Consider the following 72089-nt stretch of genomic DNA (forward strand, 5'->3'; position numbering starts at 1 on the left):
ATGTTACTTTTTCTTTTTTTGTTTTCTTTAATGATAATAAGAATACAATGTTATGCAGAGGTGTACTTATAACAATTTTATAGACAAATGACACTATTTATAGTCATGGTGGAGAGTGTGTGTGGGGGGTGGGGCAAAATATTTTCTTCTTCCTGGTGGGGAGCGTAACAGAAAATTTTGAAGCACTGACCTAGAGAGACAGTTAAACTAAGATGCTCTAATTGGTGAGAAAGATGGTGTCATCTTTACACAGTGTGGATTTGGTGCCAATGAGGAGTGTGAGTGGTTGAGAGTCTTTGTCTGTCTCAGCATGTTGAGATGGAATCATCTCCAGCGGGGGAAGACAGTGATGTCTGGGTAGTGGTGCTGCATGGCCGGTGGAGGGTGAGGCAGGTGCCATAAAACCTTTCAGGTGAGCAGCAGCAGCAGCAGCAACTCTTGCCAATGTCCACTCAAGTCTAGACCTTACCCTGTGAGGTACTTTGAGATAATGCATTCTTTGATTCCAAGCTGTACAAGTAATTAAACTGAATGCAAATTCACTTCTCTGTAGGGATTTTTTTCCTGCACCATTGACAAAAACAACAACACAAAAGAAAAAACACCTGAGGTAAATACTACTAGCAATAATAATAATAATAATAATGGTAATAAATAAATAAATAAGTGGAATACTAGTATTGCACTGGGGATGTACTGGTAATTGCACTAATGATATTAGCCCACTGCCAGGTTTTTTTCTCTCCCGGTGCTAAGGGCGAGCTTGACGTGGCGGTGCTAAGAAAATAATATTTTCATGACTTGAATTACTTCATAAGAAGGCAGTGTTGGTCAAGTTACTCTGAAACAGTAACTACTTACTTTACTATAACTCGCCTCCCCCTCCTGAAGAAAGACAATATATATTTAATGTAAATTAGCATTTTATTAAAATATTTGGCCACGCAGAAGCCTAGGCTAAGCTATGTGTATGCAACAAAATAATGGTTTGTAGAAAAGTGGCCTAATGTTAAATAGACCACTGATTTAATCTTGACTTGCTATTTTTGCTAAAACATGAAGACTATAAGAACAAGTGACCGTACAGCAGGCTATACTATGCTTCAAATGTTTTTTCAACAAAGGGTCTAATGTCCAAATCAAATCAGATTTTTTTGTATAGCGCCAAATCATAACAAAGTTACATCAAGACACTTTACATATAGAGCAGGTCTAGACCAAACTCTTTATAAATTTATTTAAAGAGACCAACAGATCCCTCCATGAGCACTTGGTGACAGTGGCAAGGAAAAACTTCGTTTAAGAGGCAGAAACCTCAGGCAGAACCAGGCTCGGGGGGGGCGGCCATTTAACTGTTGACAGGCTACACCACATTTATGGTGAACCTGAGAAATAATAGCAACACTTTTTAAACAAATGAACAGTCTGATGTATGTGATAACTGTAAGGGGCACCAATTGCACCACATAACCACCAGAGGGCTTCAAAGCACTACAACCGTGGCAAAATTGACATTTTGCTTTTATAAAATAGGATAATAGGATATTTTGCTGTCAAAAGCATTTTGCTGTTCAGACACAGCTTGCAGTAGACGCTAATGCTTTTCTCATCTTTGATGGAGTCGAACAGAAAGTAGTGTTATTTCCATGAATCAAACGCTGTTTTTTCTCGCTCCTGCTCTGCCGTGGGGTTTAATTTTTTTGCCTCAGATGGCAGCCTGCCACAAAAGAAAGGCCCCACGCCTCTTTGCACTACGTAGTCTCACTGCTAGCGAGATGACGTCAAAGTCTCCAGACTTGATTTTGACCTGAAGCTAATGAAATCTCCGCAAAATATGTCATAGGTTTGTCACAAAAAGGACACACAAAACTAATTTATTTTTGAGAATGCAGTAACGCGCGCGTTATTTGCCATAGTAACTGCAATTTATATTCGTGTTGGCAACTGTAATACTTTACTCGTTACTGATCCAAGTAATATATACAGACCAACACTAAGAAGGTTCTTGTTTTTTCAATAAAAGCAGCTATGATACACAGCACAAGCATGTTCGATATAGAAGTAGTTTTAACTGAATTTTCCAAAGAATATTCAACAAAATAGCTTTGTAATCCTCATACCATCTACGGCTAAAGAATCGACCCTCCTGTCCAATTTCCATGGCTGGATAAAGCCGAAGAAGAGGTCCCCTTGGTTCATCAGGGTGCGGTGTCTTGTGTTAGCAGTGCAGCTATGGACGATGGACTGCTCTGGTGCTCCATCAGGTCGTGGCTCTCGAGTTCCCCTCGATTCGTCTTTATCCCTCTGCAAGACTCGGTCTTGGTCTTCTACCTGCATTCTTTTTCTTGATCACAAAACAATCCATTGCAATGGACTGCTGGCTAGCTGGCCTCAGTCTAATGCAGGAGTATAAACAAAAGTCCCCCTCACATGCACACACACTCAGGTTATGGGGTACAGGCGTAGCACAAACACGCAAGCAGGAATAGAATTGGAACAGAATGGCCGCTTGTGAACTTTTTAATGTTTTTAACTAAAAAAAAATAAAATAAAATAAAATAAATAAATTGCTTGAGGGGCTTTACTGGGGCTACACAGATTTTGCGATAGCACCCCCTCGCCCTGATGTAGCACTGTCCCTGGTCTAGGTGATGGCCTACTTCCCTGAGTTTTCTGCAGAATATTGTTGCTGCTTCAAAACTGGGAAGTTCTGTACTTAGAATAAATGAATTAACATACTTTATACCACCGCTAACACAGTTCAAACATCAGCATAGATGTGTGTTGGTGTTTTCATCAGTTTTCAGATAAATTAGTAAAAAAAGTGTCAAAGATCTGTCACATAAAAGATTATTTGAATTTTGTAATTGACTTCATGTTGATGCCAACAAAAACTAATCTTCTCGCAAAACTGCAAAACCATGCAAACGCAACATAAGTGTGTGACTGAATGAACCTGTTTGATATTCTGGACAACTGGGGTTGTAAATGAAATAATAAAATTATCAAATAAGTGATGAAAAAAAATCGGAAACATAATTTTATGGGACAGACACATACGGTAAATCTTGATGATTTGGTGAGGATTTAACATTGTAATCTTAGTTATTTGTCACAGTCTTCGATTTTTTCACAACATTCTTTGAAGTCAGATAATGAAAAGAGATGAGACATGTTAATCTAGCTTCATGCTACAGAATCCTGATGATTCAACAGAAGCCATGTTGAAGATAGACACGTTTCATGTGTAACTTTCAACCATTTCAGCAGCTCCACAGTAGAGATTCTTACCACCAAAGCAAATGTGAAACAAATTTAAGAAGTAATTTAATAATCCTTTGAGTGAATGTTGGTTTATCTACTTTTTTTCCAGTTTTATGTTTATTATTGGTTGCACATGGGATATTGACACAGGTCCTGTGACTAATCCTTTGTTTGGTTGGTCCATTCATGCATACAAACTCTACACATGATAAGACTTCTTTCTTCTGTCCATAATCTTACCTGACTTTCTTTTCTTTCCAAAAGAGACAAAGCTTAGTAAAGGAACCATATCAAATTGCAAGTGAAGATCTTGATGGTGGTGATGTTGAATTCAGATGAAGTTGGAGGTGTAGTTGGTTTATTGCTAAAAACTCACCTTTGGGGGCTTCAGAAATCCTAGAAGTGGAGTTCCTTTATACAGATAATCCTGTTGAGCAAAATTTGTGGTTAGCGCTGTTGCCTCACAACAAGAAGGTCACGGTTTCAGTTCCTGGGTGTGGGGCCTTACTGATTTCAAGTCATGAAATCAGCTCCTCTTACCAACTGCGAAATTACTGTAATGTGCCATGCGTACAAATGTATTACTGGATATACTTATATCATTGTCAATTTCACATTATTGTCAGAGCTGTGTCACAAATTAACACAACACACAATGAACTGGGTTATAAATTTTGTTCAATTTTTCAGTTATGCAGGAAATTATCCAGACCCTGTGATGGACTGGCGACCTACACCAGGGTGTACCCCGCCCCTTGCCCAATATGAGCTGGGATTGGCTCCAGCAGCCCCACGGCCCGGAAATGGAAAATGCGGTAGAAGATGGATGGATGGATGGAGAAAATTATCCAGGTCTCTTGCTTTACATTGACTGATTTTTTTTTTTTTTTCACTGCTGGGTTCAGTAGGACTAATGGGTTCTTTAAATTTTGTCACCAAGTTGTCACCATAAAATAAAACCTGCTAGCACTGGTTAAAAAGATAAATGAAGATGTACCATACAAACATGTTGTACTACATTGCATCTATATAATTAATTAGGAAGAAATAACAACCAGGACGTGTCCTGATTTCTTGCTCATCTTTTAATTTATTGTTATATTTATTATTATTCACATCACAGGTTAACAATTAATCACAATGAACATCTCTTTCATACCAAATATTCAGAATTGGGGAGATGAGCTCTATCTAAAAGGACAAATGCCTCAAATAACCAGCAGTCTGTTTTTTGTCATCTGCATGCTCTTGTTATGGTGTTGTGTCCTACAGTATAATAAAGCCCACTACAGCAGGTTCACTCCACAGCACTGGAAAGCAGATTATTTACTTGTTTCCTCTCAATTTGAAAGGACGGATTTGAATATCTTAGACCAAAGTGCAAAAAATGAGACAAAAATCAACAAATTGGAAAGTACGTTAGAGTTCAATACAAATTTTCCACTCTGAGAATTTCACAGCAATATATATATTTTTTTTTGTTGGTCTAATTCATAGCAGCAGATACAGAAGGCTACTTTTCAGTGCTGTGACACTGACAAACCACTGTAAGTGGGAGACACAGCTAGGGGCTCCATGTGGATATCTACCAACACTGTCTTGTTTCATTTCATATGTGTAGATGTTAAACTTCCTAACAATTTAAAGGCCCAATTTTATCCCTTGCTTTTGATGTTGATAAGATCATTTGACCAGATTTCCCTTAATTCAGTACTGTGTTGGTAGGTATGTCAAGGTGTTAAATAGGAGCTTGCTAATACATAATATTACTTTCTACCACATGTTGAAAGACTAAGTTTAATTACTGTTAGTCTAACTGGGGGTGGCGGTAGGTGGAAGAAAGGGCTGACCAGTGTGTGTCAGGTGCCATATGTAGTGCATTTCAAACTAAAGTGGAAGCCAACTTACTTTATTCTCTGTTTTAATGTGGTTTGCAAACCAACTCACCAAATATGACACACACTGCCCCTCCTTTCCTGCTCGTCAAATTGAATCTGGCAAATAACGTTTCCGTAAGGTTTTATGTGAACTATCTTTTAAAACAGAACAGAGACAAACCTCATACATGGTTTCGTAGTCTTGCATCTTTCATACAATTTGAAAACATTCTTGATACTTCAGCAGCCCTTTTCTTTGCGGAAAAAAGGCAGACTCTGAAAAAAGAAAAAGTACTCTTTTACTTTTGTTTGCTTTCAATCTTAAGTAATATGATTATTAACCTTAACAGTAGCAGGTTCATGAACATTAAAGCTCATCCGTCAACATGCACCCTGTTAATATGTCTTTTTTTTTTTTTGAGTTTCATTTATTTGAGTCACTCCTGAAATGATAAAAACAAGGTCGTGACGACAGTGCATTCAGAAAACATTCACCCCTTCGCTTTTTTCACATTTTGTTATATTGCAGCCTTGTTCTTTATTATTCTATTTAAAATAATTTTCCCTCATCAGTTTGTGCTCAATAACCCATAACAAAGTGACAATTTAATTTTGCAAGTTTCTGAATGCACTGCAAATACAAAGGACAGTGTGAGATACTAATGGATGGGTCATATTCTAGCATCACAACTGGGGAATCAAACAGTTAATGGAATATCAAAACGAACCTGGTTATGTAATTCCATCCAAGCTGCAAAGCTTCAACATTAACTTTATCTTTCACCAAACTATTGCAAACTGTTTACCACTGAAAGCCAAAACCCCAATCTAGTTGTAAGATTAATTATTTCCACGGCACTTTTATGAAAGAATAACTTAAAGTTATGAGATGGTTTTTCCAATAGAAGTACAGGAAATACTTCCCTTGGATATTTTCATTTGTTACTGCTCCATCACTAAGGAAATACAAATATTGATATTTAAAAAATTGATAAACACGCATGAGTTTATAAACATTTTTAGACATTAAAGCATCAACATTTTTTATACACAACTGTTAAATCTGGTTTTGACCAAGGTTAAGCGTGATAAATTATGTAATTTGTCTGTTTCTAAATTACTTGAGACATAGCTTTGGTGATTCAATACTACAATATCTCCCCACCTGTTGGCCAATAAAATACACTCTGCTAATTTTCTACAATGTTAGAACTTTACTGGGCTATAATGTAACATTAGAGTCAAATATTGTTGTATGACATTGCCTGCTTGTTATCCCTTGGTTGTTTGCTTAATCACAATCTTTGAGGCATTCTTGGACATATTTTTAAAACATCCCATAACAAAAACATTTTAAATTCCACTTAAACTGTAAATAATTAGCCTAGAGGAAAAATCCCGAAACAGGCATAGCATTAAATCCTTCAGAAAGTAAACCATTTCCATGACATCTTATATTTTATAGAATAAAATCCAAAATAAACTTCATAGGTTTAAATACATCCCACAAACTGCGACACTGTTTTATTCTCACTTCTCTGTTGAATTGTAATTAGATTTTTAGAATTTAATGTTGCACCAAAGGTAGGCTAAATGCCAGCTCTCCTATAGCCAAATTATTCAAACCTCACAGAAAATTGTATATAGAGTTAAAATGAAACTTTGAAGCTTGGAAGTAAGAACCAGTGAATGTTAACAGGAACAACATGAGGGCAGAGACTGATGGACATTTCAGTGTTAAACCATCATAGCTAATAGCACAACACAGATAACCAAAGTACCACTAAAATCCAATAAACTGACCAAGATAAATGGGTACCAATGTGTCCCTCAGGATATACTTCAACACATCCTGACACATGGCGGCATAATTTTTAACTGAGGTCTTCACACATGAGCTGCATACTGTATGTCATGTGACATGTTCTACTTTTAGGCAGCTCATGAGAATACTTTGGAGGAACAGTACAATATTAAATGTGATCAAGTTTTATATCACTTCAAGAAATGAACAAGACTATGTTCAAAGTGCACAAGACTTTTGAGCCTTAACGGTAATGTACATAGTTCATATGGTTTCAAAAGCATTTAGGGTTCCAGACACAGTAATATAGTGTTGCCATCAAAGCTAGTTTACATGAGAACAGCATGTAACTCTACAGCAGCTTCTCTAATGGTGATGTTTCTGAGTCAGTCTCAAAGCTGGACTATCTGTGTTCAAGAGGCTATGCAACACTCTCTACATGATGGAAGCAGTAGTAATAGTTCACACATCTCACGAGTACAGCAACACACCACAAACATGTCACGAATCCCTCATATTTTCAGCAGAGACCAGTCCAGCCTCTAATGCATAATGCAAAGAATTACAGTGTGCAGACAGTGTTGTCTCCTTTAACATGGCTGCCTTGACTCATTTTACTGGTGTATGTGACATATATCAATGTTTTCAGTTTGTGAATTGTTTTGTTTTTTATGATATAATTGAGCTAAAGAAGTGATGTTTCCATGGTAGAGGATTTAAGACATTTAACAACTGTGGAAACTGAGCAAAAGTAAAATTTCTATTATGTCTAATGTCTAATTCACCAATGCAAAAAAGAGAGTGGGGCAGCATGGCAGCATAGTGGTTTGTGCTGTTGCCCCATAATAAGAAGGTCATAGGTTCTCTTCCTGGGCCTGGGGCCTTTCTGTGTGGAGTTTGCATTTTATCCCAGTGCCTGCGTAGATTTCCTCCAGGTACTCTGGTTTCCTCCCACCGTCCAAAGACATGCATGTTTAGGTTAATTGGCGACTCTAAATTGCCCTTGCCCTTACGTGCATGTGAGTGGGTGTTCATCTTTGTCTGTCTCTGCGTGTTGGCCCTGTGATGGACTGGCAACCTGTCCAGGGTGTACCCTGCCCTCATCCAGTGTGAGCTGTTATTGGCGGCCCGGAAACGTGTTCGAAAGGGGAAAGTGGTAGAAGATGAATGAATGGAAAAATAAATTGAATTGTTCACTCAAAAGAGAACTGCGAAAACCTCAAGATGGTCCCAGCTTCAGTATTTACAGGCCTTTCTTGGTAATGCATTGCAGAAATACTGCTACATTCATGGCATTTCAGAGCAGCTTCCAATGTTGTAAAATCGTTCTTCATTCATTAATTTTACTATACCCAATAGAATCAAACAAACAAGAAAATACAACACTAAAAAGTCAAAAAAAGGAAGAGGAAAAAACTGTATTTAAAACCCTATATGTGTCAATCTATTTAGAAACTTCTGTAATTAGAGTGGCCCGGCAGTAACTCCGAGTACGTTCTACTAGACAGTCTCACAGTCAATCAGCAAAACAACAAAAAGTTGTAAAGAAAAATTTAACTCTGCCATGAATGTAACAACATTTTGCTCTTAAACCGAGTCAATTTCTTTGCCGGTCTGTCCATTGTGTGTATGCACAGATAACTAAGGTCGCTGTATTGCTGTCACAGAATACAAGTGAAACACCCGGAGAGGAAAGAGACACGAATGAGGCGACAATGATGAGGTGAGCCTATGATGCACAGGACAGGAACAACACAGCTCATCATTGTTTGAACAATATCAGCATAGACCACCAAAACACAATAAAGAGTTGGTTTCATTCCACAATGGAGAAATGCTTTATGAGAAGCATTTTTGGTGCAGATTTGTGTTTTTGTACCATATGTATGCCGATTTGATTTCTGTTTGTGTGTGTGTGCATGTGTGTGTGTCAATGTGTGCATGCACACCAACAAGCATGTGTGTGCTTTGCTGTATTTAGCTGTGCTTATTTGTATTTGCGGAAAGTTAGCAGTTTTTCAGGGAGATGGTTATACAACGCACCAGCTTATGCGATGACTTCAAAGTGGTTGGGGTCTGCAGCGTCACCCCTCTCCACCGGGAAGGAATAAAAGGACCAGGAATTGCGTCATGCGTAAGAGGAGAAATGTACTGTCTGTCTGTCTTTCTATCTATCTCTCTATCTCTAATAGCCACATATGGACTGTAAGTGGTAGGTCCTCACAGTTTGGGTATATGAATGGGACTGAAGGATACATGGGAAGTTATCACTATACTGCTGTCATAGACATTAGAATCAAAGTATTCTGGTGATGGAGAAGCATGGCAGAAGTAGACATACTGAAAAGACTAGTATGGCCAAGTTCATTGAATGAGTGTAAGGTGTTTGTTGCCATTGTTAAACAATATTTTTATCAACCCAAACTGAACGGGGCTACTGGACTAACAAATCCACATTAGTTTGTGGATCTGTGTTAAGACTGTGTGATTAGGAATGATCTAAATCAAAGTGTTACTCGTGTGTACCCTGATGTCTGAACAATTATTAAAGATATTGTGTAGTTGTCAATGAAAGCCCTGTCCCACCTGAAAATGGAACAACAAAAATTATACGCACATCTTCCGGAAATAAAACCTTTTATATGCTTGGAGATGTAGTTACTTTACTCACAATGTTAACTGACAATAAGCTGCTGTGCTACTGGCTGGTACCTGCTGAGACCAGAACTCATACAGCCTTCTCAGCTTTTCTCTGTTTGCCTGAACTGTGCTGTTTACACCTCCATGGCATTTTCTACTTAGACTGTGCATCATTCCATTCAGTAAAAAGCAACTGAAAATGGAAATAGCACATTTGCGAACAAGGATTATTAGTGCTTTTGACACCTTTGACAAAAAGTTTGCACACCTAACCTAACCTCTTTAGAAGAGAAGCTTAAACTCTGAACAAAAACAACTTTCTACTTTTTGGACTCTTAATCTGACCCCTCAAAAGTCAGCATGGTTTAGAAGCCTTGCTGCTGGCAAATGTCTGGGTCAAGTGTCAGTAGAGGTGACAATTTACAAAATCCTACTTTTCCCCTGTAGGAGAAACCACAAATTATAGTGATTTTAACATTGGCTTGTGATACAATTAACAATGTCTACAAGAAGAAAGGGCTACATATAATATTATGTATTGCATTAATGCTTTCACATTACTACGAAACGGTGCAGCAACTTACAGTTTAACTGCAAGACTTTAACACTTATCATACAGTGTTTAAGACTCCTGTTCAAAATCACAAATTTCTGTGTATCCATCTCTTCATGGTCAAGCATAGGCATGTTAACCTTCAAAATACTTTGGGTTCCATATCAAATAGCTACATCCATTCCTGAGGATTATCATCATCACATCTGCTCTATTGTTGCTTATCAAGTTGGTGTCAATGAATGCATTTTTTCTTGAAACATAACATGGAAATCATTTGACATCCCATTGATTTCTGCACTGAACTGTAATTCTATCAAAAGTAATTCGATTCTGTCTAATCTACTCTGCATAACAATTGTTTTAATAAACGTGGAATGGTGCAATGATATGGAGAGGTGGAATAGGTGATAATATTTGAATAATCTATGATGTCAAATTGTGCATTTACTGTAGATACTATAGATTTAAATATAACTGCTGGCTGGGAGACTGGAATGTGTTGACTGGACCGTCTATGCCCTGCTGCTGGCTGCGAAGCCTACAGTTGGTTAATGTGATCTAGGACATGGACATGGATTCGGAATGGAGGTAGGACCAAAAGTAGCATTAATGTGCTAATCACATGGAAAGTCTGAAGTGATTTTGAATTGTGAGCCATAGTAAAGTTGTGGGGGTGATCGGGGCTACAAGTGCAAGTGTTTCAAGAGTTAGATTCACAGTTGAGAATATTCTATGAAAAACCTGGCAATGCTCAATATAGTCAATATAGCAATGGCCATAAAATAGGTGTATTACATGCGGATTTTTAGATTTGGGGATGATATTGTTTAAATTGGTGCTTACAAGGGAATTTTTTTCAGCTGCAACGCTACTGGATCCCACACAGAGAAATACAGACAAACAGCAAGTGCTCTTATCTGTTATAGGCAAGGCCAAAGGTCAACCCAAGGATGTCAAGAGGTCAAAGGTCAGGTTCAATAGCAGGATGCTGGCAAGCAGACCCAAGAGAAACACTGAGAGGCGATCGTTCAGTTTGGTGCAGCAGTGGGCGAGATGAAGGGCCGGAAGGAAGTGACTTGCGCTGTGGTAGGTTGGTTGATCTGTTGATTGGCAGGTTGGCGAGCGCCATGCATGTCCCACCAAAATCTACAGGTCACTGGGACTCAATCTGAAAAAAAAAAAAAAAAGTGAGCAAAGTTGAGTGAGAAAGTCAAGAATGCAAATGTTACCAGCCTGGCAACCTCTAATAGTTATTATTACTCTCTACAAAGGGGTTCAGGTGAATGGAGCCAAATTAGAGGATTTCACTTCTTTTTTTTCCTTTTAATTGTATTAATACAAGGGTGTTGAGGCCAGCTGCAGAGACAGAGATTCATCTCATAAGACTGGCTCATCTTTACTCTGTAGGTCCCTTCATAATTTAATTTATTGGCAAAGAGTCCTCTATTTTTACCACCCGACTGCCTAAGACATGGAGCAAAATCAAAAATGTAAGCAGGCACAATATCTGCTTATTATTCATCAATTGTCTCTGACAGTGACTGTTTACTAAACCTGTGAACTCTCATTGTCTAGTTCCAGCTTAGCAACCATAACTAACAAATGGCATTACAGACATGTCCACAATTTAACAATTATTATGCTTTTTTTTGTATGACTTTAAAGACCCTTTTGAAAACAATGCCTTGCAATACATTAATTATTTTTTTAGGCAGACTCTAGCTCCTTTGTCTTGAGAGAATTATCTTCATATTATTTCTGGATGAATGAGCTTCACAGCCCTTAAACGATACACAAATTGAGTGGGTGCACCTCACAACAGGCTAATAATCTCTGCCTGTATATCATTAGAAGTAGAAATTGCAGGTCCAGTAAGATCTGTATTGGTGTGATTGTAGTTAACTAAAATACTCATATCTAATGATATATGGGACTCAGTTGAGTCTTAGATTTTACTTCTTTTTTTTTTTTGCCAGACCAGTATATAGGCACTAGTTAAGTCTAGTAAATTTAGTTGCTTTCCACAGTTGGCAGCCCTGGGCCTGTTAATTTGGATTTCCTAGCAAAGAAAGCACAGTAATCAGTTCAGACTTTGGAGTGTAGTGACTCTCTCTGTGATGCTAGGTACAGCAATCATAGTCACAGACAAACCCCTGAGTTTGTGCGTGTGTGTCTTTTGCACCTACTTGTCTCAGTGATGCGCTTGTCTATGCTAAGGGGCTCTCTCAGTCCATCCCCCCCAAATGGAGTAGGTGTGGGCTCCTTCACCCCATTCCCATTAGCAACATCTGCTGGTCCTGTTGGAGCACTGCTGGGAGGTGAAGCTGTCTTCTCCTCTGCCTTCTCCTCCTGTACCCAAATATTGACACACAAGGCAAAGACACACACACACACACACACAGGGAGCATTATAGTCTTTTTTTCCATGTGCTACTCACCACCACACAATCAAGTGGTGTTGGTGAGTCTGAGCAGTCAACTGACTGAGTTAATGTTATCAATGACATCTATCAATGTGTAGGTTTGACCTTGTGTCCATTGGTCTGTGCGTTGCCTGGACCAACGTTATCCAGGGATCCAATCTTGGACTTTGCCTTAATATTCAGCTTATGGGACTCAATCTTCACATCACCACCACCTGTTTAAAAAAAAAACAAAAAAAAGAAGAGTAGAATAGGGTTTCAGGGGATGTAACCGGAGAACAGAAGCTATTTTTAAGTCAAACCTGGCTTGTGTTTGATGTTGTCCTTCGACCCACATTTGGAGGTCACCTTGCTCACATCTACCTTCTTGCTGAGGATCTGGACCTGAGGAGATGGGGAGATAATAACTTGCAGAAAAACATGAAATGGTCCATTATGTACAACTACTTTATATTTCAGTGTCCAAGTGAATCACTTCGGAAAATCATTGCCATCCATTACCATGCACTTGGGGCATTAACAAAATGGATGACATTCTGCAGAATAAAATACAATGAGATTCAATAAACAAAAACCATTCCATAGCTACCATACTTGATTCACTAGTCTGACTTGTTCTATTCTCACTGAACGTGCTGTTTTGCTTTGTTGGGCCTATAAATAATGCAGCGTCTATGCAGATACAGGACAGGCTGGAAGTGGATGATGGGTGTGGGCAGAGTGTGTGTACAGGATCACAGGGAGTAATCCTGACTTTTATGACAGATGCTGGCAATAATGGCTTTTAAAACCTTCCTTCCTGAATGTCCCAACAGTTTGTTAAGGTCAGAAAGATGTTTGATAACAGGAGGAGCCTCAGTACTATCAAAATGTTATGAAACATTCTATAAACTATTAATAATGGATGTGTGATTAATATTAGAAACTACAGAAGGTGCCAGGTTAAAACATTAACTGATGTTTTAATATATTTTGAATTTATATTGCCACTTTGTAATGGAGGATTTATACACTGTCCTGTTACTGTTCTCTGCTCTCTCTATGGGAATTAAAATATGGAGTAAAGATATGGAATTATTTGTATACATGTTAGTTGAATTCCAATCCTTCCTGTTTGTTGGGACAGATAATTATGAAAGCGGCATGCGCATAGTCAAACTTTCATTTTTGCTGAATTACTCTGAAACAGCACAGCGGTGATTGCGAAAGCGGGCTAAAGATGGAGCATGATAGTGCAGCATGTGTTCAGAGCAGATGGGAACAACAGCTGGAAGAGCAGGCCTGTAATCAATTAAATCATTCAAATCAATGCTAAAAATATGTGCTAATTATATGTCATAAAAATACTCTAACTGGACCCAATTTGAATTAGCTATAACCATTTAAAGTGATCAATTGTGGTATTCAATATGGGGTTGTGTATGATAGTCATACATAATCCGTTAGCTGCAGGAGATTCAGTTCAGCCATTTTCAACACACCCACCAAAACTATCTAAAATCTTTTAAAATGTAGCTTCATTTTTGATATTTTCAGCTTTTTATCGTCCCTATATTTTGTTTGGAAGTTCAAGAGTGGGAATATTCTGCAAGCAGACACTGAATAGTTTGTTTCCTTGTGTTTGAAACGCTCTTCCACTGTGCCATTTTCCCCTCTGTCTATCCTAACTGGTAGCATGCTGATCTGAATCTATTTCAGATGACACACTGACTATCTCACACCTCACATGCCATGTTGGATGACCCACAAACGTCACTTTAAGTTTAGCACCAGATTTTTGGAAACAATTCATGCCTATCAGACAAAGTATCAGGTCTTTTTTAAAATTTTGTAGTTTTCTCTGTTTCTATGTAAGTCTACCCCAATCACGTATTGGTGATATAATCTGCACCCAGCCAGAGTGAACCAAATTTTCACAACAAGAAGGTTTTCTCCCTTTGTGACCAGTCAGGCCTTTTGTGGCTTCTAAGTGGGGCAAAAGGGAAAAAAAAGGCTCTAAATAAGGCTCCATTGCAGAAAAAGTGATAAGCATCCACCCTAACCGGAGTCTGCTTCCAGCTCCATCAGTACTTACATTGCCACCTCCAGGGACATGTTTGATATTGTCCTTGGAGCCACAGCGAGACGTGACATGGCTGAAGTCCAACTTTTTGTGCACTATCTGAACCTAAAGACAGGCAGGCAGACACACATATGAGCAAGAAAGAAAGAAAGAAAGAAAACAAAAGGAAGTAAGAAAGAAAGAAAAAGAAAGGAAATAAGAAAGAAAGGTGTTGCAGACACGAGCAGCAGAAAAGAGCAGATCAGCTGGCAGCTGGAGGTAACAGTTACACAGAGGAGCGTCGTGCTGTAAGTATGGGAGGAATCTTATCATTCAAATCAAATGACTCTCCCTACACAAGTTCAGTGATTGTATTACGTTAAATTTTAACCAGTGCATGAATAAAAACAAAATGAATATATAAAAGTGGTTCAAACTAAGGGTGCAACTTGTGGGGACATATCCTTAAAGGAAACCTTTGTAAAGAAATGAAAGTTAATAATAGGACACTGACTAAATAACAATGCCTCCAATAACAGGATTGACTGGAACTAAACAAGCAAAGGACAAACACTAGGAGATGAGACAGAGAGCATGCAACAGATTTTAACACCAGACAGTGATTTTTGTGTTAACACATGCTGCTGTAAGCACAGATGCTGCTGCAAGCGGCTCACTTTAACCACCCTGTTGCTCCGCACTACACATGATTAAGAACAAAATCTTAGTAGATGTTGCATGGTTGATTTGGCTGTGATTTTGGCATCTTGTTAAAGCAAAACCTCCTGCTTCAGTATTGGAGAGATGGTGTTCATAAAACAAAACCTGGATAATGAATATTGATATTTCAACAAGGTTGTAAGGATAGTTAACATTAGCTATACTCTTCCCAACTCCACCCAGCTCACCAATTCCATTGCCTCTGCTGTTGCCTGTCTTAAAACCTCTGCGGCAGATGACACCTTCCTGCATTATCTCTGTCTCTGTTTTAGGATGAAAATGGCCCGATGACGCAGGTAGCACCAGCAAAGGATGACTCACTTAACAGTTAGTGCTATTACACTTTATGTGTGAAAGCACACACACACACACACAGCAGCCTGAGCAGTTTTCCTCTCTCTGTTTTCTCTTTCTAATAGCATATCATAAACATCTTAATTCCAATACTGTTACAGTAGTTGCGAGACTGCACTCCATCAGGTGCCCTCTGTTTCCAAAAGGACTAGCTCAAATACTCAGGGACAGGGACACTTCTGGATGGTGAAAATTTTAAATTCACACCAAGTGAAACTAATGAATGGGGAGAGGTGACTACATTTCATATAGTTTGACTGTTTCCAACCGAAGTTCACACATTTTCACTGGTTAGTTTCTTCTCAGGATCCTGCATTGTTCATACACTTCTGCTTCCGCAGCTGTTCAGAGCTACTGATGTGAATATAGATATGTTATATATCTGGGCGCAGTGGACAAATCTAGAACTAGCACACAAGAAGTAAACAAAAGCAAGAAAAGGAGTTTGTCAACGCTTTCATCAATAGCATTCACAAATAGCACTCATCTCAAGTCTTAGACAGAATTGTTTTTGGATCAATTTCAAACTTTAATTTCAACGATTTTAGTATTTATGAGAAGTTTCAGGCCCTTAAAGGGTTAAAGTCTTATCGGCCAAAATGGAGTTTCTCTGTCCAACTTTTTGAATTTTCTTCTTCTGTGATCCCGCTTTCCTGTGGGGTACCCAAGGGGTCCATTTTAGGTCCCCCAAGTGTTTTCCCTATATATGCTACCCAAAAAATATGATACCTCCTTCCAGTGTTTTTCGGATGTGTGGAATCATTTGTCATTTAAAGCTAATACTACCGGCTTGGCAATCCCTCCTAAACTGTTTGAGAGGTCCAAAAATGTGGCTGGATTTGAACTTTCTGTGCATAAATGAAAATAAGACCGAAGTTATTGTGTTTGGTTGTTCTGGTCAGCTGGATGGAAGTACTGCCATGGTTGGCCCTTTCGGGATCACACGTTCAACCTTTTTTTTTTTTTTTTTAATTTGGCCATGGTTTTCAACAGTACAGTAAAGGCACGGCACCTCCTTATTTATGTGAGTCTTTGTGCACCCACACACCTGTCAGAGTTTTGACACCATCCTGTCAGATGTTGCTGGACCACCCTAGATCTAGACAAAAAAATAGAGGTGACTGAGCTTTTTCTGTGGCTGTTCCTAATGAACCCATGCAGGTAGGAACTGCTTGGACTGTTACTCTTTCAAGACTCTAATAAAGATGTACCTTTTTTCTTTGGCTTTTAATGTTAGCTGATTATTGATATCTAGACTTCACATATTGATTCTTTTGTATGCTTGCCCTATGTTTCTGTATTCTGTTCCTTTTATGCTTGTGAGGCACTTTGGTCAACTCTGGTTGTTTTTAAATGTGCTATATAAATACATTTGACCTCGGCCTTGTTTTTGTTGTAGTCATGAATAAGTAGAAAAGTTTGAAGTCTTGTATTCATGACCTCATGGACAAGTAGAAAGATATATATTGAATTGTCATCCTGTTTTCTTTAGGTGTACTAAAATCAATGTTCCTTTGCAGTCTAGTCCATGTAAAAAAAATGGCTACAAATTCATTTTGTGCAACAAATTAAATTCATTCCACCCTTCAGTGTCCTTCGAAACTAGGACTGCTATATCAACACATTTAATGGCAATGGTCAGATTTGTTTGAATGTGTTAAAAAGTATATGAAGCTCAGGATAAATGTCGAGGTGTTATGGAAATGAAGATGTACATGAAAGGAAATCCTGGAGTTAAGATAAACTATAATGATATGAGACCTACCTGCTACACAAAATACATGGCTTACGTACACAGCAGGGATTGAGCTAAACTGTAAAAACACATCAGCACTGAAGTTCTTATAATGAATATATATCTGTTTTTATCTGTCAGGTTGTTTTTACATCCATCATTGTAATAATTGATAGCTTTATTGTTTGGTGGCCAACTGATGATATTCTTAAATTTTTTCAAAACGTTATCAACACTTTTTATAGAATCTCTTGAGATATAACAAATGTTTAATGGTAACTACTTTTTGTTGATGCTGAAGTTTTAAGTATACTTTGGGTTCAAGAATATCTTTTATGAAGTGCGTCTATCTTGAAATAAGTTTTTCTGCAGAAGAAAAGTTGGCTCCCTTGATGTATCCATGACTGCAGTCCCTCTTAGTAACTCTCAATTAGCTCCCCTGATTAGAACAAATTAAAAAATGACTCAATAGTGCAATGAAAATACATTGGTAGATCCTAAGCCTAGTTGTGACCATTGTGTTCAGCAGTGTTTAGCTATCTACAAGAACTCTCTCCACATTTCTTCCAGGGACAAAGCACATTGAGCAACATCACTGTTGTTGGCCTGTTACTGCACCCTTCTTGCCTCTGTTTGAATAATTTGGCCATTTCAAAGCATCCCTTTCATAAAAACTGCTTTTGGTAGATATCAGTACATTCTTATGTTCTGGTAACTGGGAATAGCGATGGTGTGGTGTGTCCTGGGTGGATGTAGAATGGGCTGTGCAGGTGGTGACTTGAGAGGGAAGGTGGGAGTGTGTGAGGTGTGAAGGTGTAAATGGTTGGGGGACTCACTCTGGCCTTGGCGGTAGGGGCACAGGGGTCTGATGTCTTGTTCGGGGTGGAGGAGACCTGGGGAGACAATCACCCCGTGGTCAATAGAACCTCCAACAAACCACATGCCAGAATACAGTGGGGTAGAAGAGCAGGTGAAGAGGTGGGAATGTAGTGCATAAAAATGAAGGTGGGGATGGACAAGTGGGTTAGCAGCTGGGCCAATCAGATGACTGTATGACCTGGTAAAGCCAATCAAAAAGGAAGCTCACTGTATGACAGTCATGGAAAGAAACTTTGTATTGAAAAGATACAATCTGAACAAAATGTTATCATCAAGCCCATTAGGCAAAAATGTGTGGATATATTAATAATTTAGGACAGCACCAATTACATTTAATAATTAATAACAAGCTAATCAAATGAGGGTGGGGTGGTGGTGGGGGGTTAAGAGGCCATATGTGTACACATGTCAGATGCACTGAATGAGGTAGAGCAGATGCACACATGGTGAGCATAATCACACAACGAAAAACACATCAAAAGTCACATTATTAAAGTGTGTTCCACTGTTCTGACACACAGCACCACTCCTGAACACTAAGGATGGAAAAGTTGTTAGTTCATGATCCCTTCAGGATGGAAAATATTAAAATACATAATAGACAAGTCGATATCAGTACCACTTGGGTGTGAATGAGATGCTGCCAGTTACTGCAATGCACAGCAGTGGCCTGACTGAATGTGTTCAATGGCTTTAATCTAACAGACTGACAGAAATATCATCTCCCTGTTGTCTCGCCTCTCAGACTGGTTACAGATTCAATCCCTCATTGTCGGCAGTCACATTAAATAGGATTTTTTGTTGAAATTGTGTTATAACTGTTGTGTGAAGATGTATCAAAGTGGGCATTTGTGTCAGACTTGAATTTCCTTAACGTCATTGCTAAGGTATCCTGCTCAGAAGTTGTTTTGGAATGCTGCACCAAACAGCCCTAGAGCCTGTATCTTTTTCTTGTGGTTTTTTTTTTTTTTTTTGCTTCTTCCTTTTCTGCAATTCACATGTTGCCCCTCCCTCCTCCTGCATCAAGCAGATCACACCCGAGTTCAGCTGCTGAAGTTCCTGGCCAGGGGGTCTCCCGGTGTGTAATGTTTGTACCTAGGGAACCTGGTGTCGATGTTATTTGTTTGTTACTAGTTTATTCTTTTATTTTTTCACAACATCATTTTGTAATTGCAAACAACAGCTCCTGCCCCTTTCTTGTTGCCAGGGCCTTGCCTGGACTTTTACACCTTTCATCCTCTGGATGCCTGGGGTCCTAACAAACGCCATCACAACCTTGGCCTTTTAACTTTGACCACAAAAAAATCAAATCAGTTTGATCAGTTTATATGGAAATTTGTACCAAACGTCAAGTTGCTCAAGGCTTCACCGAGGTATCGCATTTACAACTTTTGTACAGGGCAGCACTAACCACAGCATTGTAATTAGTGCTGTTGCCTCATAGTACAAAGATTGTGGGTTCAATCCCCTGAGAAAGAGGAAAGGCCAGCAACACTCGTATCCTTCCGAACACAAAAGAGCTTTTTAATGCACAAGAAACTGAATCATAGACCGGTTTCGACAGCAGTCTTCGTCAGTGTGTAGTGAAAAAACAGGAAGTGATGCATTTAAATAGCCGGCATACACGCAGCAGTAGTCAATTAGTTAATCAATCGTACAACCAGATATTTCATAAATCAGACAAATTCTTCAAGTATTGAATGGTAACCCAGGATGACTAGCTAAAAAATACAACCTTCACTTTTGACCTTTCACCACCAAAATGGAAGAGGAGGAGATATGTCCAAGAAAATTTAACAGATGGACAATCAAACAACAATATGCCTCTTGTTTCGAAATACAAGCACATCTTTGACCTATAGTGCCTGTAAGTAAGAGAATGAACAGTGACCAAACACGAGTTTTCGTCGGTGACAGCCAGACACCCCTCCTGTCACTGGTGATTGTTCTTTGGTATGTCATTTTTTTAAACCGTTTGAAGAGAAGGCAGCAGGTCCCTCTTTAGAGTGATCAACCTTCAATGAGCCACGTAGTCATGTAGAAATGATACAGGCTGAGGAAGTGAGGACTGGCTGTAAATATGAAACAGAATTTCTAAAAGGAGCGTGCATGCTGTCTCATTAGACAAACAGGAGTAGATGATGTCTGTGATTTGCACACCTGCCATCCTACTCAGCCAGTCACTGCTCTGTTTGCCTGCTCTGCCAGTGTGAACAGGAGGAAAACATTTAGGGGAAGATGGAGAGATGGGATGACAATTAGTGTGGTGTGAGGGTTGTCAAGTGGTTAGAAAACATGCCACATTATAACAGCATTCCGGGTTCGACCTCGACACAGGGGCCTATCCTGCATCTGATTCCCCTCTCTCTCACTAGTTCCTGTCAGCCTCTCTGCCACTCACTGTTGTTGCAATCAAGGACCAAAAATTTACGACAAAAAAAAAAAGAAGATAAGCTTGTTTTTAATTTAGAGCTGAGTCATATTTTTCTGCTCTTTTGACAAACCTTTACATCAACACAGAGAGCTAAGATTAAAATTAACCACAAGCAGAGTTGACTACTGCAACGACACAAATTAAGGGTTTGGTTTGGTTATTCTAGAGGCAACAATGAAATAGGATATAAAAATACGACAACAAACAACAAACAAAGAGGAAATTATGAAAGTAGTATCTTAAATGAAACCTTGACATGTGCAGACATGTTCAGGTTAGTTTCATAAAAGTATTTAAAAACCTATAACCTATAACCTATAACATTCAAAATTTTGAAAAATATGTGATATATTTTCTTTTCCATATCACCTCCGCCGAAACCAAGTAGTCACTTAAACATTTATGTGTTGGGAACAATGACCCAGTTATTTGATGTTCAATTCCATAATACTCACAGACAACAGACAATGAAGCAGAGATGGAAAGACAAAGAAAGGGACTGACAAACTATATTACACAGGAAAGCAAAAGGACAAAAAGTGACATTCGTGATTTGAAGTGACAGCACACAACACTGAATGGACACAGACAACAAACAGTTGTCTAAATGGTGCCGTTCCATTAAATAATGTGCACAGGTATCACAATGGAAAGAGAAGCATTTTTCATTGTTCTATAACTGTCACTTTGTCTGCGTTGGAGCAAGTGCATTTTTTAGGAAGGTGGAGAGTGATAAATGTTAAATGAGGAAACATGAGACATTAATAGAGCCACAGATACCTTCTCTCCAGATAGGTGGAAATATACAAGAAATCAATGCAGCAATGAGCTGAGATTCCTGTCAGTCATATGTGGTTTGGCACTGTGTGGTGTGGCCATTACGTTTTTTGAAAACAAAGAGCAGAGGAAAAGCTGGTGTTGGATCCCTCTCCTACTCATTGCTCATCACAAATGCTAATTTGTGCAACATTGTTAACACAATAACAATCAATCAGTCAGACCTCATTTTAAAGCATTTTTCATATATGCGACCTAAAACAGTATTATTTAAGAATAAAAAATAAAAATAATATTCCTATCCCCATCCATGCACAGTGCAATAAAGGACTATGATATATATAAAAAGATGATAAATGTAAAAAATAATAACAAGAACTGGAGAAATGTTGTCATTGATATATTAAATCTATGACAGGAAAGTACCACAGACAGGAAAACTAAGATACAGATAGAATTATGAGGATAAAATCACAAAATATTGAGAGAGAGGAGCTGCAATGGAGGCAGTTAAGTGGAATCAAGTAAACAAGCCACAAATAAAAAATCAACTATAAGGGCATATCAGTGAAACAGCTTAAAATGTATAAATAAAATCAACCAAGATAAAGAGGAAAAAAGAAAAAATAGAATTAAGACCAGCACAGTACGTCTTCAGTTACATCACCACTTCATCAGCCTAACCCTTTAACTGTGCCATGAATTAGCCATGCGACAATAAAATCCAATCTAATCACAGAAAACCAAGTGAGAATGAGTTCTGCATTCATTGTTTTCCTGCAGAGGGCAGCATAGACATTCAGTCATTCATTCATCTTCTACCGCTTATTCGTTTCAGGGTCATGAGGTGTGCTGGAGCCAATCCCAGCTTACACTGGGTGAGGGCGGGGTCACCCTGGACAGGTCACCAGTCCATCACAGGGCCAACACACAGTGACAGACAGAGATCAACAACCACTCACACTCAGACCTTCAGGCAATTTCACCAGTTAACCCAAAGATGATGTCTTTGGACGGTGGGAGGAAACCGGAGTACCTGGAGGAAACCCACGCAGACACGAGGAAAACATATAAAGTCCACAAAGAAAGGCCTTAGGCTGGGAACCAAACCCGCAACCTTCTTATTGTGGGATACCAATGCTAACCACTATAATACTGTGCTACACTGCAGCATAGACACTTCTTGCCAAAATTCTGCCATCTAAAGTGCTGCCATTTAACTGAAATAGTGCTATCAAGCTATTGTCAGATTACAATGACAGAGATTATTGAAGGATATAGATTTAAGATGAAAATCTCTCCATCACGTTTTCTGCTGCTGAACTGAGGATCGTTGGATGAGGATGGGGATGCATAAGGCTAAATAAGCAGGTCCTAGCCACCTTACAAAGGCAACTAATTTCAGCGGCTGTCGTGCTTTTGATCACTAACTAACAGTCATATGTACTGGTGAGAGTCGGTGCATAGCTCAGTACTATGAGCATTCAAACTCATTAGCAACAGTCCAATGCAATGTCTGCATTAATACTGTGTCCGTATTCCAGCTGAGAGAGTGTGACGCAACTCTCAGTTATATAAAGGTCAAACGGCTCATAGCAACAGCCTGGGAAGGCTGGCTAAACTCCCATGACCGTTCCAGTGAAGAGGATGATGCACTGTTCTCACATCTCGTCCACAACTGTCTCTTTCTCATGGAGGAGCTTCTTCACTGCATTGTGGACATCTGCCATAGGTTCTTTATATCTTCCAAGAGTTCCCCCAAGTTTGAAACCGCCACCACTACAGTTTGTCTAGGCTGCCTTTTCCGGTTTGCTCCTCCAAGAGTCCTCTAACCAAGCCCCAAAGGCCTCCCTCTACTGTACATGGAATTTCTAGGGTCCACTTGCCTCTTTCTATGCTCTAAAATGCTCCATCTAGTGAGAAACACCTGGGAGACATTTTGAATAGAGGTGGTAAACAGTGTTTTCCACTACTGTCAAATTTCGAAACACTAAACGAGTGAATATCTTGAAAAATAGTCTTCACCCAACCAGTGAATTAACAAAGTATCAGAGACTTTTACCTTTTACTTTTACCAATGTCAAGGCACATTTGAGCTGTTTAGGAAGCTAGAGCAAAACCTTTCTAAGACATTTAATCCTTAATGAATATCATTTCTGCCTGTAGTTGGTGTGAGAAAAGAACAATTTCCAAGGTTGAGCAAAATCCTTTTCCATCATATTGAAACAGAAATTCCTGTATTACATCAGGACTAGACTACAGAAAAATGTAAGTCTTGTCCATTCTATAGATGATCCAAATTGCAGTTTCACAAATGAGAACCCTAACCCCATTTTACATCACATAGACATGAGATGTGCTCTCTCCACCTCTTTTTTTATCTGGGTTAAAGGGACGTTTTTATTCAGTAGCTTTTTGCCCTTCTAATCTTTTAATCTTTTGTCATGTCTATAATTAATTTCTATTTGTCCCTTGCTGCCATTGGTCTGTTCCCTTGTTTTCTATTTGTATCCTCTTGATCAGCCTAAGCTGTATTTAACCCTTGTGTGATGTTCATATTGTTGTTACTCAGCCAGTGTTTGTGGGTCTGATGGACCCGTTGCATTTTGTGGCTTTTAATACCTCACAATCAAACACTTTTATGTTAAAATATTGAACAGATGTTTACCTTATCCCAATTACAAGCAGTATAAACAATATATATGGTTAATATTTGCCCTTTACCTTTGTTAGGTCACATTTATAACTCATTATTTAAAACATAAGAAAGAAAATCAATTAAAATCAAGATGTGAGTGGAAACAAATTTACAAGTGAAGCAAGGTTTTTCAAAACTACTGACTTTTATTTCTTTGAACTTGAAATTTAACCCATTCAGGTGCACAACACAAGCTGAACACATGAACACAGAGTAAACATATCAGTCAAGACAACACATCAGCCCCATTGAACACATGGCCTTTAGCCACTAGCCTGTACAACGAATGAGGGGCAGAGCTTTACTGTGTGTGTGTTGCAGATATACTTTTTGCACTTGATGCATGTATATCGTGTTTTCCTGTCCATCTTGGGTCCGCACACTTCGCACCGCTTCTTCTTGTTGCTGGTGTTCACAACCTAGAATAATGAAAAGATCAGGAATTTTACACCTCTCTCTCTCTCGCTCTCTCTCTCTCTCTCTCACAAGACATGAGTGCCAGACATGTACTGCAACAGCATCACACACTGACTTCAGGCTCTGCAGATTGTGGTTCTGTCGGTTGGGTGGACAGGGCACCAGCATTCTCTTCCTGAATCCTCCTCACCATGGCTGCAGAGGCTGGGATTCTGGGGATATGTTTTCTTCTCTCAATTTGTGGTCTCACCAATGCCTTTCCCAGATCCTCAAGAAAGAGCCGTCTTTTCTGGAGCTTCACTCGTTTCCACTCTGGGTTCAGTGCCATCCAAATGACAAAGGCATTGTACGCTGAGATGTCCAACATGTCAAAGAATATCACCAGTGGCCAGCGTAGAGTCCTCCGTTTGCAGCTGTAGGCCGTCACCAGCTTGTCCATGTTGTCTACCCCTCCTTTTGTGGCATTATAATCCATGATGATCTCTGGTTTGTGATGTTCCTGGTCACAGATTCTTCCATCCCTGTGCAGTGTACTCATGAGTACCACATCCTTGCCTTTCTTTGGCACATAGGATACCAGGGATGTGTCAGCCGTGTATGCAAACTTGGAAGACTTGACAGGCCTGTTCTTTGAAGTCAGCAGTTAGGTGGGAGCTCTGACCTGTTTTTCCTTATTGTTCCCACCATGGTCAGCTTCCTCTTCAGGAGCTCCTGTCCCAGTTTGTGCGAGGTAAAAAAATTTTCGCATGTGATGTTGTGTCCACTGAGTCCCTGAGACATGTCGAGGACAACTCTCATTCCTTGGTTTTTCTCGGGGGCTCCTCCATCAGGTTTCCCTGCGTAGACTTGTAAGTTCCAAGCATATGAGGAAGTGGCATCACAGGCAGCCCAGATCTTTATACCAGGTTTAGATGGTATATACTGCCGAAAGGGGCAGCGGCCCCTAAATGGCATCAGCTGTTCATCAATGGTGACATTTGGCCCAGGGTTGTACAGCAGGGGGAGGCGGCGCACCCACTTGTCCCACACTGTCCTGATGGCAGCTAGTTTGTCTCTCTGCTGTCAAGCTGGTCTGTCATCTCGGTTGTCAAAGCGGATAATCCTGGAAATGATGTGAAAGTTTTCCAGAGACATTGTTGCACGGAAAATTTCTCTGCCAGTTTCTGCATCCCACAGGGATTCTGCGGATTCCCCTTTGGACCTGAAAACTCCAGCAAGGATGAGAACTCTGAAGTAAGCATGTAATTGGGTTTGGTCCATTTCCTTCCACCTCTCTCCAAAAACACGTCTTCCTTCTAAATTAGTGCAGTCAAGAATAATTTCCTGGATGGAATCTGGGATGAAAAGCTCAAAAGAAGACTTGATGTCCTGTGTGTGAGTAACTGCCATCCGTGTGGGCCCTGGTTGCATCCTTATCACATTGGCAGCCTTGTGGGGTGGCTCTTTTCTTGGGCGAGAAGACCATTCAATTTCAGAATTTTTTGACATCCATATTTCCTCACTTGCTCCATACTGACTGGCTTGTTCTGGGCCTGGGGCTGGCTGCTGACTGCTTGGTCCTGGGGCTGGCTGCTGACGGCCTGGTCCTGTGGCTCGTCTTTGTTTTGGAACTAGCTGATGCTCAATCTCATCATCTTCTTCAGAGTCACTGTCAGACTCTGAATTTTCAGAAATGTGATCCTCAAATTCTGAAACCTCTTCTTCTGAATCCTCTCCCTCTACATCACCATCAAAAACTTCTCTCTCTTCCAAAATCAATTCCAGGGCCCTCTGCGCAGAGTGTGTGTGTGTGCATGTGTGGGTGTGTGGTACACAAAACATCAATTTCCACACTTCTATTAGCCCCGGGTCCAGTGGACCCGGACATCTTATATGTAATAGAAATGTGTAGGGGGGGTGTATGGTGTGTGTTCATTAAATATGTATTCTGATATATGTTCTTCACAGAAAATGAGCAAAGCCAGTGAGTCTCAGTTTGAAAAATTAATTCATTGTATCATTTTTCTTTTAATAAAAAATGAAAACGGGTCCCACAGATCCGAACATCACACAAGGGTTAACTAACTGTGATCCACAAAGAAACCATTGATGCATAACAATTGGTTTATGTCTGTATGTAAAGTTTCCTGCAGCATAGTACATCCTTAAATTTATCCTTAATTTTATAAAGAGGTTGGTCTAGACCTGCTCTATATGTAAAGTGCCTTGATGTAACGTTGTTATGATTTGGCGCTAAGAGAGAGGAAAAAAAAAAAAGGCAGTAACTCGTGAGTTACGTGCAAATTGTACATTGAATTGTGGCATCCACATGGCTGGCTTTACAACAGGATCATCCATTTTTTTAAATGGATGATTCTCTTTCATGGGTAGGGGACCCTTGATTCTAAGGCTCTCCTGTAGTTCTATCCTCAAGCCTTGGTTACACAGTTGATTGTACAAAAAAAGAAAGACCACTGAAAAAATAAAATGTTTTGTCACACCTTGCCAAGAAAACTCACTGTCTTTGTGTTCCGACTTGGGATTTTGATGTGACCTAAAAAAACGCAATTGGAAATGCTTTCATAAAATCAAAATAGATAGACCGATGCATGCTGCACTCTCTGTAATCTCTCATTTATATCTTGCTATGTAGCAACTGTTTTTATCAACTTGTACATGATTATATAATAATTTTTTGTCACTATCATAAAGTAGTGATTGATGAAGTGCTCAGCACACAACAAAGACTGTTTATAATACTGTTTAGAAAACTGGTGAGAGCAGTTGTTAACCTGTTAACATTTTAACAGGTTGAAACCGGTCAACATTTTTTAAGGGCCGATTGAGTTTCCTTGACTCTCAGAGTCTGGATTTAGTGTTAACAAAGCATACTGAGTAAAATTCAACACAGCATCAATTATAACCAAATGGTGCTGAAATATTTGGTGATACAAAAACAAATTCTGTACCTTTTCAGGGATATTAGTACACACTGTACATCACTCTTTTGTCCTACCTTTCCTCCACCAGGCTGATACTTGATGTTGTCAATGGAGCCGATCTTGGAGCGAACGTTCTTCAAGTCTGGTGTTGGGGCATTGATGGGTCTGGGGGTTCGATGAGCACGGGGCACTGCTGGTTTCTTTTCCAGGGGTGTCTGCTTGGGCACAGGGGGTTTGGTGATGACACGACGGCGGTGGGTGGTGCTGGTATCACCGTTAGTGGAGGCAGCTGGAGTACCAGGAGTGGTGGTGAAAGCTGGGCGAGGGCGTACTATAGAGAAAGGAAGGTCGCATTTCTGAAATGTGAGCGCTCTTGTTCCCTATATTTGAACAATAAGCTATAGGCAAAGTTCTTCAAAGGGGTGAGAAGTATGACTACACAGTTTTATTATAAACACATTCTAGTATAAACAATACATTCTCTACCGTAAAAGGAAAGGAGTGTGTGGTCTTAGTAGTCTTTCCTTAGGGCCAGTTATTGCTCAGTGTATCATTTAAATGTAATATGGCTAGACAATGTAATGGGGCAGTAAAAAGTACCATGTATTTATTGTTCCCTTAGAGGTGCTTTTATAACCATTCCCATAATTTTTATTTAATTTTGGTGACATTTGTTGAGTCCTACGGCAACAGTGATAATAGTTTCTTTAAATGTCAGCACAATTGTTTTGTTTGTTACCTGCAGCCTTGGGTTTCTTGGCTTCCCCCGTCTTGCTTTCAGCCTTTTCAATCTTGTTAACTGTTTGGTAAAGACAGCACATGATCTTAAGAAGACTAGTTTAACTTTTAGTAGCCCTCACCAAGAGCTTCATCACTTCTGCCACACTGTTATTTGTTTAATACTGGTGTTGGCCCAAAGGCTGTGTTCAAGACTGAAAATCAAATCAAATCAAATCAGATTTATTTGTATAGCGCCAAATCATAACAAAGTTACATCAAGGCACTTTACATATAGAGCAGGTCTAGACCAAACTCTTTATAAATTTATTTAAAGAGACCCAACAGATCCTCCGATTAGCAAGCACTTGGTGACAGTGGCAAGGAAAAACTTCCTTTAAGAGGCAGAAACCTCAGGCAGATCCAGACTCAGGGGGGGCGGCCATCTGCCTCGACTGGTTGGGTTGAGAGTGGGAGAGAGAGAGAGAGAGAGAGAGAGACACAGGCATTGGGGTGTAGGCAGGAACATGTTGTTGCATGAAGTTCTTGGAGTTGAGCTGTAATACAGAATTTATGCTATATGGGACCAGCAGGTGTTGCAGGAACATGGGATGGAGATGAGTCACCACCTGCAGGATGAGGACAGGGAGAGAGAGGAGAGGAACTGGGAGAGACAGAGACTTTGGCAGAACATGGCTAGTAAATGCAGTATAAATGCTTAGAACTGGGTGAAACTGTTTTTTAAGAAGGATGGTTCTTATCAGCGCATGCAGGGGGGAAGGAGGGAGAGTGAGGGAAGGAGAGGGAGAGAGAAAGAGAGATGCTCAGTCCATCCCCCAGCAGCCTTGGCCTATAGCAGCATAGCTAAAGAGTAGAGGACTTTAATTTACTATTAAGCCTGGTCTTGAAAATTGCTAAAGAGTCCGATACTGGAAGTTGGTTCCATAGAAGAGGAGCCTGATAACTAAACGATCTGCCTCCAGATTTACTCTTGGAGACTCTAGGAACCACAAGTAAACCTCCATCTAGAGAGCAGAGTGGCCTGCTAGGACAGTAAGGAACTATGAGCTCTCTGAGATATGATGGAGCTTGGCCATTGAGAGCTTTATATGTTAAAAGAAGGATTTTGAATTCTACTCTGTATTTTACTGGCAGCCAATAAAGAGCAGCTAACACGGGAGAGATGTGATCTCTTTTCCTAGTTCCTGTTAATATTCGTGCAGCAGCATTCTGAATCAACTGAAGGCCTTTCAGAGATTTGTTTGGACTTCCAGATAGTAATGAGTTACAGTAGTCCAGCCTAGAAGTTACAAATGCATGGATTAGTTTTTCTGCATCATCCTGAGAGAGGATGTTTCTGATTTCCCTAATGTTTCTCAGGTGGAAGAAAGCTGCCCGACTAACTTGTTTTATATGAGGGACATGTAAAGGACATGTCCTGGTCAAAAATTACTCCAAGGTTTCTTACAGTGGAGCTGGAAGCCAAAGTGATGCCGTCGAGACTGATGAGATGATTAGATAGCGTTTTCTCTGAGTTGCTTAGGGCCGAGTACAATAACTTCAGTTTTGTCAGACTTGAGAAGTAAAACATTTTCAGTTATTTGTTCAAGACCTGCCTGCAGTCTGACTATCTCACTGACTTCATTTGGCTTCATTGATAAGTACAGCTGCGTGTCATCTGCGTAACAGTGGAAGTTGATGCTGTGTTTCCTGATAATGTTGCCTAGAGGAAGCAGATAAAGCGTAAAGAGGATTGGTCCAAGTACCGAACCCTGCGGGACTCCATGACTAACTACAGTACATGAGGAGGAGCTGTTGTTTACATGAACAAACTGATGTCTATCTGATAAGTAGGATTTGAACCACCTTAGTGCAGTTCCTTTAATTCCAATTTCATGTTCCAGTCTCTGTAGTAAAATATTATGATCTATGGTGTCAAATGCAGCACTAAGATCTAGAAGGAGAAGTATGGAGGCTGATCCATTGTCTGAGGCCATTAGAATGTCATTGGAGACTTTAACTAGCGCTGTTTCTGTGCTATGATGGGCTCTAAATCCTGACTGAAACTCTTCAAGCAAACCGTTCCCATCCAGGTGGTCCTGTAATTGGTTTGCTACAGCTTTCTCAATGATTTTAGAAATAAATGGAAGGTTCGATATGGGTCTATAGTTTGCCAAAACATCTGGATCAAGATTAGGCTTTTTAAGCTGGGGTTTGATGACCGCAGTCTTAAGTGCCTGAGGTACATAACCCAGAAATAAAGTCAGATTAATCAAATCTAGAATGAACGGCTCAATTAAATAAAAGATCTCTTTAAAGAGGCTAGTTGGTACTGGGTCAAAATCCAGCATTGGCATTTCCTCGATTCCTCCATTATACAGAGGATCGGAGAGCTTCTGTTGAATAGAAGAAAATGGTACAGGCTGTCTGAGCAAAAGTGAATATTTTCACTGTTTATAGAGGCGTGACAGCATGTCCATCATGTTGATGTGATGTGATGCTGTCATCATGTGGGGGGCACATTTTGAAATCTGACTCAGTGAAACAGTTACAAGAATGATGTAACTAACTTAAGCAGCAAAAGTGAATTATGCACCTTGCATTACATATAATGCACAGCTGTGAACTGGGTGAATGAATCATATCCTCTGAGGGTTAGGGTCAGGTTTTGCTGAGCTGAATTAAACAAAAAAGCTGAATCTCACTGTTTGAACACAACTGAGTCATACTGCTCTTTCACTTAGGAAGGTGAGGTAGTGTTGGTGATGTGATAAAAATAACAATCTTTTCTAAACTCAGCTCTCAAAACTGATAGTGTATTACATATGGTAGCAATTCAGTTAGCCTGCGGCCCGGAGTCTACACTCTGAGTCATTTCTGCAGCCACTGCACAGGGTTCAGGCTGTTGTAGATGTCATGGACTACTGGCAGCGCTATGATCCAGCCAATGCAGAGTGGAGATACCCTTCTGTGTCAGTGTGTGTGAGCAAGTACCAGGGGTTTTGCTTGCAGCAGGTGCAGAGGAGCCATTCTTGCTGGTGGCTGCCCTTGGTGTGGTTGTAGCCTTTGGAACAGGTGGGCGTTTCTCAGCTGAACCACTTTCTGGAGTCTGGAAGTCAGATCAGTCGAGAAATAAGGTGTGTGTGCTGGTTTATGAACACAACTATTCATTTGTATGTCTGTAAGTGCAGCAACTTTGTGTGTACTGCTGTCCAAAAACTGTTGTGAGAGGCCAACACCAAAATCAGAGAAGTTAAGAATAAAAAGGAACCAGCATCACAAGCGAGGACAGCAGAATGAGGTTGTGGATATATGGTCAAAATCGTCCTGTTTTCATGCCTGTATATAAATCCTCTCATCATTTTATCCATCAGATATTAGTGTTAAGTTGTGTTAAACAAACACAAAGGATGATACAAAGCATTCACAAACATGCTATCGTCATGAAGTCACAGTGACCTTGACAATTGACCTTTGGTCACCAAAATCTCATCAGCTCCTTCTTCACTCCAAGTAAACCCCAAATTTGAGTTTGAGTTGGGTTAGAGATGGGAATGGGAGAGACAGACAGATGGAATGGCAGACGTTCTGAAAACATGATTGGTGGATTTATTGCTATCAAATGGGGGGAAAAAACTAAACAAATTGGACCATTTAGGTGTAATAATGGAAACAAAATAATAATGCCAAGTGGCAACTTGCATCCTTCAACGTGTCATTGACAAATTCAAAATTACAAACATTAGACTTCTTCGCTGATATATTAATAACTTGCACACAAGTGTGGTGTGATATGTTCATCGAAGCAACCCTATTGTATATCTGAAACTCTTCAAAGTAAACATCAGACAAATTAATAATCATTAGCTCGAACTAAGCAGCCTAACACATGCATATATGAACCTGATATAGTGTAGACTGCACATGGTTGTTTGTCTTCCACAAATAAAAGGTATCTGGATTTCAACTACACAATAACACTTTATTTTAATTAGTGTGAAATACAAAGAGGTGTGCAGCTGCAACCTTCCCTACTACTGGGATAAGCAAGTTTACAATCCAGATGCACAAACTTCAATTTGTTGGCGAACAAAGTTTTATCACATATGAACAAGGAACAACTCGTGTGAAAAAACAGTTATTTCTCTTCTAACTGTAAGCATTGCTGCCCGAGTCTTTGTGTGTGAGTTTGTGTGTGTGTGTAATGTCATTCTTTTCTTCTGGGCTGCAGGTTTGTGGGTCCAGAACTGGCATTTGTTGATCAACAACCACAAGCAGTCATTACACAGCTAACAGCTCTGACATGTGGGTTGATATTAGCATGAAAGGAAACCCTCTAATTAACCCAGAGAAACTGGTACTTTACGTTATGAAAGTCAAACTTTTTTCTTGAGAGCACAACAAAATTAAAATTATCCCTCTTCCTGACTGAATTGACTTTTTTTTTCTTTTACAGGATTTCTCAAAGGAACATGTCAGATCTATTGTGAGCTGAAAAGGGGAATGGGGCTGCATGATATTAATATTAATGATATCACTGCAGCTGGGGCAAACTGTTACAATTCCCCTCCAAATCCTCTTTATAAATGTGTATGTATGCACTTTTCATATTACACAACATGTAAACTATAGTCTGTTTGGGATACTCACCCTGCTGGAGCCAGCTGCAATCTGGGGGCGCTTCGCAGCTGTGGGTGTTGTCTCCTTGGGTAAGGGGCTTTTTTTATTGGCAGAGGCTGTGGTGGGGGAAGAGTGTTTGGCCTCACCATTGGTGGCGAGAGATGATGGGCGGGGTTTGGTGGAGTTGGGTTTGGCTGGACTCAGGTCAGGCTGGTGATTATGGAGTGAAATAATAATAAGTAGAGAAGTGAAGGAAATTAATGAAAAGGTGGACAGGAGACATGCAGAGATGAATTCATTGTTTGGAGTGGCAGAATGATATGGCAGCCAAGCCAGAAACCACACCACAAACAAAATCAACTCTTTTGAGCACACGAAGAGTGCAGGTTTCGGTTTCAAATGTCAATACATGGTTTGAAAAAAACATGGTTTTCATGATGTGCTTTTACACATCAGACAAAAATAAAAGAAATTCAAAATACTGACAATGTACATTGACATATAAACTTGTCTAAAATTTAAGGGTTGCTTAAGTTACCTTGAAAACTCAGTTAACAAGCTCATTAAACTCATGCTTTCATTTGTGTCTACCTGCTGAACAGGCTTATTTGTTTGTCAGCTGGGTTAGACACAAAGCACTGACCCACTTTGCACCAGCAGTTCTGAATACATGGGGCATGAAGCCTTTCATGACTCTGGTCTTGGTGAAAATATGTGACTAGAAATAATTGTCTAAAAATCCAGCTCCTCTTGTCAAATGTTTGTGCTGTGAGGGAGGAAGCTGAATAAAAATGAATGGTGCTGCACAATTTTTTGGTACACACCAACAAAGTTTAGCACTGTGACCTTTGGTACTGACTCTGCAACCACCGAAAACACTGCCACTGTCAGTCTGTGTCCAACTCCATGCAAATCTGTGTGTTGTGTGTGTGCGTGTGCGTGTGCATGCATGTGTTAGTGACCCACCTTGCCCTTGCTGTCAGGGCTTGGCAGTGTCCTGCTGCCATTGCCTGTTGTAACCTTGGCTGTTCCTTTCCCTCCCTTCTCCTCCTTCCTCTCCTCTTCCTTCTTCTCATCTTTGTTGGTCTTCTCTGGCTTGTCCACTTTCTCTGCCTTCTCGTTAGCCTTGTTGTTTTTCTCTGCATTCATCTTTTCAATCTTTTCCTCATCTTTGAGAATCTTCTCAGACTTCTGGTTCTTGTCGGGCCCATTGTCTTCCTTCTGCTGCTCCATTTTCTCTTTCTTGTTGAAGGTGTCAATCTTCTCCGTCTTACTGGACACAGTCTCTGTCTTCTCCTGCTTCTCCTTGTTGTCAGATTTCACTGAGAGATACAGATAAAGACAGTTGGAGAGAAAAAAAAAAACTTGACTTGATTCTTCATAAACGAAACTCTACATCAACATTTTTTCATAAATTTGACACAAATATAAGTGTGGGATGATTTTTGGAAGTCACTTCAGGCTGTTATGACATTAACAAAAGGGATACACCATCAGTGGACGAAAATGTAATTTCCTGCCTTCTGGTGTTTTTGGTTAGGGTTTGGGTTAGGTGTTTTGACACTTGGTTCTGACAATACTTGGGAAAAAAATGACGGTCCCAGATCATATATTTGAAGCTAAAGCTAAAAGTACAGAAACTGAGTGAATGGCTAATTCAGAGTCATCTCCGGTAGTGTCCAAAATGTCCTGAACATTTAGTTTTTGGCAGTATTTGTCAAAATCTTATTTAGCTACTAGTATAATAATGATCTATCAGCATGAAGCAACCAACAGCAGTACCACAGGCACAGGCGCACTGTGCGAGGAGCACTTTGCTTTGGGTTTTTCCCTCCATAAACATGTGAAATGAATTTAACAATGAAGCACTGACGCAGTGCTCAGAAAACAGCACAGAGTGGACTGACTGAAGTGCTGGCTACTGACATGTTGAAAGTTGAATAGTGGTGGTCACACCCACGGGACGCACAGATGTTTTTGTCCTGATATCACAGCATGTAGTAAAAGTAAAGTTCCAACATTAACAGACTCTAAATATAGTTTTAAGATTTTTGGGAGCAGATACACTTCTTATGTCATCTCGCTGCACTTACAGAAGCTATTGATTGTGAAACAACCAGAATGACATGAACACAACTATAAATGCTACAAAAAAAAAGAGTGCCATAAAGACACAAATGAACAATAGGAGCTGTTGCTTTTAAATATCTCTTACTTTATGCTGTATTTAAAAATGTATTGGTTTCACAATTACAATATTAGCATTTTATGTGTAGTAGATTAAAGGTCATATAAGCAATGATGAAGTGAAGTACAGTATACAATATACCAAAGTACAGTAAGTAATTAAATATGCTTTGTTACTGTTCATTCTGCAAAACATCCATCTTTAACTTTCTGTACAATTTCTCATCTATGACAAAGTGAAACACAAGTCCATTAAAATATAGCTTTTAATGTGAATAATGAAGATGAGTCTGACACAGGTTTATTCAGGCTGAAACTGAAAAAGTAAGCTGGCTTGGACTGTGAATGCAGTTTTTCTTAGGAGTTGACACGCACCAATATGGGGAAAATAGGACAATGTCCCAATGCAGCTGACTATTCAAAACAAATTTTTTCAAAACATCTATCTGTGTAGGTTGCTAAATCGGAATATGTAAAGCTGTGAAATGTCCTTGGATTTCTGTGCTCAGTGTTCATCATCTGTGTGCCAGGATTATGAAAACACCATAAGAGACATTTGCCCTCCTCAGAGGAAACACTAGGTCATACTGGGTTTCAGCTCCAGTATTGCCAAAAGCACATTAATGAGATAAGCGGAGAGAAAAAGAAAGAATAAAGTAAAAATCAAAGGCAATAGGAAAACTGAGTCGATCAGACAGAAAGAGAATTAACCAGTGATAATGGCATGTTGTGTTTCTGAAACAAAACTCATTATGTTTATGTCCAGTAATTAGGTGGACAATGCAGACCAGGTCCCTCTGGATCTCTAACTGCCATCATACAAAATCCATCTTAACTGTAATGGTGGCTCCAACCTGGCTCAGCCCAAGGCCCAAATCGGACAGCAGCTGTATTGGGAACAGAGGACATTCACACCAACAGCTCACGTGAAGGCTACAAGAAAAACTGCAGTGTTCAGTGCTTGCAGCCACCATCATTCGGAATTTGGTCGACCTCACAATGTTGCTCTGTCATGCTTTACACGCAACTGTAATCAAGTCAGTTGCTGCTTTGTGATGTTATTTGGGATTAGCTTTCTAAATAATCCTTCTAAATTCAGTGAACACAAACAGCAACAGTGATGATGTCATGACCTCCATATCTTATATATGTAGTGAAACTTGCAAGCTAACCAGTTAGCTCTGACTTATCTCATCTTGTAAAGCCACTTTATGACGCTATGTGTGAGTCAGTGTGTTGTCTCTAACTCTCAACTTTTCTTAAATCCCCATTCTCCACTAAAATATATAGATCTAAATATGACTCATAGTTTAAACACAGATGAAATCACTGATAAATGCTCAGTGAACTCTTTTGCCAGTCCAATTTGCTGGTCTGTTTAGACTAAGGAAACACCCACAGAATGGACAGCACTGAGCTGCTAGCTGCTGTGTCAATTAATAAAATTGATCTGTCTCGTTGCTCCTCTCTACATTGTTGCTCCTGCAAAACCTGACCTAAGACCTATTCTTAAGAAAGAATTGATAATGATAAAGTAATAAAGGGCGCTATTTCACAGCCCAGTGGTGGGTTGTGTAGAAACAGCTTCAATCCTATTTTGTGACGCAGCTCTTGCTGATTTCCAGCCTGTAGAAGCCTACAGAAGCCTGTAGAATAAGCTCAACTAATTTCTCTTTGACACACTTTGGAGATCAAACTGTGGGAAAGGAACTAGATGAGGTCTGTCAATCCTTTCAATTCAATTGTATTCACCCCTTCAGTGATAAAACCCTTGACTGTATTCTATCACAAAAGGTGGTGGTTTGTGATCTGACAGCCTTACCCATCACATTTGTATTTGTCCTCATGATGTTGCTGCTGATATGTTTATCACTGGCCACAGTGTGCACTAACTTTAACTGCTGAGGAGAATCATTTCATATTGTCCTGGCTCCTTTCACTGCAGTAGCAGCCCCTTCTTGTCTCTTGAATTCAGTTTCATATATTTCAATCAAAACTACGTTAATACTAAATGGACATGTGCTCTGCAGCAGGCCTGCAGGACACCAAAGAAATTGAGATAGTGCCAGGACCCTAAGACAACTAATCATGTGTCTGTCATCTTCATTAAAATGGCCCCTAACAACATATGCAAAAGCAGATCAAACCTGGGAGTCACTGAGGCTTTTCCTCTGTTGTCTCTGACTGCTGAGGGTGATGAAAGTCCAGCCTTTAGAGAAGCACTCGCCAGATTTCACTTTCACTCCAAAACCAATTCAGTAGTTGCAGAGATATCTTTTTGCTGAATGCGTTAGCCATAATTAAATCAAATGCTGACAGTTGGGTGCGAGTATGAAAGTCTTTTTCTCATATGCAGCAGACCTGACAAACAAGCCTCTCTGTCCTCTGGATTAAGTGAAAGGAGGTACGTTCAAGAGAAATGTAAATTAGCCTAGACCACAAATATTCACTAGCATACTTAGTTTCTTTTAACTGACACACATCAAGTGTTTACTGCAGATGCTAGTTTGCTCACCCTGTAAGACGAGCAATGAGTCATCCAAACTGAAAGTGGCTGAGGACAAAGAGGATCCATCTAATACCACGCTACAATACACAGCTGCTGGCAACCAGCTGTCTGTGTGCTGATGTGTGTGTGTGTGCGCGCACACATGTACATGCGTTTGTGTGCATGTGTGTGCGACAGACACATGAAGAGAGAGAGAACTGACTGCCCTGTAAATCATAGCATGACTAACACACACAGACATGAAGCTGGTGCAAGTTTATTTTGCTGTTGCCACACACATAAGCTCACACACACACACACACACACACACACAAACAAACTTCCATCACTTCAAAGCGCATCATCCAATTCCCTCTTTTAACCACTAACTCGTCTAATGCAGACTTGATTTCATTTAACAGATTTGTCGCCACAAAATTAGTACATGTATACATAATTTTCCTTTTCCATTTCATGTGTACACATCAACCAACTATATTGATTTCTATAGGTCTTACTTGATAGCATCCAGCCACTATCATAAACAATCAATAGGCAGTGGCAAACAGTTGAAATTGTCATGCCATAGTACTCACAAACCGATATTGGTGCTCTGTGACAGATACAGTTGGATTGGAAAAATATTGGGACAGTGCTACCTAGCTATTGGTCAACAATTATCTTCGCTTCCAGAACTGGATTTGTGCACTGCACTGGGTACCCCCCAAGCTTTAGGGGCTACTTGGCTAAAAAACTCTAAACCATTTTTTAGGGCTTTTGCATTGATTGCTATTTTTCGCATATATTTATTTTTTAATCTCACATACCCCCTGAATTGTCCTCAAGTACCCCCGTTTGAGAACCACCGTTCCAGACCACTGAAGGTAAGCTGTGGTATCTAGACCAACACATTTGCAGCAGACCCTTTAAGTCCTGGAAGCCATAATGTGGAGCCTCCATGGGTCACACTTGTTTATCCAGCTGATCCACAGATGCTGGATTGGATTTAGATATGTGGAATTTAGAGCCAAATCAACACCTTGAACTACTTGTTCTACAGATCATACTTGAAGTGTTGTTGCAGTGAGACAGGGGATGTTATCCTGCCAAGAGAGGCCACAGCTATCATCGAATACTTTTTCCATGGACTTGGTGTGAACCAGGTTTAAATGTGGTTGCCTGTCAAAGTGACATCCACATTAATGGAGGACCCAAGGTTTCCCAGCAGAACATTGCCCAAAGTATCACATCATGTCCACCAGCTTGTCTTCTTTTGATAATGCATCCTAATGCCATGTCTTCCCACAGGCACACCCAGTCATTAACATGATATAGAAGACAACATGAAGTATAATTATTATTAGCTATTCACTGAATTATTATTAGTTACTTGCTTACTGAAAACAAGACACAAACACGATCCTGATTTTAAGAGCTGCACAACTAATAATTGAAATGCTACCAGTAATTGACTACACAAGTCAAACTCCTTACACATAAACCGCTTTACCGTGCTCTGCTGTTGTGCTAAGAACTACATGTTGTTGCCCGTCATTTTGTGGTTGCAATTACTATGGTATCATCCCTCTTCTCTGAAGCTGAGAGAGACAGCAGCCTTTCCGTCCTGTTTGTTACAGCACAGCCTCTACATGCAACACATTTTCAATGGCAACCTGGAAAAAGGTGCTTCAAAAATCAACCATTTCTATCCTCTGAACGTACTGGTCTTTGCATGGTAACTTGATAAAACAACAGTACATTAACACGTCACCGTGTCCACTGCAATATTAGTTGTTATTAGTAGTAAACAGATACACCTGTTGTGGTCATAAGCTGCTTTAAAATCAGGATTTCTTTCATCAGCAGTAGTCCCGGGTGTTGCCTAATGAACCAGGACGCACATCATAGGGAGTTGACCTCTAGGGAACCAACAGCGAGACTCTCAAGGTGCTTTTGAACACTGGCTGTCTTATTGACTGATGCTGATAGAGTGTGTTGTTCTGGCAAGCATGCAGAGCTTCTCGATAACAAGCAAGACAGAGAGAAAAATGGGGCTTGAGCACATCCGTTTAGTGAAATATTTGCAACTGCATTTCTTTTTGTATGAGTGTCTGTGAGGGTGTGTGTATGTGCGCATGTGTTGTGGTGCAGCTGTGATCTATTTCGGTAAAAAAACAAACAAAACACAGTTGCTTCAAGTTGCTGACATGTGTGTCTACTGTCAGTGTCTGTGGGGGCGTACACCTTTAATATCTGTAAGATTCACGTCACTTGAAGCTTTTCACCTACACACACATATCTGAGCATGGTCACACATATGATGCTAGAAATAGCTGCTCTATATTTGAATGAGTACAGTCAGAGTCAATATCTAATCAATGTCCTAGCATTTCTGTGACGACTGCAGTCTGAAAACCAGACCACAGAGCTGGGAGGATGGAGAAATCATTACATAGGGAGAGAGACACAGTATGTAGTGAACAGAGATGGCTAGCAGACGTTACATCAATAAATTTATGGCTGATTCCTCCTTCATTAACTTTGTTATATGGAGCCATATAATAAGTCTACAATGCAAATAAGCATTCATTCAATCAAGCTTCCATAATCCTCTGAAAACTCCCCACACATTTCCCCTTCTTTTTGTCTGCCACATCACTCTCAACATCAATTTCCAAAAATCCCTTTTGACTCTTCCCCACAATAAATCAAACTGCCATTTCAAGAATGCAATAAAATACAAAGATGCGATAATATCTGGTGACATTCATAAAATAAAATGAAATGCAGAGATGACCTGAATCCTGGAAATGCCCATTCTGTTCACACAAGGACATGTTTTTCTCCGACAGTAAACTCTTTAATTTCACTGTCTTGGAGTTGATCAGTCAAAATTTACTGATGACATTCCCTTCCCTATTTGTGTTTACCAAGTGCAGCTCCCTCACCCGTGATGTGGCAAAGCTCACTCACCATTGACAGCCTGTGGACTGTTTTCTATGTCAATAACCTTAAAAATCTAACCCTAACCCTTGTGTCCTGCTTCTCTTCTACCCCTCTACAGCCCCAACAAATCAAATCAAATCAGATTTATTTCTATGGCGCCAATTCATTACAAAGTTACATCAAGGCACTTCTCATATAGAGCAGGTTGAGACCAAACTGCAACAGTGTGCTATACTTAATATTGTTAGTCACTCTTTAAGAAACAGCAGCCTCCCAGCACAAAACTTTACAGGTGTTATCTCAAGTCAAACAATTTGATGAATGTTTCAGGCTGATATGATTTTGGCTAGCAAGTTGATAATACAACAGAGTGGCAGCTTATCAATACGCCACCAAATAAGTTTTTCACTTCAGCCTTCAGCTTGTATGTATGTCCATTTTGTATATGTATGTATGTATGAAACCATATTTTGAGAAGTTGGAGCTGGAGTTGAGTGATGGTGGAGCTGATCGACTGTACACTATCCTGATTGTTTGTTACAGTCTGTCAATTACAGGTTAGTCCCACTCTTATACATACCCATCATCATACTGGATTAAAGAATTTAAACTTGAGACTGACACTGACTGATCAATTCAATAAGAAAATGTTTACTAAGGTAATGATTGAAGCGAGAAGTAGGGGAATCTTCTGATAGACTTCAATACAATACAAAAAGACCCCTGATGACCATTAATTTTATAGACCCACAATCAATGACCACTTCTATGCACAGTCAACGACTCCAACAAAAACGTCTGATTCTATGGCTATGCCAACACCTTTGGTTCATTACATCAAGCATTACTCTGTTGTGTCTCTGCATGTACTGCATTTCTGTTGTTGATACAATCATGTCAGTGCCAGCAGAGTTGCTGTATTGCATCAAAAACACATGGTTTAAAGATATTTATTGTTAGCACAGCAATATCAACAATTTGCCATGAAGAGCTTCATCCCTAACCCTAACCCTAACCCTAACCAAAGTGCGCAGACAGGCAAAGTGAATTTCAAGGTCAGGTTATTGTAATGAGTCAGTCCCTCCTGCTCTGTCCTTCGGCTATCTGTCTGATTTGCTCACTCTCTCTGACCAACCCCTAACCTGTTAGTCTCTCCTAGCTGCCTATACCAACATGTGGCAATGTGATAAATTCTGATATTCTAAAGCACACCATTTTTTCAGGCATAGCCAATGTAAAAAAAAACATACATAGCCAGCAACTCAGGAAGAAGAATGAACAACGTATATGTGATGATATTAGCTTCCTCCACAAACACTGACAAAGATAAAGGACGAGCAAAACATAGACCAGGAAGGGGCTCACAGTACCATTTGAGGCACGGTTACAAAACCACAAATCGCTACAGTAATCAGAAATTCACAGCGATCAGGGCATTGGTAAATGCTTTAATGCAAAGCTTGATTTGCAGTTATATATCAAGAGTTTATGGTCAACACGTGTGTCTACACTGTAGCTAATGCATCTCCTGAAAGGCACACACAGGTTAGGGTGGTGACAGATGTGCCAATTACAATAGCAACCTTTTAATAGCACACACTCAGCAAAGACAACAAGCTGCCAGCTCGCCCTCATCGACACTTTCTATCACAGGAGATGAAAGATGTTCCACAGGATTATTACTGCTCTCAATTCATGACTTCATTCTATTCACTCCTGAGTCAAGGGATGTCTTCACTCAGGCTGCCAGCTGCAGCAGTGTTGCTGGGATTGCTTTCACCTTGTAAGCCTGTGTGTGTCATCACAGAAAAACATGGTACTGGAGATGACAACTGAAGCTGGAACCAGCACAGAGGTGGTTTTGTGTACATTGTCTTTGTATATGTGTGTCTGTAGATGTAACAGCACGTGATAGTTACATACACAAAACATGTGCAACTGAGATTAAAAAGTTGGGTGTGGTACTGATCACTTGTGCAGTTTAGTAACTAGTGAATAGAAAACTTGATGACAAGTGTTGTGGCTGACCATTTTCCCAGGAGGTGCAAAAGGTCAGCACAAGGCCCAACATCAGACCTATAAGATTCACTGAACAAATCACATCTGTTGGAAGTTTAGATGTTTGTGACCAGGCTCATTTGTCATGTTATCTCATGACCCAAACCACAGACACATGCAAATGATAAGAAATTCTTACCCAGTGTGGTCAGTTTGCTATTCCTGTGAAGAGAAGTTGCTGCAGGGGGTGGAACAGGAAGTAAAAAGTTGGTCTCACAACACCCGTTATGCTTCTTGGGTGGTGGAGATGATGGCAATACAGGTGATGTCATTAACTGGGACGATAAAATTGTGGTCATTGCTGCAGCGGCCTCAGCACTGTCCATGACTGTGAGCGAGCGTCGGACAGCGGTGTGTGGGTATGGCACCCTGAGCGGGCACTCTGCTCCCATTACGGCAAAATCCGGTACATTGGTTGTCATCATTGGGAAGCCTCCCATACTGGTGGGGTACGTTCCAGCCATTACCATGGGAACAGACAGGTGTGAACAATCAGACATTGCACGTCTCACTGCTGCCCGCTGTGGCAATCCGCTGCCCTGGGTGGGTTTTGTCTGTTTGTGTAACATAGAAGGTGAAGTTACTCTCCCACCCTCAACCGGATTTAAGTCACATGACTGGCTGTGAATTGAAACCCCACTCTCTCTGCTAGGTGAAGCGCATGCCCCTGTTTTCATATCACTATGGATTGAGCTTTCTCTCAGCATACCACTCCCCCCTTCACCACCAACTACAACATCATCATTTGCTCTGCAAGCTAAGGCTGGTGATAAGCCTGCTGCGTGCCCTACAGTGGCACCGGCTTTACCCCCTGTTAAGTCAGCAGCAGGAAGAATGGTGCCAGAAGGTTGTGGATTAACAATTTGCTTGCCTAAAGATGGCTTCAGAGTTTGATTTCCAGTTGGACCAGTGATTAAATTTTCTGTCAGACATTCAAGAAGGCCTCCAGATGTGGAAGAACTAACAGATTGTTGCTCATTCTCTTTATGTCCAAGACTCAACATGGTACTTCCAGTGAAAGGGGGGTTGAATGTGTTTCCAACCCCAGGCCCTGAAGCCTGTTTTGGTGGAGTCACCAAGCACTGGCCTTGGGAAGACACTTGAAATCCCTGGATGTAAAATCCATCTTCGCTGTCTGTATGACTTGGTTTCAGATTGTTTGGGTTTGTTGTAGGTTTAAGGTCTGGAGCATGTAGAAATGATCTCCCAGGTGAGACAGAAGGAGAAGGTAATGTGGATGAAAGGGAAGAATGGGAGGACAAGGAACTGCTGAGGCTTTGTCCTGTACTCCCTAATGACCCCTGTTCCCCTCCCAGTCTATGTCCATCCTCTTCTATCCCCCATGTTCTGGAGCCCTCATCCTCTATCATCAGCGTTGGCATCCTGAGGGTGGGTGTTGCTGGTGCCTCTGCTGCCATTCCAGACGAGGCCCCCTCAGTCCTGGTTCTGCCTAATTTCATCTCATCTTTATTCACAGTTATTTTGGACCCCCCCTGGCTGGTGGCGGCAACCTGCCCCCCTGGTGCCATCTGGCCTTGGCGTTGCCAGTCACTGTGCTGGGCAGGGGCCAGACTTGAGGGTGACAGTGGAGAAGAGGCCAGGCCTGTAGGGATGTTCGCCCCAGAAAGGGCACTGGAGGGTTTGTGTTGTTGCTGTGGAAGCTGCTGTAGTTGATGCCCCCTCGAAGGTTGTCCGTACCCGTTGCTGCCACTAATAATGCCAGGCTGCCAGGGCGAGCCAGACAGGAAGGACATTCTCCTCCTATGTTTTCAGCTCCTCTTGTATCGCTCTTATTCTGGTGTTGTCTCTCCTTTTTCTCTTGTTTACTCCCTCTTTTTTCGCAGTGACTCTTTCGTCTGTCTGTCTCGGTTTCTTTGTCCTGTCTCTTGCTTTTTGTGAAGTCCTTTTATTTCTGTCCAGGAGGCAAAAATATCCCCAGGATCCAAAGTGCTTGGAAAGTAGATGAGGTAATATATCCTTGAAGTAATAGCTCAGAGTTGTGTGTGCATGTGACTGTGCAAATGTATGCGATTTGTATGTGTGTTTACAGGCGAGACAAGAGAAGTGGGTGTGAGAGTGAAATGTGTGTGTCTGCTCGTGTCGGCTTCTCTCTGAGTACTGCACGGTTCAGCTGTGGGGCTAAATTGCACCTTGCCCCCCCCACCACCACCTCTCTCTCTCTCTCTCTCTCTCTCTCTCTGACATCACACGGTCACATGACAGCCCGGAAAATTCCCTCATTTGCTGGAGCAATTTTTTTTTCATCATCCTGCCCCTAGTGGCAAACGTGCACAAGCTTATGCACATGAGCACACAGGATGGCATGAAGACAGTGACTAACATGCATGCACACAACAGATCAATGATTATGATAGTTGCTCCGCTGCCATAAGATATGCGCAGCTCACAAGTTGATGCAAGAGAAAAAGGAGGGATGAAAAAGGCATCACTGAAGACTGAGGCCAAAACCAATTGGATATACATTTTGACAAAATAAATGGCCACACTGACATGAGGAGCTAATAGTGCAAGCACAAAGGAACTGTCCCATATGTCATTGTCTTATAAATTATTTCCTTTATTTTGAGAGTTCTCTTTATGAAGTTCTGATGTCACCCACTTAACCAAATTGGTTTTGTTCATTCAGCTGATTATATTATTTCATCTGACTGAATAAAGGTGTAATACATTGCCTGTGCAGCCCTGATTAAAATTTTGGTCTCTGGAGTGGATCAATGGAAAAGTGTGACATTTTAAAATTTTCAAAACAGTTTTACATATCATCTGCACATATGGATTTAAAGGAAGGTGCTTTGCAATTTTTAATAGAAAGTGGAAAAGAACTGCTGAGTGAGTAAGCTCTGGAACAGACAACTAATTCTGCACCAGGGATTTGCCACACTACACTAGGAAACCACAGGGAATCTCTCTCTTTCTCTCTCTCTCTCTCTCCCACTCTCCACCCAACCAGTCGAGGCAGATGGGTTGGCCTGGTTCTGCCCGAGGTTTCTGCCTCTTAAAGGAAGTTTTTCCTTGCCACTGTCGCCAAGTGCTTGCTCATCGGGGGATCTGTTGGGTCTCTTTAAATAATTTTATAAAGAGTTTGGTCTAGACCTGCTCTATATGTAAAATGCCTTGATGTAACTTTGTTATGATTTGGCGCTATACAAATAAATCGGATTTGATTTGAATCAACAATAAAAAATATCCCAATACAACAGTCATGTCTAACAAACAATAATTACATTAGTAGATGATTGCTAATTGTTCGCTATAAAAGAAGCTTTATTAGTAGCAGTTTGATATATGTTTTGAAAATACAAGGCAGATGGAGGGAGGCCACAGATGTTACACCTTTTGAAGATATATTGTGTGAAAATTTTGAAATTCACAAGCCATTTCAGTGCAGTGGTACTTGGTGTTTCTCCATTTCAAAGGGCCCAAACAAAATGATCCTCACATTCCAGTTAATTGGTTTTGTTAAAAAATGTTCCTTGCAGTGAGCAACTCTGGACTGAATGTCCTGTATTGGCTGTTGATGCAGAACCATACTTAAAGTGAACAAGCAAATACAGAGCCAGAGCAAAGCTGCACATGGGGATAAGCCACACATGTAGCCAAGATATTTTACTAGTTGTGGACCAAACTATATATCAAGTTTCATCGATATGATAGCCACACAACAGTATTTAGTAGGTTACATAAAAGGATTGTAAAGACCAATTATACCAGCTAGAGATCAGCTCATTTCTTGTTCTGCACTTTGATCACATGACCACCAGATTAACTTCATTGTGTCCATTTTCTAAGTCTGAAACTCTCTATAGAGCTGGACAAAAGATATTGTCTCATTTGCTGTTGTGATGATGTCAATGCGCCATCTGGCCTCCCATGTGCTCAGATCTGATGACTGTGAAGGCTGAAGCATATAATGCACATACAATTTCCTTAGTAGCAAACCTCTCAGTGGCCCCTAATTCCTATTATGGAGACCTCTGCATCTGCCTCTCCAAGGTGGCTCACAAGCAGAAAGCTACACCTTTGCATGTTAGCCATAGTAACTAGACTTAGTCAGGAATCATTAAGCTTTACTGAGTCAGCTGAGCTGGGGTTAGTATTAGGGTTAGACTGACCTATGAAATACACAGCATGATCCTTGGTGATAAACCATCTGCCTGAAATAGGCTCTCCAGTTCATAATCACAACATGCCCCAAAATCATAGGTGTTGAAAAATAATTCATCGATTATAGTTGCATTCCAATTTTTTGTGCCAGTTCCAGCACCCTAGTGTTGTGGATGGCACAGAGGCATCGTTACTAAGACACATAAGTGGAACTGGGTCATTATTACTATCAATTACACCCCTGCCTCCACATCTGAGGCAGCTCAACATGTCTGCTGATAGCAAAGTTCCTCTGTCCCTCAGTTTAACTGTAGGTCACAAGCTTTCCAGACCTGGTTATCATGGCACGGGTGATATTTGTAAACCACTTCTATCTCAACCTGGGTTGAGATATTAGCTCATATCTTGAGTGGTGAAATTGCGTGGTCTGTGTCAATGTTGCAAGTGTCTGAGCTTTAGAGATTCACTTGGTCTGATTGTTTTGCATCGTTGCCTCCTGATTCAATAGCTTCCTCCCACAGTGCCAAGACATACAGGTTCATTAGTGACAGAATCACCTGTGAGATTTTAATGTGACTGTGAATTGTTGTCATTGTCCAGTCAGCTGGCATTGGCTCAAGCCCCCAGGTGACATGATGGGGCAAAAGGGATGGAACATGGATGGATGGATGGAAGCTCTGCATGGCAAGTCCATTCCAACTGTGTACCTATAATTTCCCCCAAACAGACCACTGTTTGAATCAGGATTCAACTCCAAACACTCTCCCAGGCCACTGGAGCTGTTCTCCCAATGATGACCCAAAAGCCCACAGCACTCAGGATTGGTATAGTTATGCAAGGAAGATTAAAACTGTGCCAACAGCTGAGGGCCTCATCCCCCACTCTGCTGCTGACTTTTTGGACTGGACCAAGAAATTTGGTGGAAAACCCAAGTATCAATAGTACACTAAAGTAGCCAAAAGTTCTGGGTTTAAATAATACAAGATCAAATTGACAGTTATACTGCAGACATTCAGCTTAAGCTGTTGTTTGGAATATTTCAATGACATCCTGTGAATCATAATATGAACATCAAGCATGACACTGACTTCAAGGAGTGCAACCACCTGGAATACAGTAATCCATAGTTCTGAAACAAACTTTCCCAAAGACAAAAGTAATGTTCAAATGGAGATACTGGCCGCACAATGTTACATAAGAAATTTTAGGATGGTTCACCAGCTAGAAAGTGCTAATCTGTTACCAAATTGGGTATATTGGTAGCTTGAACATGAAAATGACAACAGGAGGAGAAGGCAGAGGCAGAGGAAGAAAGCACTGACATCCAGTACATGTGTAAACAGTGGTTAATATCTATAACCTGTGAACCACTAGGAGTCTGCTGTCAGCAAGGCAGCTTTAGGTCTTACCCCATCTTTCAAACGTTAATTTCAACATGGGATATCTACATCTTGCTGACTTTTTTCATGGCACATTACAGCTGACTGTCTCCAACAAAACTCTCTTCAACCCCAACACATCCTGGGCCTGCGCCTAAATAATGACATCTTGTCAAGCTTGACAGAAAATAAATGAGCATCATTACATAATCCTCCATAAACAATTTGTCTACTGTTACCACAGAGGGAGAGGAAGCCAAAGAGAGGAAGAGGAAGACATTAGACAGTTTGTTTAGTTTCAGTAGACATGGAAAAGATGAGTGTTATGCAAGAAACCTGGAGGAGGCTTGTTTTAAAGTGTGGGTCAGGCTGAGAGGTGACTGGTGCTCACTTTCAAATGGTTTCAGAGGTACAAGTAGAAGAAAGATTTGAAGGTCGGAGGCTTAACTGTTTAATTCCCTGCTTCCTCCTGTCTAAATGTCTGTGGCTGTGACATTTCGCTTCTATTCCTGCTCATGCCAGTTTCACTGGAGCGGCAATGATGGATTTATTTTTTTTTCTCCAATTCAAATACAGTACAGGCCAAAAGTTTGGACACACCTTTTCATTCAAATAAATAGGAAAGTGTGTCCAAACTTTTGGCCTGTACTGTAACTGTAGAAATATTTGTTTCATCTTTCACTTTTGCTGTATGTGTTTAGTCCCGTTGAGGATATAGCATTCCTGTTTTGGGCCTTAATACAGTAGAAGGGGCTTTTAGTTTTCCCTGCTGCTGAATGTGGTTTCCAGCTTGCAGCAGTATTCGTCACTTGCCAAGAACGTTGGCCACCATTTCAATCACAGGGCAAGAGGCACGTACACTCTTTGGGCAATACAAAGTCTTCTGGGCTGAACGGAGGCTACATTGAATCATTATGCAAGGAGCTGGGACTAGCTGGTTGGAATCTAACTTGAGAAGAAAAAGGAGAAAGATGTGATAGAGTTAACATTTGCGTTGCTTTTTTGGAGACACCTTTTACATTGTAAAGGAATGAAGTCTGAACTATCTGGGAATAATATAACTGTTAATACTAATGCTGTCTATGCAGCAGAAGCAACACTTACAGCTCCTTTAAGTGTTTTTTCTCAAATGAAGAAATAAGTGACTGAAGTCAGAGGACATCTGACATCACATGCTATCTGTCGCAACTGTCATTTTCCTTCTTAGTACTGACTCATCACCATTTCTGGTGATTTTTTATTCATGCTGGCTCAGTCACACCGAAGCTAATATTTTTAATTTGTTCTAAGAAAGTCTGTAGTTCAATTGCACCTGCTTGGATATCTATTTTTATTTTTCACTTCCCTCTATTTGGCAGATAAAAATAATGCAAGTTTGATATTCAGAAATTGATTCAGGGAATTTTGTTGTGTGTTGCCACCTTAACCCAAATATATTGTTAAACAATATATTTTTTTTATGAGCTTTTGGCTCAAAGTACCAATGTGTCTTACAGCAAAGCCTCACAGCTAATAGCAAGATCTGCTTCAGTAGTATGGGATTGGGACTTGGTGCCAGTGAATGTGCAGGGAATCTAGGATAATAGGATATGATTCATAGCAGAAAATAATAACAGCACCAGCTCGACTTTATAATCCATGAATATAGACTCAGGTAGCAGATAAAGCTAGGGCCAGAACAGTCTAATAAAACCATCCTGTTAAAACTCCTCCTTCCTAAATGGTCAGTTTTTGTTGAAACAGTTTTCAAGAAGTGTTTCAACTGTGATAATGATAATTTAATGATAATGTGTGTGAATTGTAATATTTTATTTTCACACATTAGCACATTAGCATATTAGGGCTTAGCGCACCCCACAATAAGAAGGTTGTGGGTTCTATTCCTGGGCCTGGGACCTTTCTGTGCTGAATTTGCACATTCTTCCCTGTACGTGTGTGGGTTTCCTCCAGGTTCTCCGGTTTCCTCCCACCATTCAAAGACATCATGTTTAGGTTAACTGGTGACTCTAAATTATCTGTAGGTCTGAGTGATTGTTTGTGTGTTGGCCCTGTGATGGACAGGTGACCTGTCCAGGGTGACCCCGCCCTCACCCAGAGTGAGCTGGGATTGGCTCCAGCACCCCCTGTGACCCAGAAACTACATTTGTATTGCAGCTTGCTTGAATTAATTACTTCAATAATTTTTTCAGTCTACTGTTCATATTTGAGCTATTTTTCTATAATGTACAGCTTTTTTGAAAAAATAATAGTGATTGTGATAGTGTTCACATAACAATGCAAAACATGTATTAGTTAACCCTAACCCTAACCCTTTCTTTTTGTCCATTGAAAGGCTGCTGTAACCTTAGTGTCCAAAATTCAAACCTGGTAAGAAAAGTTTAAAGATGATAAAGTTGAGATTGGTGATAAGGCTCCTCAAGTGAAACTGGAAAAATTTCAACTAAGCTTCACCAGAAGGAAACTCTGTTGGATGCAAAAAAAAGAATGCAAGTAAGGTTCAAAAGCAAGACAGCAACATAAAAAGGCCTTGGGGAAAAAAAAGAAAACAGCGGCTCAAATTAAATCGTCTACTCTACAGCTTTTACACAAACAGCCATCACTGTGAATAAGTGCACACTCTCATTTTGAAGGTCACAGATTGTTGAACATCAGCTGGAGATGAAGGAAACAGGGAGAGGACCCTAAAGCTGATTGCCCATGCTGCTGGGCAGAGCGAGAGAGAGACAGAGAGAGGGGTAAGGGTAGGGGATGGGGGAAGAGAAAGGGGGAGGAGAATCTTGTCAGAGCATTTCTATTTTTACTCTTCAACCTCACTTACTGTCACACCCAGTCCACCTCTTCTCCGTCCCTCCATCGCTCACTCTTTGTTTCCACGGCAACCGCCTCCCCTGTCTCCCTGACAACGCCTCCCCTATCCTTCCCCCAACACCACCTTAACTCCCTGACGTCTTCCCACCCCAGCTGCAAATGTAGTGGTTATTATGGTGCTAGTGCACGGGAAGTCTGGGCACGAGAGGATGTGACATGGACGGACAGAACGGAAAGGTTGAGACAGGGGAGGAGGACGGATCAGGAGGCAGGAAGGGCAAAGGAAATGGAGCAGAAACATAGAGTTGAAGGATGGCAAAAACAGGATGTGTGGGAGAAAAGTGGGACTGGATAGAGATGTGAGCTGATGAAGGGCAGCATATGATTAAGAAGAATGAAAGATTAGAAAAGTGTTTTGAAAAGCAAGGTGGACAAATGAGAAAGAAAAGGAAAATTAAAAAAAATATTGGAGAGCAAAAATTGAACTATACTGATATAAATACTGACAAGCAAAAAAAAATGACAAGATAAATTGGGCTGAAATGAGGAAGAGGGAGGGAGGACAAGTCCTCACTTCTTGCTCTAGAAGCTTTATGGCCTTTATGGCTTGTCTCTCTATATGTGGTCTGAATTTATTTAAAAGTTCTTCTTCAGACATGTTTTAAACTGTGTCAAAACACTGTACTATGAGTCATAATTTGTTTATGAAGAACTGGGGACAGAAAATTATCTGGTCTTACTTATTCTTTGCAAAAACCTAGAACAGGCCTTATGCCCCTCATTACTGCTTCCACAAGGTCAACACCTCAAACAACAAATTAATCAATGGATAAGAGAAGGAAACATCAGAGAGTCAGAGCCGAAGGCTCAGATCAGGAGTCTGTTGTGACCACAATAAGAGCAGATGGATCCGAATGATTAGCATAGTTGAAATCTTGTTAGTTTACAGCAGCGCTTATCAAATAGTGGGGCGCGCCCGATGTGTGTGACCCCACGGAACATGCTTTTTTTGCCGTACTAGAATAAAGTGTGATCTATATTCATTTTTTTTTTCTTTTTTTGTTTTCTTTAATGATAATAGGAAATTAATGTTATGCAGAGGTGTACTTGGGTACTGGGGAGGGGGGGGTGTGAAATATTTTCTTCTTCCTGGGGTGGCATAACAAAGAATAATTGAGAAACACTGGTTTATAGTGACTGTTAACTCGCAACTGGCAGTGGCTAACACAGTGTCAGGGGCTGTGCAAATAAAACCTCTTCATTTAGCCCCACTCCCACATCTCAGAAAGCTGACAGGATTGGATCCTTAGGTTTGTGACATATGACAGGCTGAATCTTTTTCTTTAACCCTAACTTTAAATATTTTAATTTGAAAGGGTGTTTAAAAGTCCCTCCAACGAAACCCCAGATAAGCAGATGATGATGGCTGGATGGATGGATGGATCCCAAGATATGCTATTTCTAAAATTAAGAACACGTTGAATTTAGACTTTTAGATTAATACATCATATAAAATGACTGTGCTCCTGACATCTGCATCTTCACTGCAATTGTTACATGCCAGTGACCCCGGAGAAAAAAAAGTAAAGACATTCTAGCAATGACAAATGGGAAGGAGCAAGAGGAGAAAGTTCATTATGAAAATGCAGTACAGAAGACACAAATGCTTGAAAAGGGATAGTAAAGATATGAACCTTCAGAAAAGCCTTTTAAGTTGTGCCATAATTGTGTTCCTGCAGTCTGCAGTGCTTATAATGGGCGCACTCATGAGGAAAATGCATCATGCAACAGAGTTGTGCAGGGAGAAGCTACCACTTACATACATCCAGGGGAATGAAATGAGTCTATGTAATGAGTGAAGAATCTAACATGGAAGAAAAGAAGTTTGCCAAGTGCCATTTTTTATTTTACAGCAGTTATTGACTGATATGTACAAAGGTGGGTAGGTACTTTATTGTCTTAGTTGGAGAACTTGTTTTGCAGTCGGGGCAGGCCACGTAAAAAAAACAAACACAAAACAAACGACGCTACATAAAAACCGATGCCAATTCTGAAGAGCCTTAAGCTTGTTTTCAATTTAATGACCATCACGGGTGACTCAACGGATTGGCAAAAGAAGGCTGATTGTATTGAAGTCTACTGGAAAATGGCCCTACTTCTTATTTGGTTTATTAGCTCAATGTTTTACTCATATGTTTATGGCCTCAGTCTCTAGTTTCAAGTCTTCTATACAAGATGATGTGCATTTCTTAAGTGAAGGCTAAAATCGTGGTGTAAAGCTGGGTATGTCTTAGAGCATGGCTAACATGGGATTGACAGACTATACTACAAGTTAGCCAACAAACAAACGAGGCTTCAAAATAACAGCTAACAAATCAATGGATGAAATCACGGTAGCTTGCCTAAGTCTAATATACCATTATAACTAACATATTGTTTTAGATTATGGTTTTCAAAAATGTATGTTATCTCTGGATATTTGTTAGTGAATTTGTTAATCTATATATAAAATTCCGAAAAATGCCACCATAATGTCTCAGAAGTCTTTAGATTGTTTTGTCCTTCCAACAGGCCAAAGCCTACTCGTCTATGGAGTCGCTGTCTCACATTTGCCATTCATGTGTGTTGAATATCTTCAAAAATTGATTTTCAGCATTGTTAAAATTGCATTTTGTTTCAAGATACAATTCGAAACCACTGAGTGGTCATATGAGCTTTCCTTATAAGTGAGAGAAAGAAGCAATCATTCTTTTCCCTTGGGCAGAAATAAAAGCCAAATTAAATATTGTAATGCTCTCAGTTTTTTCTCTTTGTCTCTCCAGCTCCAGCTGCAGCTCCAGCTGCAGCTCCAGCTGCAGTGATTCATTGTTATAAAGCTGCAATTCTCCCAACAGCCACCTGATGGAGCGAACAAGCCAGGGCTCAACAATCCTGAGAGTACTGCACAACCAACAGGCACCGCAACAAGATTATCTATCTGCAGTGTTAGACTGCCAGCAAAGAACACGTGGGTCCCCTGCTACCTTCTCAATTCCTACATTTACCTTTGCTTCAATCTCACTGGCTCCCTCTCAAGGACAAAACCCAAGTGAATTTGTGTTTGAGTGCATGTGTGTGTTTTCTTAATTTCCTCAGTGGCAAAGTGTTAGTTAGAGAATTTCTGTCTCTGACATAGATAGAAACACATACACATGCACATGCGCACAATGAATAGTGAATCGTGTGTAAGGGTTGCACCATCAATATTGTATCTGTGATACAATACGGATGCACTGGGAGACACACAAGACAGAGAGTAACGAGAAAGACGGGAGATTTTCAGACGTCTTGGGTGAACCTCCAGCAGGGGTGACTAGCTCACCATGACTCCATCAATCAGTATTGGTAGAGGCAAGATGGAAGCCACTCTGAAGAAAAGGCAAATGATCCCCCACTTACTCATTGGTTATTAATGACTGAAATCATGAGGAGGAAGATTCTCTGGTCCAATAAGACAAACAGCCTGAGCAGAATTTCATCTTAAAAACACCAGGTCCTTCTCATCAGTGTGTTTGTCTTATCACTGTGGGGAAGTATGGTGCTAATTGGGTGTTTCTCTTCAGTAGTGACAAGAAAACTGATCAGACTTGATAAGACGATAGAAGAAACCTGACTGAGAATGCACACAACCTGAGATTGAGGAGAACATTCACCTTTAAGTCCCACAATGCCCCAAAAGCATCCTACCAAGATAACACTAGGGCGCCTCTGTCTAATAGCCAGTCCAATCCCTGGCAGAGATGGTATGAACAAAAGCTGAGCAGCAAAAACTCTTTAAATCTGGAATTCAGGGCTTGCAACTCAGTGTTCATTTGTTGTTCTTTTATTGTGCAGTGACAATGAACAAAGCCTGAAAAACTGCACTGCACATAGATTATAACAGTATATTGCACTATTGATTAATGTTGTTGTTGTGCTTAATATCAAAATAGCACTGAGTGTTGAGGGATATATTTATGATGAAATAAAATACAGGGTATGTAATTAACAGTGGCAGGTTTGGCAGAGCAGACAGAAGAACAGAAACAGAAAAGCTACAGAAACTCAACTTTCGCCAATAGTTTTCAAAAAGGTTTTTTAAGTGCAGAGCAGAAGAGCTAGAACAATCAATACTGAAAATTTTAATTAGTGTACGAAAGAACTAAAGACTGTGTGATTAGCACTTTATGAATGAATGGACAAAAAAAAGTTAAAAGTTACATCTCTGCCAGACCAGGATTTCTCTTGTAAGAACGTTCGCTCTAATTCTTAAAATTCCCAGATGTTTGTATGACTATGCAGTAGCAGCATCAGATTTCAAAGAGGATCAGCTATGAAGGCTCATATTCACCCCAGGAGCTTAGCGCTGACTGAATAAACAGAGAGGACTGGGTGATGCTGTCAGCTGCAACAGACATGCTCTCAAATTCACTGACATTTGGACATATGATAGCAAGACTCATGTTTGTGGCAGTTAAAGGTGACGTTGGAGCATTGCGTTCATTTATTAAACATATATGACTTCCAAAAACACAGCAGAGGCAAACATTGTCAGAGACTGCAACGCAATTACCTTCAGAGCAATGCCATCTGGTGGACCCTGGAGGGTAGGCCATGCTCGAGCTCAAAACAATAATGCCAATTATACCATTTAATCACAATTTCAGTCATTTCCATGCCATAGGGAAACTTCACACACACACACACACACATATATATATGTTTATAATGTGTTTCAGAATTGTTGCATTTCGTGCAAAACTGAATTCCATAAACCAAAGTGGGAATGAGCTTTTCTGAAGAGGCAAAAGTGCTCTGCTGTGAGGGATAGCAGCTTCTGCTTCTCACTACACAGCTGTGGAACAGCAAGTCATAGAAATCCATAAAATTTGGTGACAGTATTTCAGTTGACCAATACGTTCTTCACATAACTACTACTACCTTCTTTGTAGTGCATTTTTGTCCTCAAGTATGGTCATTAAAAATTTTGGGAAAATGTAAGAACATTTAAATAAATGAAAATATAATTCAATGTTCTCAATAGACAGCATGAGGGTTTCTCCTCATCAATAGATGCTTCTTCAGTGAAGTTGAACATGTGACTCTGTGCCGTCTTCTTGGTTGATGTTCTCAAACACCTCACAGTAAAGCAACTGACGAAATTTGGAATTTCTTCCCTCTGTTCCTCAAAACTAGAAGCTTTGTTTCTGTCTGAAGACTTCTTTTTTTTTTTTTTTTTTACTGTATTTTATATATTCAGACCTCAACAGAACATTTTTAATAAAACTACCCAGGAATGGTGACAGACGTGATGGTTCTCTTGCGGTAAGCGTGTTGCGTCATTTCCGGTCACTGGCGGTCACTGGCAGTTGTGCTCTCTATTGTGCTTTGTCATCTCTGTGTTGTTTCCACTGTTCTTCTGCTATTATTTCCTAATTCACTCAAGTAATCAGGCAGAAAATTATTTTCACACCAACACTAGGTTTTAGAAGTCAATATCTCCCCTTTCTCCAAAGGTTCTGCTCCTCCGCTAATCAAACTACCCGATTAGCAATGTCCTCTAGCTCTCTGTCTCCACTCTCTGTTCCTCCTTCTCCTCCTCCTCTCCTCTCCTGTTCTCTGTGCCTCATGTGTAGTTATTCTTCTGCCTCCTTTTATGATAGCACCTCTTGTCATAGATGTAGGATGATGGTAGAAATGGAGGCGAAGATTAATGAGTTAGAATCCCGGCTCCGCACTTTAGCTAGCCCAACCTATGCTAGTGTAGCTAGCCCCCTGTATCCGGTGCGGGTCAACCTAGACGAGCTCATACTGCAGCTAAGATAGTTTCCTCCCCCCCAGTGGCTCCCGAGCAGCCGGGATCTAGTCAGGGCGGCTGGGTGACTGTCCGAGACAAGAGGCATAGTCGTAGGCAGCAGCCCCCGGTTCACCATCGACCAGTTCACGTTTCCAACAGGTTCTCCCCTCTCAGCGACACACCCGCTGAAAAGCCGACTCTAGTGATTGGTGATTCTATTCTGAGGAACGTGAAGTTAGCGACACCGGCGGCCATAGTGAAGTGTATCCCGGGGGCCAAAGCAGGCGACATCCAGTCTTATCTGAAACTGCTGGCTAAGGGTAAACGTAAATATGCTAATATTGTTATTCACGTCGGCAGTAACGACACCCGACTTCGCCAGTCGGAAGTCACAAAAATTAATGTGGAATCGGTGTGTACTTTTGCTTAAACGATGTCGGACACTGTAGTTTTCTCCGGCCCCCTCCCCAATCGGACCAGTGATGACATGTACAGCCGCATGTCGTCATTTAACCGCTGGCTGTCGAGGTGGTGTCCCGAAAACAACGTGGGCTACATAGATAACTGGAAGTCTTTCTGGGGGAGACCTGGTCTAATTAGGAGAGATGGTGTCCATCCCACCGTGGACGGGGCTGCTCTCATTTCTAGAAATATGGCCAATTTTATTAGAAATCGAAAACTCTGACAATCCCGGGTTGAGACCAGGAGGCAGAGCCGCAGTTTAACACGCTCCTCTGCGCCTCAGTCAGAGCTGTCGCCTGCCGAGAATAGAATAGAGTCTCTGTCTATGTTAAGTTCTATAGAAACTGTGTCTGTCCCCCGACCACCTAAATTTAGAAAAGTTGAAAAACCCAAATTAAACAGAACAGGAGCTAAAAACAAAAACCTAACTGTAATTAAAACAGCCACAAATTTAGTCTCAAATAACACTGCGATCAAATGTGGACTGTTGAACATTCGATCATTATCATCAAAATCTCTACTAGTTAACAATCTTATTGCTGATTACCATATCATTTTATTTTGTATAACTGAAACGTGGCTGCAGCAGGATGAGTATGTTAGCATTTATGAAGCTACACCCCCAACTCATGTTAACTTTCATATCCCTGTACCACAGGTCGAGGAGGTGGGGTGGCTGTAATATTTAAAGTCAAGCCTATTAATCAACCCCAGACCAAAATCTGGCTTCAGGTCTTTTGAAAGCCTCACTCTTAGTCTTTCCCACTCAGACTGGAAAGGTGAAAAACCAGTTCTGTTAGTTACAATATACCGTCCACCTGGTCCGTACTCAGAATTCCTATCGGAGTTTTCTGAGTTTATGTCAGAGTTAGTACTCAGTCCAGTTAAAATCATTATTCTGGGAGATTTCAATATACATGTTGATGTAGAAAGCGACAGCCTTAATTCTGGGTTTCTTTCCCTACTAGACTCAATTGGCTTTTCCCAGCATGTGAATGAACCCACTCACTTCTACAATCATATCCTTGATCTTGTTCTAACATATGGCATTGAAATTGACAAGTTAACAATTCTTCCCCAAAACTCTCTCCTGACTGACCATTACCTTATTACATTTGAGTTTACTTTAATGGGCTCCACAGCAATAAACTCAGCTATAGAAGATGTTTATCTGAAGCTAAATTTGTTAAACTGTGGCTAAATTTAAAGAGAACATTCAGTCATCATTCCCAACAATGCCATATCTAAATTCAAATGAGGATGTCTCCCATACGCAGGTTGATGACCTTGTGACTAGCACTATGGCCACACTGCGTTCGAATCTCGACAATGCGGCCCTTCTCAAAAAGAAAGTATTCAATCTGAGGAGGCTGGCTCCCTGGTATAGTTACCAAATCCGTGCCTTGAAGCAGACATCAAGGAAATTAGAAAGAAATTGGCGTTCCAGTACGTCAGAAGAGTCTCACAGAGCCTGGAAAGACAGCCTAAAAACATATAAAAAAGCTCTCCGCAGTGCTAGAAGTTCATATTACTCAGCACTCATAGAAGAAAACAAGAACAACCTCAGGTTTCTCTTCAGCACAGCTCAGTTGAACCAGTGATCCCCTTAGCTCTAAGCAGTAATGATTTTATTAGTTTTTTTTTTTCAAACAAAATTCTCATGATCAGAGAAAGAATTTATCAGCTCTTGCCTACGTTAGATAAAAATCCCCTTCTGAAGACGGCAACTCCTGAATCAGCTGCGACGCCTCTTTTACATCTGGAATCATTCTCACCTCTGAATCTCTCAGAGCTAGCTTCTATAGTTTCATCATCCAGACCGTCAACCTGTCTATTAGACCCAGTACCAACTAGCCTCTTTAAAGAGATCTTTTATGTAATTGAGCCGTTTATTCTAGATTTGGTTAATCTGACTTTATTTCTGGGTTATGTACCTCAGGCACTTAAGACTGGTCATCAAGTCATCAAAGCCCAGCTTAAAAAGCCTAATCTTGATCCAGATGTTTTGGCAAACTATAGACCCATATCAAACCTTCCATTTATTTCTAAAATCATTGAGAAAGCTGTAGCAAAACAACTACACGACCATCTGGATGGGAACAGTTTGTTTGAAGAGTTTCAGTCAGGATTTAGATCCCATCATAGCACAGAAACAGCACTGGTTAAAGTCTCCAATGACATTCTAATGGCCTCAGACAATGGATCAGCCTCCATACTTCTCTTTCTAGATCTTAGTACTGCATTCGACACCATAGATCATAATATTTTACTGCAGAGACTGTAACATGAAATTGGAATTAAAGGAACTGCACTAAAGTGGTTCAAATCCTACTTATCAGATAGACATCAGTTTGTTCATGTAAACAACAGCTCCTCCTCATGTACTGTAGTCAGTCATGGAGTCCCGCAGGGTTCCGTACTTGGACCAATCCTCTTTACGCTTTATCTGCTTCCTCTAGGCAACATTATCAGGAAACACAGCATCAATTTCCACTGCTATGCAGATGATACTCAGCTGTGCCTATCAGTGAAGCCAAATGAAGTCAGTCAGATAGTCAGACTGCAGGCATGTCTTGAAGACATAAAAGTCTGGATGACTGGAAATTTTTTACTTCTCAACTCTGACAAAACAGAAGTTATTGTAGTCAGTCCTAAGCACCTCAGAAAAATACTATCTAATCATCTCATCAGTCTGGACGGCATTACTTTGGCTTCCAGCTCCACTGTAAGAAACCTTGGAGTAATTTTTGACCAGGACATGTCCTTTGTCCCTCACATAAAACAAGTTAGTCGGGCAGCTTTCTTCCACCTGAGAAACATTTGGAAAATCAGAAACATCCTTTCTCAGGATGATGCAGAAAAACTAGTCCATGCATTTGTAACTTCTAGGCTGGACTACTGTAACTCATTACTATCTGGATGTCCAAACAAATCTCTAAAAGGCCTTCAGTTAATTCAGAACGCTGCTGCACGAATATTAACAGGAACTAGGAAAAGAGATCACATCTCTCCCGTGTTAGCTGCTCTTCATTGGCTGCCAGTAAAATATAGAGTAGAATTCAAAATCCTTCTTTTAATATAAAGCTCATAATGGCCAAGCTCCATCGTATCTCAGAGAGCTCATAGTTCCTTACTGTCCTAGCAGGCCACTCCGCTCTCTAGATGGAGGTTTACTTGTGGTTCCTAGAGTCTCCAAGAGTAAATCTGGAGGCAGATCGTTCAGTTATCAGGCTCCTCTTCTATGGAACCAACTCCCAGCATCAGTCCGGGGGGCGGACTCTTTAGTAACTTTCAAGACCAGGCTTAAAACTTTCCTTTATGACAGAGCGTACAGTTAAAAAGTCCTCTACTCTTTAGGTATGCTGCTATAGGCCTAGGCTGCTGGGGGAAGGACTGAGCTTCTCTCTCTCTCTCTCTCTCTCTCTCTCTCTCTCTCTCTCTCTCTCTCTCTCTCTCTCTCTCTGTCTCTCTCTCTCTCTGTCTCTCCCTGTCACCCTCTCTCCCCCTCTCCCTCTTTCTCTCTAACTCCCTCCTTGCATGCGCTGATAAAAACCATCCTTCTTAAAAAAAAAAAAAACAGTTTCACCCAGTTCTAAGCATTTATACTGCATTTACTAACCATGTTCTGCCAAAGTCTCTGTCTCTCCCAGTTCCTCTCCTCTCTCTCCCTGTCCTCATCCTGCAGGTGGTGACTCATCTCCATTCCATGTTCCTGCAACACCTGCTGGTCCCATATAGCATGAATTCTGTATTACAGCTCAACTCCATGTTCCTGCCTACACCCCCCCTTCCAATGCCTGTCTCTGTCTCTCTCTCTCTCTCTCTCTCTCTCTCACTCTCTCTCTCTCCCACTCTCAACCCAACTGGTCGAGGCAGATGGCCGCCCCCCCTGAGCCTGGTTCTGCTCGAGGTTTCTGCCTCTTAAAGGAAGTTTTTCCTTGTCACTGTTGCCAAGTGCTTGCTCATCGGGGGATCTGTTGGGTCTCTTTAAATAAATTTATAAAGAGTTTGGTCTAGACCTGCTCTATATGTAAAGTGCCTTGATGTAACTTTGTTATGATTTGGCGCTATACAAAAAAATGACAGAAAAATGACAGAAATGACAGAATAATAAAAAAAAAAAAGTAACTACACTATCCTGATACTGTGCAACAATGTGTCGAAAACCAAGGAAAATCCCATTAGAATTTAAAAAAGAGGAACCCATCTTACCTATGTTCGAGGTTGCATCATCGACAGCATTATAGAATAGAAAAAAGGGAAAGGGAGAGAGAAAAAAAATTGTTTTGAGTTACGACAGAATCAGCACTGCATTACACACAGTTCTCCAAGATAAACACTACTGATGCCTCAGAGCTGGAGCTTCTGTTACAAAATTAAAATCAAGGATGTGCCTCAGAACTATACATATAACTTTTGTAAATTACAAGATGGTTTCCAGGATAACTTATCATCATAAGAGTACTGAGTTTGTGAATGCTAATGTCAGTGTTACAGCTTGGGAGTCAGAGTTACAGGTGTAGGCTGAATTAAGTGATGATAACAGTTATATTGAGAACATTTGATGCACATTTTGGGATGTTAGATCCTATTCATGCATTGGTGGATAGAAAAGGCTGAGAGGAGACATGAAAGTAACCACAATGGGCATTGAAGCTTTTTTCAGCTTGTTAAACTGTACCACGTGGGAGCTGAGGACAGACACACAGCATCACCAGGAGGAAGGAGAATTAGACTGAGCTCCTCTCCAGGTTTTCCCAAGTATGAGGGTTAGGGAGGCAGACACTGGACTTCAGTTGTTACACTATTTGAGGATGTTAGCTATATCAAAATGATGCCTTGCAAATAGATATTCTTAAAACTATATGCAATACTGCCATTCCTTTTACAATGAGTATTTGGGGAAAATCCCAGCATCTGCACCTGATTTTGTTTGGCTTTAAAGATACAATACAAGTCCATCAGTCTGACCTGGTCTTGGATTCATAAAGAAACAAAAACATCAATTTCTCTTCACTGATGAAATTCCTTGTATCTTTGTATTGAAGGATCAAGACCCATGTGATTGAAAACAAATTCATTTAATTTTACATATTGAAGCTCCAAGTGTGAAGATCTACTTGATTCCAAAAATAATTTAGCTCAAACTCATTCGTTTCCTTCCATAGATTTCATTCACATCTTGTGGACATCATTAGTAGACAGATTCCTTTGAAATGGTTCTATTATCACATTAATAATTATAAGTTAGAGAAAAATATGCTGGTGGATTTGCAAAGTCTGTTGTGAAAGATGTCTAGTCAATTGAACTTGAGTTAAGAATTTTATATAGCTATAACTCTTACTAAATGGGGCAGACTTCACATGACCAAAAGAATATGGGCACTGTTAAATAAAAAGATATTTAGTCTCCAGCAGGCAGCAAGAGCCAGATTTACATCCAAATTAGAAATTCCGCACAATGTTTAAAAACTTGCATTTCTTCTTCTACAGAAAAAAAACCCATCTCAGAGTCGAATACACAGGCAATTACAATAGAAACACAAAATATATACACACAATAAACCAAAGAGGCATAGAGAATATTAAGTTGTATTTAAATTTGACCGTGTTTCACATCAGTGGTAAATATCTGGTCTGAATATTACACTGGTTTGGCTCTATTGTTGTGTATAACCAAATGTATGTGTGTATATGTGTGTTTCCATAGACAGAGAGAAAAGAGTGGGTGGTTACACATGGAGCTGACAGGAAGATGAAAGAGTGGAAAGGGCAGCAAGCACAAACAGCAGAGCTATTAAAACTGCAGGTCAACTAATTAAATTGCTATGATCATGATAACAGACAGAGGCAGGCAGAGGGGAGTCAAATCAAGCAACTTATCACTTCATTTTTGCAGTTTTGCTAATACATGACCCGATCACTGCACATTTGTGTCCTGTTCTTGATCCGGCAGTTGTTGAAAAAGAGATAGCAGTGGAAACAAATGTTTCTCTGGTAAATCTTTGAGATAAACTTTTTTTAATACCATCTTTTTACTAGTAGCAAACAATAGATTTGTCTTATTCAGATATAAATTTCTTGAAGCAAGGTGATTAAAACATAAACTGTTCTGTGTTTAACTAATTAACTAATTAACTAACTAACTAACAAATAAATGAAGAAACAGATTAAGCACCAAGACCTGATGCTCAATCCACAGACAAAGAGCCATGCACGTAGGAAGAAATGAACTACTGCTTCCTGCTATCCTATCTCCTATCCTGCAATCCCTTATGTTCAAATAAACCCCATGATATTTATAATCTTTCCTGTAGTTCACCAACCTTCCAGTGGGGGGAGCTGTGGCGATGAGGACTCCTGGTGCTCTGAGTGTGCAGGGAGAGAAGAAGGGGCTGTGGGGGTGATGGAAGGAGGCTGTAGGGCGGAGATAAGGGGTGTGGCTACACTTGTGGGTGAAGTGTGTAAACTAATGGGCGTGGCTGAGGGGAAAAAAGGCTTGGCGTCAACACTGAGGTTTGATGTGATTGCAGCTGGGAAATTGGACAGTGTGGAAGATGGTAGAAGGTCTGCTTTGCAAGGAGAGAAAGAGAAGGCTTCTGAAGTGGGAACCCCAGGTTCTTTTGGGGAAAATTTTGTCAGGGGAGCAGAAGCAAGTGGGGGGATGTTGGTGATGGGGGTGGTGGTCTGTGAGTCAGGGGTGGAGTCCTGAGGGGTCTGGAGGACTGAATCAAGGAATGAGAAGGTCTGGGAAACTGGACTAAGATTGTCCCCTGTCATTAATGGTAGACTACTGCCGACATCACCAGCTAGACAGCTCTCAGTGGATCTGGCACCAGCTGCTGTGCCCACATTAGCTTCAGGTTTGCTGATTGAAACTTTCTCTTCGTGTGCCTGTTGCTTGCCTTTGGGAGCTGCAAGAAAATCAGCCGCACACATGGGCTCGTAGCATGGAACCGAGTCTCTCACAAGGCTGGCATGGGAGTGGTTGGTGAAACTTGTGGGTATTTGTGCAGAAGCGGGAGGCAAAAGAGGGCTGGGGCTGGAGTTTGGAGCTTTGAAGTCAAATGGACCAGAGTCAGCAGCTGTAGCCCAGTTAGGAGCAACTGTAGCAGGTGTGGGAGACATGGGCTGCTGGGGTGCTCCCCACTCCTCTGGAAGTCTTGCCCGACTCTTAGTCTTCCTGCCTTTTACCCTCCCCCCTCCTCCACTCTCTCTGATCTCCCATTCCCAGTTCTCTTCATCTTCGTTATCCTCTGCCTCCATCCCAGCCTTATCCTGTAGCCCATGCTTTTCTGACTTGTTGATGCTATTATCTCGGCTATCCAGGAAGTCCTCATCATGGCCCTTCCTCCTCTTCTTGCGTCGTCTCTGCTGCTGCTTGCCAGCCTCGTCCCCGGGCCCTGCTCGCACCGCGCTCTCCTCAGAGGTGGAGGATGAGGAACTGGCGTCATCTATTGAGCAGCTGGGAGAGAGGACAGGAGCTGCCGAGGGGGGAGGGTTTTATAAGAGGAGGAACCGTTCACATACTATGTTAGAGATTCACCTGCCAAAATGCCATCACACTGTGGTTACTATAGCAGTTTCGCCAAAGTCTCAGGTATAAATCACTGACAGTTTTAGGGGAGTAAATGAGTGCAGTAACTTGTCTAATAAAAATGTATACCCATAGATGTTGTGGGTTAAGGTTAGGATAATTAGTTTTAGGAGCCTGAGCATTCATAATGAAGGAGTCAAGATAGATAAAAGATAAAGAGCCAAAATATGCTCAATTAATGGCCTCATACAGCCAGATGTATTACTTACACAGCTAGTAAAGACCAGCAGGAATGCATGGAACCAAAGAACACTTAGTGCACCAATTTGCACTGGGTCTGACAATGTAATGTAATGTAATGTAATGTAATGCTACTTTTCAGTGAAGTCTTCCCTTTGTTTTGTTTGCAAAATAGAAACTCAGCTAAAATTGTTTTATCTGACTCTGGTCTCAACATTTAAACATTTAAATTTAAGTCATTCATAGTAAAATAACGCAAAATGTCTAACATTAACAAACAACCTTGTGTACATAGTGTCGTAGTGGTAGTGATGTGACTGGGGGGCAAGAATTAAAAGATAATGTGATATTGTATCAGTTAATAGCCGTACTGCATTTAGCAATGAAAAAAAATGGGACAAATGGGGTTGCAACATAATTTAGACTAAACTACAGTATCGTGAGGCTATGGGCCTTACCCTGGCTATTGTTTATGATAAAGGTAGAGTTTGCTTGCCTGAGTGTTTCCAGCTATAATAACCACAGTCTGTTTGCTTTTAGCTTCCTTTTGGCATAAACCATTCAACAATTGCATAAATGTGATGTATGTGATGGTGCCTACTTTTATAAATTAATTCAAGCAGCACTTCTTTTACTCACCTGTTACAGACTGTCTATGACTATGGCTTAGTAAAAACTACATTGGACCACATGAGCACAGTCAGTGTACATAAAGACGGATACTTACAGGTGCTGTATTCACTGCAACATAATGGCTCAGCACTGGGCATCAGGTGATAGGAAATTGGATCAGAAAATGCTGATTTATCTGCCTGGCTCTGCTACAGTTACTGGTGTGAAACTGGTTTGAATTAACTGGAGATTTGACATTACATTTTTATTTAGATTTGCCACATATTCTTGATAACTTTGTAGAGCCAAAGCTGTTTGTGACTATATACATCTTAATTGTATATCTTTATATAAGGTCTAAAACAATTTTTATCCACTAGAAAGACTGAAAATCCATTGTCTGGCCATATCAAATTTTGTAAATTTTGAATTGTCTAATTACTGAATGGAGTCTTGAATGAAGTCCGTCTTAAACGCGCCAAACAATACATTTTTGGTGTCATCATCACCAGGGGTTAAAGGTAGAGTTGGCAGGAGGGGGAACCCTATGGACAGGATAAAGATCACTGCCGTACAGCCTCAAGTCAACCTGGAATTCCTGCTACGGTCAGTCAGTACCCCATCTGCTATCATGTGCACCCTGAGCAATGGGAATATAGGATTGGTTAAAATGAATGAACTTGTTGAAAGCCCACATTATGTATGAAGATAACCAATACTCTAAAAGTGACAGCCCACATTGTGTATGAAGATCACCAACCCGGGGGCAGAGATAGTCTTGTGTATTGAGCATGTGTAGAATAGAACTATATTGCTACTGTAAATAAACAATGCACATTTTTGCAAATGTGCATATTGAGAAGTTATTGCATGCAAATCTGAAACATAAAACAGATCATTGTAGTGCATGCAAGAACAGGCAAAACACTGGCTTTATGGATACATGGAACCTACTGAAGAATCACATTAGACAAAACTGTGCACATGAAAACAAACAAAGCATCTCACTCTGTTCCAACAATCCTCTCCTATGAGGGAAAAACCATGCCAACGTTTCTTCCCAAGTCATATTTCTCAATTATTATTGACGAGCATTTCAACAGTTCCAAGGAGAATGAGAGACAAAAGGGATAAACAAACAGGTAGAGGAATCAATGATCTAACCTACACATCCATCTCAGTTGAAAATTGATCGATGTTAATATTTTCTCCCTGGAACCTGTGATGCTTCTGCAGCTATAAACAGCTCAGAGGAGAAGCAAGGCCAGGGCATTATCATCTATATTCAATATGATCATGTATTTAATGGGAGTACTTCTCAATTTAGAGCCGGAAACCACCCAAGGGAAACTTTAACAGTGGAGCATTGGCTCTGACACGCAAAAAGTGCAAAAGTGTGAGACGCATTCTGCCGTTTTTTTCAAAGGGGTTTGTTTTCACTGACCCCACCTGGCACCTGCACACACACAAGGAGTGTGTACTACTTAAAATGGCAAACACAGAGACAGAGCAGAAGGTGAGTTGATGAATGTCCTAATACTGCCTGTGCAGATTGAATTCAAATATAGGGGATGGCACGGTATGAAATAAATTTTTGAATGAAAACCCTGAATTGGTCCAATAACTTAATCAGGAAGAACAAAAATTCAGAGGGACTAAAGACTATAAAAAAAGATAACTTTCAATTAAGAGTTCAATAACTTCTTTTGGTTAGGGTTAACCCTAACCCTAACCCATAAGATCCCTGAGATTTTTGTTTGAACCTAAACAGAACTGTTTTAGCTCCTAACTCATACTCAACTACCCAAACAAATACTCAAGGAAAAAAAAAAAATCAGCTATAAAATCAGTTACATTTTGCTGAAATAAAAACATGCACAAATATGGTCCTATGTTTTTAATTAAGGCATTTGCACATCTAGATGTCTGGGATGCAAGTTTGTTGGAGACTAGTTGTCACAGTCCGGAGAGAAATTGAATCCTACACACTGCTCTTGCTTGGTATAACTATTTACTGGTCATCATAAAATTGGTACTGCTCAGTTTAAGTCTATTAATGGTACTCAAGATTCTTCATATGACAAACTGACTTGCTTTTCATTTACAGTATTTAGAAAAGATGGTGGCACTGTTTCCTCACAGCAAGAAGGCCATTGATGAGATTCTGGAGATTCTGTGAGGTTTCTATATGTGTGTATGTATATGCCCTTGCACCAGAGTGGTGACTTATTGGGGGTCCACAACTTGCACCCTTTGCCTATTGTCAGCTAGGATTGTTTCCAACTGACCCTGCATGGATAAGCAGTACATATATTGAATGGGCTGGATGGATGGATGTGTACAGTCTGAAATACAACATGGAAGAGATGAAAGAAATCACTGATAATGATTGAAATGCACTCCTGAATTAAATGTAGGCACACAAAAGAAGGGTAGAGCAAAAGGCCATGGTGTGAGAACTGTTCCAATTGTTTGAGACCAAAGTCTAGGGACACATGGCGGACATTATGACGAGCAATGGTGTTGAGCAATGAAAGAGTGAGTGGGATCTTTTTCCTGTTAAAACTGAAATATCTTTCTCTTAACATTCTTTTCCATCAAATAATGCCATGTGTTGTCTTCAGTGAGGGAGATACTTGAATACCACTGGCATGAAGTTACATTTGGACTGATTAAAAAGCTCTGGAGCTCCAGTTTCTTGTTGGCTGGCTCACTGTCACACTGGCATGGTGCACTGACACTTATTTGACCAGAGTAAAGGGAGGACTAATGGTATTAGTTAAAGTTGTGCTTTCAGTGAAGCAACTTGTTACAAGTTTGTGACATAATATCTACTGGGCAGGATATTTTATAAAGTCATCATTTGAATAAAAGAATCAAGTGGAAGAGTAATAGTCCATCAAATACACTTCAGGCCCAGATTAAATTCCTCACTTACAAACAAAGGATGCCCCTGCTGCAGCAAAGGCTGAATGTCAGCACTACATGAATCTGTATGTGAAAGAACTGACGGAGAACTTTGAAGGTTAACAGTGAGTGTTAAACTTTGACATTCAAGGCAGCAGTATATGTTCCTATCACTGCAGTATTTTTTCCAGAAAGTTTAATAGGCAATGATTTTAATGAATGGCTAAATGTGACTATATGAGTTAAAAGACTGGCAACAATTACGGCAGCCACCAATGTTACAGATTGTTGAGGCTAACAGTTGTTCAAATTTTCTTCTGTGTATTGTCACTGACGTATCCTGTCTGCTCCAATGGTCAACTTTGACTGTAGCATAACATCAAGCTTGCACTGCTGCCTGCCTTAAGGTAGATGAGCTATATTTAGTCCAGCAACAACATACAAGAGCAGAAAATAAAACTTTGGATAAATGTTTGATAAGTTTGAGCTGGAAACTTAGAATCTAAGAGTTGTATAAAAAGTTCAGCTGAAAATATCTTTCTACCATGTCCACCTTGAACACCAGGAGCCAAATTCTGATAATATTTCAACTGAAAGTAAAACAAAGATTTGCAGTGCAGCATGCATGTCTCTATCACAGGTTCTGAAATGTGGTTTCTGGCCACAACTAATGTTAATCTTCTGATGAATTTGTGGATTTGTTGCCTGGAAAAAAGCCCACTCTACTGTTGTTACTCTACCAGCAACTGATTTAATGAATATTAAGAAATGCTCTTTTCTTGCTATTAATTTAATTGCTATTGTTTGTCTATTGTGTGTCTGTGTGTTGATCCAATATTTCAGTAACAATGAAGCAACAAGTGCTGTGAAGTGAGATGACTATTACTAGAAAAGGCTTCCCTCTGGTGGTGAAAACTTGTCCCTTGCAACTGGGCTCACTGTCACTGTCACTATCACGTCTTGCCCCTGCTGCCAAATTAATCACAATCCACATAAGATATGACCAGACTTGGACCATTTCATTTTGTGAAAAGTCAAATCAGCCCTTTATATATATATATATATATATATATATATATATATATATAATCCAGCTAAGATTCAGTCTAGAAAGGTTTTTTGAATCCTGCAGGGACATGGATGCATTGTTTGCTGTAGCTATAAAATACTGAAAAATGAATGAGGATTCCCATTGGAAGAGCAGGCTTGTACATGCTCACTTGCGTGCATGTGATTTTGTTGTGTGGCAGAAAATACTAAACCAGGTTTCACTTTTTAGCTGAACTTCGGCCCACTTGCCCCTTTCAAATGAATGAGAGGGGCTGGATTATGAAACACACAGAGCAAGCGTTTGTGTGAACGCAGCCTAACAACTAACCCTCTTTTTGGTACCTGTAGAAGAATCCAGGGAGTGGATTCCTGGGCCACCAGAGGAAAATGGATCACTGCCCTTAAATGGACTGCTTCCACTGGTAACAGTTGTGGTTTTGCTTTCCACACCAAATAGGCCTGAACTCTTCTGGGTGTCCATAGAAAAACCAATACCAGACTGGCCAAAAGAGGAGCTCATGCTGGTCTGGAACGGTGGCAGGCTCGACCCCATAGTCCCTCCAGTCCCAGACTGGGAGAAGCCTGATGGAGAGACAAGGCACAGTGTTAAACCATCACAGACAGCTGTACTAACTGTAACACACCACTGATATAAACGGTAAATGCATGCTTCTTGCTGCATTTCATTCAGACAAAACTATAGCAGCTATTATTTTGTAACAACCAGACTGATCTGACAGGTATAAATGTGAATTGTTCACAATCATAGTTCAACAGGAGGAGTGAAAGAGTATACTCAGCAAACTCAAACCATGACAGATGGATGTTCCGTTGTGATCTGATATCTTTCACTGAAAGCCCCTCTATGGGCAGCCTTTTCCAACTTTATGAAACTACTTTCTGCCATCTGCCATCCAGCAGTTTTAGGATAGTTTGAAAAAGAGTTTTGAACTGAGAGTGAAGAATTTCACACAGTATTAATCAGCTGTGGAACTTTCACACCTATGGTGCAGCCTGATTTACAGGATTACAGGATTTAAAGGTTGGCAGTTCTCATAACTATTGATGTTAACTTCCGTTTTCTTGAAATGGTTTATTTATAATACCATTACTCTGTCATTGTAATGCACATTTACTCTGCTTTTTAAATCACTAAAGTATCAGCAGATTTATTTTGCTCCAAGTAAGGATACATAGAGAGAGAAACAAAGAGTGAGAGAAAAATAAGTTTCAGAAAGAAGACGTGAAAATCAAACAGTGCAGCAGGAAAAGACCGACCCAAAAATTAAGCAACAACAACATTGGCATGATGGAACAGAACATTGTAACATATCGGCAAAGCAACAATAACTTAACAGAATAACTTCCTGTGAACTAGTGCATTTTGAACATGTCCATGCAGCCATGTTATATTAATGGGAACACCAAAAAATTCCTAAATCTAACACATTTCCAGAGCAGTCAAAACACAAAGTAATGAACAATGGCTGAATTTCATCCTGCCGCTGCCTCACGTTCAAATTCAGAGTCCTGCTGATTTTAATTTGACACATACTGCCAGGAGTTACTGGGGAATTGAATAAAATGGAGCCATGTTTAATGTCATGATTGCTTTTCCTACTTTTCTGAGTAAAAAACAACAAGGCCTCTGAGAAAGTTCTGATACAGTATTGAAGACAAAGCAGACTTCCAGAATAAAAGCTGGTCGAGATGTGTCTCTTCTTCCTCTTTGATAATTTAAAACGAATGGCTTGCTTTGGTGTATAGTGACCATGTGAAGAGAGTATGTTGTAGGTCCATAGTCTCTGTTGCGCTCAAATGGAAAAGTGATTTGCCAGCTGCTTGTTAATTAACCTTATTTCATGGTGTTAGAATAAATGTACATAAAGTGATTATCACAGTACTGCTCAACTTTTACTGACCCTGCAAGAATGCAGAAACCTGTGTTTTTATTAGCAGGAGCAGAGGTCATACCTCCGAAGAAGAAGCAACGAAAGAACAGAAGAGATACTCCAGAGCGGGTAAAGAGTGTCACTGAGCACATCTCTGTCTGCTCTCCTTGCAAGTAAAATGAGCGCTGTTGTCCTTTGTCTTTCTTCCCTGTGTGTTTAATAATGTTCTAGGTGGTTTAAACCTGACACATGGTAATCTGTCAACAGTAGTTGTTTATAAATGTATAAACTGACCTACAAGGGCACTCATATATAAACCCCTCCTATGATAAAATGGCTTAATAACCAGCAATCCCCCCAGCCTTACCAGACAGGTTTCCGGAGCTGAACATTGGCTGCCCAGGTGAGTCCTGGTATCCCCCTGAAGATATCACTGATGGCACCATCCCTGGACCTAAAGCAAATGAAGAGCAGTATCACCTTTATTGATCACAGAGACATCATGAGACCAGTTTTCTCTTTATCTTGAAAACGCATTGATAGACTCCAGTTGGTATTTCTTAAACTGCAAATGTCCCATATTGTACCTCACCCAATTGTGCATGTTCTCATGGTCAGATCACTTCTCAGAACTGATTTTAAGGACATCCAATAGGCTGCCCTCCCCATCCTAAATCCTAAATGCAAATACCCACTGTGGGGAACA

General features: G+C 40.5%; 1 protein-coding gene across 1 annotated transcript; it reads right to left on the reverse strand.

Moving 5' to 3' along the window:
• Positions 1–12651: 12651 nt before the first annotated feature.
• On the reverse strand, positions 12652–43020 carry LOC115057494 (microtubule-associated protein tau-like). The gene is made up of 9 exons (XM_029524643.1): positions 42696–43020; positions 33844–34199; positions 32908–33087; positions 31252–31366; positions 28280–28339; positions 27615–27871; positions 14639–14731; positions 12867–12948; positions 12652–12779 (listed from the first exon to the last, which is right to left on the reverse strand). Exons 1-9 carry the CDS (start codon positions 43018–43020, stop codon positions 12652–12654), a joined length of 1596 nt encoding a protein of 531 aa, XP_029380503.1.
• Positions 43021–72089: the final 29069 nt, after the last annotated feature.

The sequence above is a fragment of the Echeneis naucrates genome, chromosome 17, assembly GCF_900963305.1.
Source record: "Echeneis naucrates chromosome 17, fEcheNa1.1, whole genome shotgun sequence".
In the NCBI taxonomy this organism is placed as follows: Eukaryota; Metazoa; Chordata; class Actinopteri; order Carangiformes; family Echeneidae; genus Echeneis; species Echeneis naucrates.

Coding starts and splice junctions, on each gene's coding strand:
- LOC115057494 (XM_029524643.1), bottom strand. CDS start 43,020: ATGGCTGGAACGTACCCCACCAGTATGGGAGGCTTCCCAATGATGACA. Junction 34,200..42,695: donor TAGCAAACTGACCACACTGG/GTAAGAATTTCT, acceptor TGTATCTCTCAG/TGAAATCTGACAACAAGGAG. Junction 14,732..27,614: donor ATCAGCCTGGTGGAGGAAAG/GTAGGACAAAAG, acceptor GCCTGTCTTTAG/GTTCAGATAGTGCACAAAAA.